The sequence below is a fragment of the Mobula birostris genome, chromosome 7 (genome assembly GCF_030028105.1).
Source record: "Mobula birostris isolate sMobBir1 chromosome 7, sMobBir1.hap1, whole genome shotgun sequence".
In the NCBI taxonomy this organism is placed as follows: Eukaryota; Metazoa; Chordata; class Chondrichthyes; order Myliobatiformes; family Myliobatidae; genus Mobula; species Mobula birostris.
In genome coordinates, this window is record NC_092376.1 from 24,927,573 (window position 1) to 24,999,661 (window position 72,089).

The 72,089-nt window shown below is 40.6% G+C and overlaps 1 protein-coding gene across 1 annotated transcript; it reads left to right on the plus strand.

Moving 5' to 3' along the window:
- The first annotated feature begins 10,101 nt into the window (after positions 1-10,101).
- On the plus strand, positions 10,102-55,748 carry ube3a (ubiquitin protein ligase E3A). The gene is made up of 11 exons (XM_072262736.1): positions 10,102-10,459; positions 28,865-28,909; positions 36,621-36,934; positions 39,893-41,139; positions 48,201-48,345; positions 49,294-49,499; positions 49,680-49,844; positions 51,231-51,386; positions 51,485-51,558; positions 52,841-52,984; positions 54,436-55,748. The coding sequence occupies exons 1-11, from the start codon at positions 10,407-10,409 to the stop codon at positions 54,554-54,556; spliced, it is 2,670 nt and encodes an 889-aa protein (XP_072118837.1). The 5' UTR covers positions 10,102-10,406; the 3' UTR covers positions 54,557-55,748.
- The last annotated feature ends 16,341 nt before the right edge of the window (positions 55,749-72,089 follow it).

The window sequence follows — 72,089 nt, forward strand, 5'->3', positions numbered from 1 at the left end:
AAATCAGGAGAGCCAAAAGAAGGCATGAGATTGCTCTAACTGTCAAGGGGAAGGGGAATCACAAGGGCTTCTACAGATAAATTAAGAGCAAAAGAATAGTAAAGGAGAATTGATCCTCTGGGAGATCAGAGTGGTCATCTATGCAAGGAGCCAAAAGGCATGAGAGAGGTCTTAAATGGATTTTTGCATCTGTATTTACTCAGGAGATGGATGCAAAGAAGTGAGGCAAAGCAGCAGTGAGATCACAGACCGTATACAGATTACAGAGGAAGGAGTGTTTGCTAACTTGAGGCAAATTAGAGTGGATAAATCCCCAGGGCCTGACAAGGTGTTTGCTTGGATCCTCTGGGAGTCTAGATCAGAAATGTAAACATCTTTAGCCATGGAACAGGTGCTGGAGGATTGGAGGATAACTAATGTTGTTCCTTTGAAATACCCTGGGAATAATTCAGGAAATTATAGGCCAGTGAGCCTGAAACCAATAGTGGGCAAGTTATTGGAAGGTGTTCTAAGGGATTGGATATACAAGTGTTTGGATAGACAAGGACTGGTTAGGAATAGTTAACAAGGTTATGTGCATGGTACATTGCGTCTAACCAATCTTATAGAGCTGTTTGAGGAACTTACCAGTACAGCGGATGAAGACAAGGCAGTGGATGTTGTCTACATGGACTTTAGTAAGGCATTTGACAAGATTCTACATGGGAGGTTAGTCAAGAGGTTTCAGTTGCTTGCCATTCAAGGTTAGGTAGTAAACTGGATTAGATGTTGCTTCACAGGAGAAGACAGAGAGTGGTAATATGCCTCTGCTACTGGAGGCCTGTGCTTACTGGAGCGCCCCAGGGACCTGTGCTGAGTCCATTGTAGTTTATCATCTATATCAATGATCTGGATAATAAATGTGATAAACTGGATCAGCAAATTTGCAGATGACACCAAGACTGGGGGTGTAGTGTCAGTGAGGAAGACTATCAAAGCTTGCAGCAGGTCTGGACCAGTTGGAAAAACGGGCTGAAAAATGGTAGATGGAATTTAATGCAGAACAAGTGTGCAGACAAGGAGGACAAGCTAGGGTAGGACTTACACAGTGAGAGTTAGGGCACTGAGGAGTGAGGTAGAACAAAGGGATCTGGGAATACAGATCCATAAGTGGTTTCACAAGTGGACAGGGTCTTAAAGAAAGCTTTTGGCACATTGGCCTTCCTATACCAAAGTACTGGGTACAGGAGTTGGGATGTTATGTTAAAGTTGTATAAGATGCTGGTGATTCTAAATTTGGAGTTTTGTGTGCAATTTTGGTCACCTAACTACAGGAAAGTTGTCAATAAGACTGGGAAAGTACAGATAAAATTTACAAGAATATTGCCAGGACTTGAAGACCTGTGTTCAAGTGAAAGATTGAATAGCTTGGGACTTTATTCCCTGCAATGTTGGAGAATGAGGGAGATTTCTCAGAGAGCGATGACAGTGTGCAACGAGCTCCCAGTGGAATTGATGGATGCGGGTTCAATTTCAACATTTTAGGATATATTCGAATAGTTACTTGGATAGGAAGGGTATGGAGGGCTATGGTCTGTGAGCAGGTCATTGGGACTAGACGAATTAATAGTTCAGCATGGACTAGATGGGCCGAAGGGCCTGCTTCCGTGTTGAGGTTGAGGGGCTAAATAAATTAGCCATGATAGACTGGCAGAGCAGACTCGATGGGCCATATGGCCTAATTCTGCTCTTAGGTCTTGTGGGGGGGGGGGGGGGTTAAAAATCATCTTTCTTGGAATACTGAAAGACCACTTAGTAGTGGATAGCGAGCTGGAGGATGCTGTAAATAGCTCCTGCTCAACCCAAGAAGGAAGGTGAAACATAAAAGTATCCTGTTATCTTCAGAGTAACAAATAATATACTGAAGGAACTCAGCAGGTCAAGCAGTATCCGTGGGGGGAAAGGGAATTGTCGGAGTTTTGGGTTGAAACCCTGCATCAGCGGTCTCTCGTGTCTCCATTATTCACTTCCAGTGCCTGGTCAGGGTTGTGTCGAAGAGCCATGGGACATTTTTGAATGTCCCATGTTTCCTTCGCCAAATAGACCGCTATGCGGCTCCTGCAAAGACTGGAACACTGTGGAAAATGATTAAGATTCACAGAAACTGGTGTCTCTTCTATCGAATCTGTCTATACCTCCCTCTGCCTTGGTAAAACAGCTAATATAATTAAAGACTCTACCCACTCTGGACATTATCTCTTCTCCCCCTCCCATCAAGCAGAAGATATGAAATCTTGAAAGTGTGTACTACCAGTTCAAGGACAGCTTCTATACCACTGTTACAAGACTATTGAACACTCCCATGATATGATATGCTGGACTCTTTACCTCACAATCTACTACATTATGGCTGTGCATTTTGTTGTTTACCTGCATTTTCTCTCTAGCTGTAGCACCTTATTTTGCATTCTGTTATTGTTTTCCCTCGTACTACGGTGATTCACTAATTTGTTGATATGATTTGAATGGGTGGCATGCAAAACAAGGTTTTTCTCTGTATCTTGGTACATGTGACAATAATAAATCAAGTTTCCAGGCATTCTCCTGAATTCCTTGTGTAAGCATTAAGTGTAGGAGATGGAGTGCCATATCAATCATTTCCCGCTCCGAGGGTGTTCTAAGATACAGAACAAACACTTTGCCGTCACGCGAGCTGCACAGAAGAAATTTTAAACATAAGAGGTTCTGCAGATGCCGGGAATCTTGAGCAACACACACACACACAAAATGCTGGAGGAACATAGCAAGCCAGGCAACATCTATGGAAGGGAATAATCCTCTCCATACATACTGTCTGACTTGCTGAATTCCTCTACCATTTTGTATGTGTTGCTACAGAAGCATTCTTATAACATTGCAAATATTCCCTCTAATTTTTTTTTAATCAGCTGCATGGACCAATCATTGCTCTGAGCAGGAATTTTTTTTACATGGTCTGAAAGCTGCACAGCGTCTTAATAAAACAAATGAAAGAAAACTCCTGCAGCGTGGTAACAGATGGGGTGTGTTTGGGAACATTTCAGTTACTGTACAGGTGTACTCCGACGCAGCTTAGAGGGGACAGTGAACATTGCCTGTCAAAAACTTACTATTTGTGATGAGGGACACTTTATTTAAAGAAAGTACAATGACTAGATATGAAATAATACAATCTTCATGACATATGCTTTGTAGAAGAAAGATGAGGAAAATAAGCCAAAGTGATAAACCATAAGAATATCCTCTTCTGGCAAGTTGTTAGTCATTATAACAAAAACAGTACATGTTGTATCTCATTTTTCTGAAACTTCAAGTAAAAAGATTCACTTGACATGTAAAATATTTCTTGAACCTTTCTTTCCCAAAGGTGTTTTTCATTAATGGAAAGTTCTAACTTTTTTGATACCTGACCAGAATTAGAAATTAATTGTGATTTCAGACAGAAGACATGAATTCAAGTTCTCAAATACTCAATCTAGTAGTTAGAGTTTTCAGTGTCCAATATCACTCCAACAATGCTCTACTTGGGCTCAGAGGACAATTCTCACCAGGGTACATGATGGTCAGAGACTTAATATTAAATTTAACTATCTCAGGTAACCTTTCTTTTCTCTCTATCCTGTACCTTTAGGTTTGAATTTGTTTCATTTTTTCTTTCCTGTTCACAGCAACCACTTTTCAAAGAACTTGTTGCCTATCACATATGCTTTTTTGCTGTTCTCTTCATCCTCCTCTCCTCTGAGACTTCAAACACACTTGGCCTGTCAGCTTTATAGTTCCGGTGAGGAGATCTAAAATTGGAGATCATTTTCCCTCACTGATGCTGCTTGATCTCAGAGAGTCGTAGAGACAGACAGCACAGAGACAAAGTTCAAGGTAAAATTTATTATCAAAAAACATATATTTCACCATATATAGTATCGTGAGATTTATTTTCTTGCAGGGATTCACAATAGAATAGAATAACTGAAAAGCTACATACAAAGACCGACAAACAAACAGTATGCAAAAGAAGACAAAATACACATATTAAAATAAAAGTGAAGAAATAATACTGAGAACACGAGTTGTAGAGTTCTTGAAATTTAATCCGTAGGTGATGGAATCCAATCAGAGTTGAGGCAAATTATGGCTGAAGGATGATAATTGTTCCTGAACCTGGTGATATGGAACCTCAGACTCCTGTACCCAGGGGTGCAGTGCTAGCTGGAGCGCACCAGAGCACATCCGGCACCTCTTTAAGAAAAGAGCCGAAATAAACTAATTAATTAGGTGTCACCCAGGGTAATTTGAGTATCTCAGAAACTGCTGATCTCCTGGGATTTTTACGCACAACAGACTCTGGAGTTTACAAAGAATGGTGCCAAAAACAAAAAAACATCCAGTGAGTGGCTGTTCTGTGAGCGAAAACATCTTGTTAAATCCACTCCCTGGATTTTTTTTTTTGTTTTTGACAGCATTCAAACTCCAGAGTCTGTTGTGTGTAAAAATCCCAGGAGATCAGCAGTGCGCTCCAGCTAGCACTGCACCCCTGCCTGTATCTCCTTCCCAATGGCAGCAGCGAGAAGAGAGCATGGCCTGGACGGTGGTGGCCCTCGATGATGGGTACTGCTTTCATAGAAACATAGAAAATAGGTGCAGGAGTAGGCCATTCGGCCCTTTGAGCCTGCACCGCCATTTATTATGATCATGGCTGATCATCCAACTCAGAACCCCACCCCAGCCTTCCCTCCATACCCCCTGACCCCCGTAGCCACAAAGGCCATATCTAACTCCCTCTTAAATATAGCCAATGAACTGGCCTCAACTGCTTCCTGTGGCAGAGAATTCCACAGATTCACCACTCTCTATGTGAAGAAGTTTTTCCTAATCTCGGTCCTAAGAGGCTTCCCCTCTATCCTCAAACTGTGGCCTCTCGTTCTGGACTTTCCTGTGAGATGTATTATTCTCTGCCTCTCTATTGGTCACATTTCTCAACATTTATTTACTTATTGTTATTTATTGACATACTGTGTAAAATAGGCCCTTCCAGACCCTTGAGCTGTGCTGCCTAGCAACAGCCGATTTAATCCTAACCTAATCACAGGAAAATTTACAATGACCACTTAACCTAACAACCAGTACATCTTTGGACTGTGGGAGGAAACCAGAGCACCTGGAGGAAACCCACACGGTCACGGGGAGAACAGACAAGCTCCTTACAGACAGGAGTGGGAATTGAACCAAATCCTCAGGTACTGAAAAGCAATGTGCTAACCACTATACCATCGTGCCAGGTTTTAATATTGTACCACTTCTTTAACATAATAGAGAATTTTAATTGAGACTCCAAGCATTGACCTGGAATTTTAACTCACTCCAGAGATACTTCACAGCCTACAAATATTTCTGACTTTGTTTAAGTTACCAAATGTGCTAAACTTATTTTCATAGCTAAGTTTTAACAGATGATATTGGTGGACTGGGGTGGGTGTAGTCTGGACTGTATATATACATGCATATTCTGCACCATTGTATTTTTACTAATATTCTATATGGGTTTGTTTACGTGTATGCCTCAAACCGCAGCAGGAGGGAGTGGAGAGGAGGGCCTCAGGACTCATTACATGATTGTGATCTTGTGTGTGTCTACTGTATGTGACTGTTGGTAATGTCTTTGCACCATGACCCTGTAGTAACACTGTCTTATCTGGCTGTATTCACAAGTATTCATACATGGTTAAATGACAAATAAACTTATTGAATTGAATTGAATAACTTGTCATAGTATTATTGACTTGGCAAAGAAGTTGACTTAACAACAGAAAGTGGAAAGTTGGTGTAATAGGCATTCATCAAATTGGCATTGTCAGAGCTCCAAGATCTGAGTTGTAGCCAAACCATTCACAATATTTTGTAAAGATTGGACCAGCTTTATTTTCGCATGCATACTGAAACTTTGAAACATACAGCGAAAGGCACTGTTTGCGTCAGTGATCAAAATAATCCGTGGAAGTGCTGGGGGCAGCCCACAAGTGTCATCGTGCTTCCAGCACCAACGTAGCTTACTAACGCTAACCGTAGGTCTATCAGAATGTGTGAGGAAACTGGAAGACCTAGAGCAAACCCACGCCTTACAGACAACGGCAGAAGTTGAAACCCAACTGGCGATCGCTGACACTGTAAACCGTTGTACCAACTCCTGTGCTACCATGCTGCCCTAACATGAAAAAAATATAAAATGATGATAGATAATTAGATGGAAAGTTTTCTGACGGCACAGGGGAAGCTGCATTTTAACTGCAGTGCAAGCAAGCAGAAGCCCAGGTTTTGCAGCCAATGGTGCGTTACCCATGATCATCGGTGCTGAAGGCATGCATGATGCCCAGTCACACAAGGAACACACAAGCCCTGTTCGCAAGATAGTGTAAAATAAAATCTGGGCAACATTGAAATCAAGCTGACAGAAAATCTAATTGTGAATATTCCTGGGAATTATTTGTACCCTCCTTCATTTCACATTCTCACAGCAAAGGCTGACAGAATTGCATGTCGGCACAACATAACAAGGGGAATTGAGTATAAGAGCAAAGAGGTCCTTCTGCAGCTGTACAGGGCACTGGTGAGACCACACCTGGAGTACTGTGTGCAGTTTTGGTCTCCAAATTTGAGGAAGGACATTCTTGCTATTGAGGGAGTACAGCGTAGGTTCACAAGATTAATTCCCGGGATGGCGGGACTGTCATATGTCGAAAGATTGGAGCGACTGGGCTTGTATACTCTGGAATTTAGAAGGCTGAGAGGGTATCTTATTGAAACATATAAGGTTATTAAGGGATTGGACACGCTGGAGGCAGGAAGCATGTTCCCACTGATGGGTGAGTCCAGAACCAGAGGCCACAGTTTAAGAATAGGGGGTAGGCCATTTAGAATGGAGTTGAGGAAAAACTTTTTCAGCCAGAGAGTGATGGATATATGGAATGCTCTGCCCCAGAAGGCTGTGGAGGCCAAGTCTCTGGATGCTTTGAAGAAAGAGATGGATAGAGCTCTTAAGGATAGCAGAATCAAAGGTTATGGGGATAAGGCAGGAACTGGATACTGATTGTGGATGATCAGCCATGATCACAGTGAATGGCGGTGCTGGCTCAAAGGGCCAAATGGCCTACTCCTGCATCTGTTGTCTATTGTCTATTAACATACCATGCAACACACATCTACAAAGAAAGCAGCATCCATCATCAGGGACCCCCATCAACCAGGTTATACTCTATTCTCACTGCTTCCATCAGGAAGGAGGTATAGAAGCCTTAGGATCCATACCACCTTCAATCATCAGGCTTTTGAACAACCTTCACTTACCACAACACTGAATCATTAAACAACCTATGGATTCACTGACAGTATTATTTATTTATTAATGTATTTATTTATTTAGAATCAGAATCAGGTTTAATATCATCGGCATATGTCATGAAATTTGTTGTTATGCAACACCAGTACATTGCAATACATAATAAAAACAGAATTGCTGTAAATATATATATTAAATTAAACAAGTAGTGAGGTAGGTTCAATGTCCATTCAGGAATCTAATAGCAGAGGGAATGAAGCTGTTCCTGAATCATCGGGGCTGTGCCTTCAGGCTTCTGTACCTCCTTCCTGATGGTAACGATGAGAAGAGAGGATGTCCAGGGTGATGGGGTCCTTAATGATCGATGCCACATTTTTGAGGCATTGCACCTCGACGATGTCCAGGATGCTTGGGAGGCTATTGCCTGTGATAGAGCTGGCCAAGTTTACAACTTCCTGCAACTTATTTTGATCGCATGCAGTGCCCCCTACCTCTGTACCAGATGGTGATGCAGCCAGTTAGAATGCTCTCCACAGCACATTTGTAGAAATTTATGAGTGTCTTTAGTGACAAACCAAATCTCCTCAAAGTCTTAATGAAATATAATCACTATTGTGCCTTCTTTGTAGCTGCATCAATATGTTGGCCCCAGGATAGATCCTCAGAGATGTTGACACCCGGAATTTGAAATTGCTCATTCTTTCCCCTTCTGATCCCTCTATGCGGAATGGTGTGTACTCCTTCATCTTACCTTTTCTGAAATCCAGTCAATTCTTCGGTCCTACTGATGATGAGTGCAAGGCTGGTGCTCTGACAGGAGTCAACCAGCTGATCTATTTCACTTCTGTACGCCTTCTCGTCACCATCTGAAATTCTGCCAATGATAGCTGTGTCATCAGCAAGTTTATAGATCGCCTAGCGACATAATCATGGGAATGAGAGTAGAGCAGTGGGTTAAGCAGACACCCTTGAAGGCAGGCCAGTGTTGATTATCAGCGAGGTCCGCTCCGCACAATTGTGGTCCTTCCGTATGGAAGTCAAGGATCCATTTGCAGGGGGAGGTACAGAGGCACAAGTTTCTGAGCTTTTTGATAAGACCTGTAGAAATTATTGTATTAAATGCTGAGCTGTAGTCAATAATCAGCAGCCTGACATAAGTATTAGCATTGTCCAGGTGATCCAAGGCTGCATAAAGAGTCAATGAGATTGCATCCGCTGTAGACCTATTGTGACAATAGGCAAACTGCACTGGGTCCAGGTCCTTGCTGAGACAGGAGTTGATTCCAGCCATAACCAACCTCTCAAAGCACTTCATCATGGTAGGTGTGAGTGCTACTGGTTGATAGTCATTAAGGCAGTTCACCCTGCTCTTCTTGGACACTGGTATAGTCGCTGCCCTTTTGAAGTAGGTGGGAACTTTTGACTATAGCAATGAAAGATTGAAAATGTTTTTGAAGACACGTGTCAGTTTATTTATTATTCTGATTTGTTTCTCTCTGTATTTGCATAATTTGTCAGTCTTTGTTTGTGTGTAGTTTATCATTGATCCTATTTTACTTGTTCTACCGTGAATTCCTGGTAGAAAATGAATCTCAGGATAGTACTCGGTGACATTGATGTAGTTTGATAATAAACTTACTTTGAAGACTGTTCTCCAGATGATTGTAGAGAGAGTAGTTGCACATTGCAGCCAGGATGCACAATGGTGTAAATTAATGCACAAGATCAATAAAATAAATACATATTCTTGCTTCTTCTCACTCCTGCTTTTGGGCAGGAGTCCTGTAAACCCCTACCACCAGTTTCAGGAACAGCTACTTACCGACAACCTTCAGGTTCTTGAACCAACCTGCACAACCTCAGCAGCGGATCATTACAGAGCACCTTGCACTATCGTAGACTTGCCTCAGGATGTTTTCATTTGGCACGAGTGCCTTGATTGGCACAGTCTTTTTTCACTACATGTATAATTTACTCTCTGTATTGACAGGATCTACATGCCTGTATGCTATAGCAAGCAGGTTTTTCATTCTACTTGTACCTCACCTTACCTGTGCATATGACAATAAACTCGAATTGAGAAACAGAACTTGAAGTTCCACACCATCAGGTTAAAGAACAACTATTTTCCTTCAGCCATTCAGTTCTTGAACCAACCTGCACAACCCTATCACTTCCTCTATAAAGCAACACCACAACCATATTGATCACTTTGCACCATAATAGACTTTATTGTTCTAATGATGTTCTTTCTTATATAAATGTGAATAATTTGTGTTTAATTTATGTTTACCATGTGAATGCTGCTTATCTGATACTATGTGCTTGTGATAATGCTGCTGCAGTACAAACTGTATATACATTTACTTGTGCATATGACAGCAAACTCGACTTTGACTTTATGATCAAAATATGTTTATAAACTTGCTGTGGAATTCATTATTTACAAGTGGAAAGATGTCTGTAGTGCTATATTTAACAGCAATTTGTGAATTCTAAATTGGAACGTTCTACAAATACAAGTTCATGTGAGGAATACTTTTTCTTGTCTTAGTAGCACATTGGAGTCTTTATTTGTATATGGAGGAGGGAGTAGAAGCGTAAGTGAGACGGGATGCTGAAGGATGGGCAAGATTCTGCATGTTGTGGGGAAGGGGATATTGGCAGAGAGGAGAGGGCAGTGCCCCTTTAAGAGGCGAGCACGGTGCTCGCCCCCGAGCCCCGCAGCGCACGGCATGCTGGGAGCGCCAGCACCCAACGGGAGTCTTCGCATCAAGATGGCGGAGCGGGGAGTTGAGGGGTGGCGGCGGCTGCAGCAGCGAGGTCCGGGCCGGCTGTAGGAGACACCCGGAGCCTGTCCTCACCAGCAGTAGCCGGAAGCAAGGAGAGGGGAAACACACGGAGGGAGAGAGAGAGAGAGAGAGAGAGAAAGAAAGACGGGGCTGGGGCTGGAGCTGGAGCCGGAGAGCAGAGGCTGCCCTCGCACACCCACCCCGCCTCTGGGCAAGGCCTTCCCCACCTCCCCTCCGGCGCTGCCCCGCTTCTCACCCACTCTCGTATGAATTCCGCCGAGGGCAATTCGAAGTGTGCGCCAGCGGAGGCGAACGCAAGGTCGGTGTTGGTGCTAATTCGAGGCCCAGGTTTCTCCTCACTTCCCTGCTGCTGAGACTCGAGGCCTACCCTGCTCCTGTAGTCTGCTCCTGACAGCAGGAAGGGCCAAAGGTTTCCCTGTTCTGCTCTCTTCTCTGCCTCTGTTTTGTAATGGGTCCCGGTTGATCTGTTTTATTTAAAATAATTCAATAACTTGTTCGTAATATTCATAATTTTGGTGGGTGGATGTTGTCTCAAACCAGACTTCAATTTTAGAAATTTCTGACCTCGACTATTGCTAAATTTATTAAACGATAACTGAGAGATACGTTGTCATTTCTGACTTGCAGTCAAAAGAGCCACGAGGGGAGGGTCTATTGTTGATCTGTTGCTCGTCTAAAGTTCAAAAAAAGAGAAACTATCACTTAATGATGCAAAGTGCAATTTTCTGTTTCGTGAGTCCCTACTTGCGTGGATATAACACAGGGAACCCAGTAGCAACAAAAGTTTTGCAAGCTTTTTGCCATTTTAAAGCTAGAAACTGTTGTAGATATGTAACTTCGGATTCAAGATGTTCTCCCACCATACGTTTGTTTGCTGTATTTTTGTGGCTTGAATCTTTTTAAATTGATACAGAATAGTGCAAGGGATTATGTTTAAAGTGAATTTCGCGCTTAATTCGGTTACGTGAGTAAAGTGCATCATACTGAAACTTAAGCTTTCTTTGCACTACATAGTTGGAGGTACAAGAGTTAAAATACAGGAAGTTATGCAGAACCTGGTGTCTGCTAGAGTAGCACACGAAATTGCAGGTTCCATACACCAAGCACAAGAGAAGTTAAAACATGAGTTGGTGATACAGTTTATTAAGCCTGCTCTGCCCTTCAGTAAAATTATGGGTCTTATTTCTAGTTTTTCTACCTGATTTCCATAATCTTCTTAATTGTAAGTGTGAATATACATTCTGATTAATTATCCTGTTTGAGGAGACAATGATAAGAATCACAACTGTCTAAGAAAATACTCCCTTCAATTTTAAATTATTTGATGACTTTGGAGTGGAACCAGGAACTACATGAGTAAACACAAGATATTCTGCAGATGCTGGAAATCCAAAACAACCCACACAAAACACTGGAGCAACTCAGCAGGCCAGGCAGCATCTATGGAGATGAATAAGCAGTTGGCATTTTGGGCCAAGACCCTTCTTCAGGACTGAGAAGGAAGGGGGGAGACGCCAGAATAAAAAGGCAGAGGAAAGGGAAGGTGGGGAAGCCAGGTGGGTGGGAGCGGTCAAGGGCTGGAGAAGAAAGATGATAGAGGAGAGTGGACCATAGGAGAAAGGGAAGGGAGAGGGGACGCAGGGGAAGTGATAGGCAGATGAGAAGAGGTAAAAGGTCAGAGTGGGAATAGAGGAAGAGGGAGGGAGAAAATTTTCTACCAGCTGCAGAAATTGATATTCGGCCATCAAGTTGGAGGCTACTCAGACTGAATATAAGATGTTGCTCTATGAGTAGACTGGTGAGGCTGTAGTTCTTGGAGTAATGAAAGTCCTGAAGATATTTGACAAAGTTTTAGTACCATAAAGGGTTTGGGGAGAGTGAGAAACAACCCTTCACTGCTGAAGCTCAGTAACCAGGATTCCAAGAATTTAAGGTGGTTGCCCACGCAACAAGTGAAAAAACATCTGTGCGTTAAATAATTAAGATTTAAAAGGTGTTGCTTGAAAGTTCAATGGATGTGGAAGTTCTCAGATGAACTGAATACTTGGGGGGGGGGGATGGGACGAAATTAATACTAAGAATTAGGGAGTGTAATTGAATTGCTCTTCAAAATTGCACTTGAAGTCAAAAGGCCTGCTAATTAGAAATTTCTATGATTCTAAGATGTTCTTGTTGTCATTATTTGCCTTGTGCAAATAACATTTCTGGGTAAGATGTGTTGGGAGGCACATTTGTTAATTTTATTTTTGGAAAAATGGATTTGATGAGACTGCTGCTGCAAAAATGGTTTTAATTTTTGATAATGAAATTTTTCTTTGTTAGACTAAAATAATGTTTGCTGTTCTTGGTGAGTGGAAATTGTACTGTCCCTAAAATTCAGTCCATTGTCTAGTGGCATCCACCATGTTAACAAATGATAAATTTCATTTTATTGTAAAAGCCACAGGTGTTTAAATATCATCCTAAATGTCAGATTGCACCAAATTACTTCAGGCATTGGTGAATCAATAATTTTCATAAACCTTGATTGATGAGAGCAGCTGTAGGTTGGTTAGGGTTTAATGATCAAATGTGAGTATTGACCTGCATCTCTCAAACTGCTGTCAGCTGCGCCGTGGCACAGAATCCTCCATGTGGGAGTTGTGAATATTTTAAAAATAATCAAATACATTTGCTTTTTCACATCACTTTGTTTTTTTTCATATTTCAGTATTTACAGTTTAATTTAATATTTTCTATGCAAACAACAGGAATTCTGCAGATGCTGGAAATTCAAGCAACACACATCAAAGTTGCTGGTGAACGCGGCAGGCCAGGCAGCATCTGTAGGAAGAGGTGCAGTCGACGTTTCAGGCTGAGATCCTTCATCCTGACGAAGGGTCTCGGCCTGAAACGTCGACTGCACCTCTTCCTACAGATGCTGCCTGGCCTGCCGCGTTCACCAGCAACTTTGATGTGTGTTGCTAATATTTTCTATAATTGATTTTGCAGGAAGCATTAATAGCTCTGGATTATGAGCTATCGTTTATGACAATGGTAGGGCATGACCTCAGAATTATCTAGAAGAACTCTTAAAATAAAAGTATCCGCCTTTAGTTGGGTTGGGGACTTGATCCATCTATATTTACAGATAGGGCCAGAATACCTCAGATAGGCACTAAAACACTGAAACATACTAGTGTATCTCTCCTTGTTTTAACGTTTTGCAGGCAGGGTCGAAGACTAAATTGATGAGTGTGGTGTTGCCTGACTTGCTCGATTTTTCTCGAGCACAGTAACTTTCCTACTCTGACCTGTCCATTGTCTACTCTGGAAAGTGTGCAAATAATAAAATTGGACTTAGGTTTAGTTCTTGTTCATAATGGTGCACTCGAAATCCGTCACATTTAAGAAATAAAATTTCTTAAAATAAAATCTTGAGATTTATGTTGTGACGTATCTTTTTATGAAACATTTCATTTGATACAATCAATAGCTATTCAAGTATTATGCTGAGAAAAACACTATAACCGAAGTTATACTTGAGTTTCAAATCAATTTTTTTAGCTTGATAGTTTGATCAGTTTTGCACTCGAAATCATTGCATGAATGTTCTGCAGTGAAATCTTAAATATAATATCTGATAGGTAGTGCAGTAGCATAATGCTATTATAGCACCAGCCACCCCGGGTTCAATTCCCACCGCTATCTGTAGAGGGTTTGTACATTCTCCCTGTGTCTACATGGGGTTCACAGTAGCATAATGCTATTATAGCACCAGCGACCTGAGGTTCAATTCCCACCGCTATCTGTGGAGGATTTGTACATTCTCTCTGTGTTTACATGGGTTTCCCCCGGGTGCTTTGGTTTCCTCCCACATAATTACAGCTTTATTGTCATTGCTGAAGGCGCTGAGATTGTAGTGATGCTCCATTCAGTGCAACACAGGATACTGGTAATTCAGTTACTAAAAGCACAATCAGTAAAAATAAAAATAACATCTGAGTTATTTATTTGGAATGACATCAAAGTTACAACTGAACTAAAAACAAATAACTCTAAAATTAAAGTGGCTTCTCCATTCAAATGTTGCACATGCCCATGTTATAAAATACAATGATTAAATATAAAATAGCATCAAAGATTATGCCCATGTATTGCATTTAGAGATTGCCCATAGTGCCTGTGGACTGTGGGATTGGGCGGCTGGGGGGTGGTGGAAGGTCATTGTTCAGTTGTATGACAGTCCTGGGGGAAGAAGCATTTTCCGTCCGGATGTCCATGCAGAGATGTTTCTGTATCTCCTGCCTGATGGTAGGGGATTGAGCAGGTGATTACTGGGGTGAATGAGTCCATCACGATTTCATGAGTTGAAGATGTTTCCATATCTAGTAGTTTTGTCCCGATGATTAACTGTGCAGTCCTGATCACTTGTTGAAGTGACTTTTGGTCCACCTTGTTGCAGCTAGTGTACCATACTGTCATCCAATAGGTTAGTATGCTTTCAATTACACATCGATATAAGCTTACCAACAGCTTTTGGGGAAGATTTGCTGTCTTTAAACACCCAAGATAGTTTGGGCGCTGCTGAGTCAAAGACATAGAGATTAGTAGGTTAATTGATCAAATGGCTTTCATTGGACGGCTTGGGCTCATTGGGCTGGAAGGGCTGGTTACCATGCTGTAAAAAAAATGAGAGGCATAGATTGAGTATACTGCCAGGGACATTTTCTCTGGGCTCAAATGGCTAATACAAAGGGGTATAATTTTAAGGTGATTGGAAGAACATGTACGTGGGATTTCAGAGCTACATGGTTTTTTTTAGGTTGTGGTTACATGCAGCACTGTCTGGAGTAATGGTAGAGGCGGCTACATTTAAGAAAGTCTTAGGCATATGATAGAAGAGATGGAGGGCAATGTAGGAGGGAAAGTTTAGATTGATCTTAGAGTAGGTTAAAAGTTAAGCTGAAGATCTGTAACTATGGGGCTTAATATTTTTTAAGAGAACGCAGTGCGAGTTCTACCAGTTTTTAGATATACAAGTTAATGTGTTATGCTGAATTTAAGTTGATCATATGTTGATGAATAATATCTTTTGAAGGAGGTAACATTGAAATGCACAAGATCAAAAAATGAAAGCTGAGAATTAAACACTAAGAGTAATTGCATATTAATGCACAGATAATATAGAAGAACTCTAATGTGCAGCTGGCCACAGTCTCATCAGTATCACATTCTAAGCATGTTAAATATACCAGCATTTCTTAGTATAAATGGTACTGTGGGTGCTAAATTGATTGCTTCAGTCTTAAGTGTAGAGTATGTTATTTCTGAGTTTCTAGTTTTGTTCTCAAACCCTTGAATAATCAATTGATTCGGAAATCTTGGAATATGGATTGCATCTAAAATTATATAATGTTGAATTTTTCTATCTTTTCTATATTTTTCTAATTTTTCTAATGGAGATTCAAAATCCATGGTATCTTGGTCCTTGTTCATACAAGTAGCTGTCAGGATTCTCTGATCTCTCGCAACTGTCCACCTTAATATCCCAGGTTGAAAACGAGACACTTTGCTAATTGCAGTACTTCTCGAAGGTTTGCCCTCATGCCTTTTGTTTACTGGGGAGGAAAATGGGTATCAGAAAGGTTGTTCCAAATGTTTTTATCATGTTCATAAGCATTTCAATCAGATTTTACAAAAGTTGATCAAGCTAATGTTTTTTATTAAATTTACATTTCATTTTGATTTTGTTATAAATCTAGTTATTTGTAAGATACTGCAAACCCTATCTGAGTATAATTTTCTTAATGTTTCCTTCATTTTCATCTTTGAATAAAACTGCAAGATTACTACTTTTAAACACTTCAAGGAATGCTTTAATAAGCAAAGAACTGGTCCTGCTGTCCAACTTTCAAAATTTGTGCAAGTTTATTTTTGTAATCTAGTAAATGAAATTTTATATGCAGTATAACTAGTCATAGTCATACTTTATTGATCCCAAGGGAAATTATTTCAAAGGCGTTTGGAACCGGAGTTTTAGATTGCATTTAATGTCCCCTTGTGTGCCTCTTTTCACAATCAACATTATTGCAGGGACTTCATGTATTTGAATAATATGCACTTTATCAAAGCTCTAGATTGGAACTTTGACATAGTTATCCAACATATCACGAATACATAGCCCATTAAGATTCTTTATTTAAGCTCTGCTTTTTACTGAGTTTGATGTCTCTACTGGGTAGAAGTGGTAATTTTACAGTGCATTTCTTGCCTAGCGTTAAGAAAACAAAAATATTGCTCTTTCTGAATACTGTTCAGCAACCTGACTGTCAAGTTAAGATAGAATTAGATCAGCTGCCAGTCTCTAAGGTCAAATAGCATTTGTACTGATTATAACCACTTGGCTGAAGTGTTCTAAGATCCTTAGCAACCAGCTGATGTCTTCAGGAATGAAAATGGGAAAAGTTAAAAGGATGGTTAAGTTGCAACCTGCCACCAACTGTTCTACATATGTTGAGTTTGGAGGTTTTTATTTACGAAGAGGTTTGTTTTCTTGTTGGTATGTTTCATTTAGATTGTTGTGTTGACACCAAAAAAAACATGTTGAATATTAAAGGAAAGGAAATTTGACAAGTCCTGTTTATATCACTTTCACCAAAATTGACTAGAATCTGAGATGCCCAAAAAGTCTCCTAAAACCCTTCTGACTATGATTTGAATTAGTCTTAGCAGGAAATAAAAATGTTTCCTTTCAGTAGCTGTTTGAAAATGGTCAGGATTAAAAAAAGTTCAAATTGTTTTCGACCCAGTACTCAATATAACTAACATTGTTGAAATTATCTTCCCTATCAGTTTTTATTCCTATGTAGTTATCCAATTTGCTGGTGCAATCCTAATATTTAAAAAATGTACTTAATCTTTTGGTCCTTTTTTAAATCACTTCTGAAAGTACTGATGTAGCAATGAAGGAAACAGGAAGTAATTAACAGCTTTACCAAATAGATTCTTGTCTTAATGAGTTGGTGGTTATCAAAAATAAATTATTAAAATCTGAATTTTAAAAGGCTTTTTTAATCAAACTATAGTTATTGAAACCTCTTAGGTAAGAAATAAAAATCTGCCTGATAATTTGTGTGTTTTAATGGCAATTTTGCCAATACTAAGATGTTTGAGTTTAAATTGCCATTCTTATTAGAGTATGAATGTGAAAACCAACAATCACCTGGACCAGAAGAAATCCAGGAGCTGTGGCATGCTTTACAACTTAATGGATAAGAACTGAAGATTGGAGCATCAACTCATTTATGTAGATTAAGTATGGTTTTTGTTAAAACCATGCAAATTTAGGAACATTTCAACTTTTAATCTGATTCTTGCTGGTGATGGAGCCTACCATGGTAGCCTGGGTAAGGAGAGTTAAAGTATCAATTTGTTAAGCCTGAATCAATAAAGCTTTTGGCAGAGGCTTAAAAGAAATGCACAAAAAGTTTAAGAAATTTAAGAAAATCCTGGAAATACAACTCGTACATGAAAACTTGATTTTTCGTTTTGCTTGCAAAATTTGTCCTGCAGTATTTTGGCATTGATCTAAGACAAATTCCTGGTTTGTGAATAAACCACAAAAACAAAACACTGCAAACACAGGAAATTTGAAATGATTGGGGGGGGGGAAGGAAAAAGCTGGAAGCACTCAGTGTAGAGTTCATACTTTGTATTGATGCCCTCCATCAGAGTTGAATGAGAGGGAAGAAAGAAGTATTATCAAGATTCTGAAGATGCTGACTGACCTGAAGCTATTGCTACTAATGATTGTGTGGGGGCGGGGGGGTGGTACTGGGTGTTATGTGATAGAAGTCAAAGTAACGGTTGGTGGCTGGAGTTTGAAGGTAATTGTAGATGCTCAAAAGTCTTATCAGTTGAATTTGAGAGAATACCATAAACTGCAGAATGTTTTATGTCATTTGTTCAAACCTCTCTTTAACTATGATAACAGTTTTTCACCTTCTGACATTCTTGGAGTTTGTGGTGGATTTCCCATTGTTGTTATGCTGTTTAAAAGGGGCATGAGGTTTATGCATGATGAATGAGCATAAGTTGTGAATTTGAAAGCCATGGGATACTGCAATTGCTGGAAATATGAAATGAGTGCTCAAAATGCACTATTTCATGCTGCATCTATGCCACAAAAAGTAAAAATCAAAAGATCTGCTTGTGCTAGAAATCTAAAATAAAAGCAGAAAATGTTGAAAATATTCAAAGTCAGGCCTCAACTGCGGAAAGGAAAACAACTAACGTTTCAGGACAGAGACCTTTTTGTCAGAAGTTGCAGGTTAGTAATGTTGCATCTTGTTGGTTCTGACATAAATTGGAAAGGCTAATTATCAAAGCTGACATCAATGTTGAAGTCCAAGGGCTGTAACATGTCCGGTGAATAGATGGAATGTCATTCCTCATTTACACTGGTCTCTGGAGGAAAAGTGAGGCCAAAAATATAAGCCAGAGTGTGAGTGGAATGGGTAATTAAATTGGCAGGCAACCAGAAATGTAAGGATCACCCTTGATGAACTGAACAGAAGTTTTCTGCAGATTTGTCATCAAATCTGCATTTATATTTTTCAATCTAGAGAAAACCACTACATGAGCACTGAATGCATTATACTGAATTGAAAGACGAGATTTACTGCTTCAACTGGAAGAAGATTTTTTATTTTGGTCCCTGAATGGTGGGAAGGTATAATAAGGACAGGTGGTGTATCTCTTGTTTTTTTTTGGGGGGGGGGGGGCGGGGTGGCAGGGTTGTGAGTGTTGTTGGTGGTAGGAAAACTGATCCAGGGAGTTGCTTAGGGAATGGTGGGAGAAATGAGTGCTATTTGTAGTAACATCATGTGTAATTGGTACTGACATCATGTTGAAATTGGCTGAAATCATGAAGGGTGATCCACTGGATATCTAGTCAAATGATTGGATTCATGGACTGTTACAGATGGCAGAAAGGAAGGAGCTGATCCTAAATTGTTGAGTGTGGGTTTTCAGGCTTCTGTACCACCTCCCTTGTAGTAATGAGAAGAGGGCATGTCTTAGATAGTGAGGGTCTTTAGTGATATGTGCTGCTGACTTGAGGCACCGCATCTTGAAGAAGTCCTCAGTGGTGGGGAGAATTGTGCTAATGAAAAAGCTGGTTAAGTAAACAACTCTGCAGCCTCCATACCAGGCTGTGAGCTCTCTGCCATACATTTGTAGAAATACCAAGGCTCAACAAACTCCCAATGAATTGTGAAGTAAAAGTGCTAAATTGTGGCAAAACGTGTTACGAAGTTTCCTTTTTGAGTTTCATTTTGTCTGGAGCAGCAAATGGTTCCCTGATCTTGGGCACTTTCTTGTCATACATACTATGAGCTCCACCTTCAATAGCTGCTTAAACGTTATGACCTATCCTAGATGGTACAGTAGCATAGCAGTTAGCGTAATGCTTTCACAGCACCAGTGACCTGGGTTCAATTCTGTGTGTAAGGACTTTATATGTTCTTGTTATGACATCCTCCTACATATGAAAGACATAGGAGTTAGGTTAATTGGTCACATAATTGAGCAGCAAGGACTCATTGGGCCAGAAGGAGCTGTTACCGTGCTGTTCACAGTACTAAGTAAATTTATTATCAAAGTATGTATGTGTCAGCATATACTGTCTTGAGATTTTTTGCTGACTTACACAGGAAGACACAGAATACAATAGAATTCAATGAAAAGCTATACACAAAGACAAATAAACAACCAATTTGCAAGAAGACGAGCTTTGCAAATAATAGTAAATAAATAATACCTAGAACATGAGTTGGATCCTTGAAAGTGAGTCCGTAGGTTGTAGAATCAGTTCAGAGTTGAGGTGAGTAAAGTTATTCACATTGGTTCGGGAGCCTGATGGTTGTACAGTAATAATTGTTGGAACGTAGTCGTTCGAACCTAAGGGTCTTGAACCTCCTGATGGCAGCAGCAAGAAGAGAGCATGGCCTGGATGATGGATGCTGCTTTCCTGCAACAGCACTCCTTGTAGATGTGCTCAATGGTGCTCATTGCTGTATCTCTGAATTTAAAAAAACTCGGTCTTCTGATTGTCTTCTTCTGCCTACTGTTTTCTTTGCTCAACTGTTAACTGCTTCATTTGCCTTGGCTGTGGCACACAATTCAGTCTTTGAATTTGTCTTTCTATGCATAACTTTCTTTAAACATCCTCCTTTAAGTCCTCAAATCCCATTTCTCAGCAGGTTCTTTAGGAGTTAAAGACGTACCTTTTTGATCAGTGACTAAACTTGTTTCTTGCACTTTTTTTTTAACTTCAGTGCTATATTATTCTATCTAAACTTTTAAATCATAGAACCTTAACAGACTCTTTGGCCCACAGAGTCCATATGGACCATTAAACATCCTGCACTTCTACTATTTCATTTTTATTACATTCTTCCAAGTTTTCATCAACTCACCTATTTCGAAGGTTCTACCATCCACTTACTAGAGGAAGTTTACAGTGGCCGACCAATCCCTTATATTTGGGATCTGGGAGGAAACCAAGATATCCGATAAACAGATACAAAGAATGTGCAAGCTCATATGGTCTGGATGTCAAGATTGAACCCAGGTCATCTGGAGCTCTGAGATAACAGCACCGCTAGCTGCATCACTTTGCAACTCTGTTCTGTTAGCATCCTTTGAAATGGACCATCACTTTCTCAATGTTTAAAAACTGATAAGATTAGATTTCTTTGTCACATATACATCAGAACATACAGTGAAATGTTCCATTTGTATCAAATCAGTGAGCATTGCAAGTATTGCCACGTTTCCAGCAACAACATAACATGCCCTCAAATTCACTAACTTTATTTGTTAGGAACGTGGGAGGAAACTGGAGCACCTCTTAGAGGAAACCTACACTGTCATAGGGAGAGCATACAAATTCCTTACAGACAGTGGTGGAATCTCTGATCTTACACCTGCTGCTGTAATAGTGTTATACTAACCACTATGCTACCTTATTGCACTACTTTTGGTTCTGTAATGATCTGAACAAATTTGTCCTTGATGTCATTTAGCAGTAGCAGCCACCAACTAAGAAAGGTGAGAGATTAGAAATTGAATTAACATTTCAAAAGACAGTTTACTGATGACCAAGATACTAAAAAATTGAGCCAGTAAGATTCCTGGCTGTGGGACAAATAAAAGAACTGGTAGTAAAATATGCAACTTGGACAGACCCTAATTCTAAAATATACAACATGGCAGAGAATTAATTCTTGGGTTAGATTCATAAGATTTAATAGAAATCATGATAGATAAGTGACATAACTTGTTGGAGTAGATTTGATTTTAAACTCATCTGCTCTAAAAGAATAACTGAAAGGAGTTATCTATAGTGCAGTGAAGATGAGTTCAACTAAAGGCAACAGAAATTCTTAGCTGAGGAGTAAAATTTTTGGCAGTTATGTAGAAACTATGTATTTTGAATTCATGGAAAGATGCTGACCTCCTTCTTCGTATCCCTTTTCTAAACAATAATGTTCATAGTGTAGCCCATTCATTACTCAGTAGTTTGCCAATTAGATATTTCAAAATTTATATCATCTCAGAATTTGGTAATGCTCAGGTATTGCTTCTCATTGCAATTCACTGAAGTTGCTATGCAAAAATAACCAGTTGGTCCCAGTTTAACTGAGTTCATTTTCCTATTAGCTTCTATTTCCCTCTTGCAGTTTTGATCTGGATAAATAAGGCAATTTTGAATATTCAGTTTACTCCTTCAAGATTTTTTTTCACATTACAGATATTGTCCTTTTTAAAACTGTAGATTATAGTTAATTATAATCTACAATTATAATTATAATGGCCAAGTGGTGAAGGCACTTAACTAGTAATTTGAAGGTCGCTAGTTCGAGCCTTGGCTGAGGCGGTGCGTGTGTCCTTGAGCAAGGTGCTTAACCATACATTGCTCTGCGACAACACCAGTGCCAAGCTGTATGGGTCCTAATGCCCTTCCCTTGGACAACATCTGTGGCATGGAGAGGGGAGACTTGCAACATGGGCAACTGCTGGTCTTCCATACAACCTTGCCCAGGCCTGCGCCCTGGAAACATTCCAAGGCGCGAATCCATGGTCTCGTGAGACTAACGGATGCCTATATATAATAGTTAATTGCTATTGAAGTGCCAAATGGTAGTTTGTCCTTGTGTGGGAAAGACAAACTACCATTGATCAAACTTGATCAGAGTTTCCTGCATTGAAACAAAGTTACTTGATATGACTGTAGAGGCACGTGGACGTCAGCAAGTTAGACCAGTGGGAAGAATGTAAAAGGAGATCATTTTTTCAGCGGTTTGATCGAGGCACGACTGCACAGGCGCGTGGACATCAGCAAGTTAGACTGGCGGGAAGAATTTAAAAGGGGATCATTTTTTTCTTCAGCGATTTGATTGAGGCACAACCGTGGAGGTGCATGGATGTCAGCAAGTTAGACCGGTGGGAAGAATTTTAAAAGACAGCTTTATAGAGCGGGCATCGGAGTAGATACAGTCAGAGTAAGAGGGCTTTGGCTCAATGGGGCTTCAGCGATATCGAGTCGAGGTGAGGTAAGTTACTTGTGAAGAATAGGAATAAGAAGTATGTCCACGAGGCTGGGGTTCTGTTCTGGGTGTCAGATGTAGAATGTCCGGGGGACTCCCACCCTCCTGGATGGCCCACTCTGCACCAGGTGTGTCAAGCTGCAGCTCCTTAGGAACAGGGTTAGGAAACTGGAGATGTAGCTCGATGTCCTTCGTCTGGTCAGGGAAACTAAGGACGTGATAGATATGAGCTACAGGCAAGTTGTCACACTGGGGCCGGTAAGTGGGTAACAGGAGAGGGAAGAGCAAGAGTCAGATACTAGAGAGTACCCCTGTGGCTCTCCCCCTTAGCAATAAGTACTCCAGTTTGAGTACTGTGGGGAGGAGTAAACGAACTACCTGGGGGAAGCAACAGTGGCGGTGCCTCTGACACAGTGTCTGGCCCTGTGGCTCAGAAGGGCAGGGAAAGGAAGAGGATGGCAGCAGTGATAGGTGACTCCATAGTTAGGGGGTCAGATAGGCGATTCTGTGAACGCAGTAAAGAAACATGGATGGTAGTTTGCCTCCCAGGTGCCAGATCACGTCCACGATATCCTGATTTGGAAAGGTGAACAGCTAGAGGTCGTGCTACCTATTGGTACCAACAACATAGGTAGGAAAATGGAGGCGGTCCTGAAAACAGACTACAGGGAGTTAGGAAAGAAGCTGAGAAGCAGAACCACAAGGACAGTAATCTCGGGGTTACTGCCTGTGCCACGCGACAGTGAGTATAGGAATAGAGTGAGGTGGAGGATAAATGTGTGGCTGAAGGATTGGAGCAGGGGACAGGGATTCAGATTTCTGGATCATTGGGACCACTTTTGGGGCAGGTGTGACCTGTGCAATATGGATGGGTTGCACTTGAATTCGAAGGGGACCATTATCCTGGCAGGGAGGTTTGCTAAGGCTATTGGGGGGGAGTTTAGTTTTGGGGGTGGGAACTGAACTGAAGAGATGGAGGAAGGGGCAGTTGGCTCACAAATAGAGAAAGCTTGTAGGCAGTGTGAAAGGGAGGATGGGCAGGTGATAGAGAAGGGATGCACTCAGACTGATGATTTGTGATGTGTATTTTAATGCAAGAGGTATCATGAACAAAGTGGATGAGCTTAGAGTGTGGATCAATACTTGAAGCTATGATGTGGCCATTACAGAGACTTGGATGGCTCAGGGGCAAGAATGGCTACTTAGAGTGCCAGGCATTAGATGTTTCAAAAAGGACAGCAGCAGAGGCAAAAGAGATGGGGGCGTGGCACTGTTGATCAGAGATAGTGTCATGGCTGCAGAAGAAGAGGAGATAATGGAGGGATTGTCTACTGAGTCCCTGGGTGAAAGTTAAAAACAGATAGAGGTCAATAACTCTACTGTGTGTTTTTTGTAGACCATAGTAACAGGGACATCGAACAGATGGGGAGACAGATTCTGGAACGGTGCAATAATAACAAGGTTGTCATGATGGGAGATTTTAATTTCCCCAATATTGATTGGCATCTCCCTAGACAAGGGGTTTAGATGGGGTGGAGTTTGTTGGGTGTGCTCAGGAAGGTTTCCTGACACAATATGTAGATAAGCCTACAAGAGCAGATGCTGTACTTGATCTGGAATTTGGAAATGAACCTGGTCAGGTGTCAGGTCTCTGTGGAAGAGCATTTTGGAGATGGTGATCACAATTCTTTCCCCTTTCCCATAACATTGGAGAGGGATAGGAGCAGACGAGTCAGGAAAACCTTTAATTAGAGTAAGGGGAAATAGGAAGCTATCAGGAAGGAACTTGAAGCATAAAGGGGGAACAGATATTCTCAGGGAAATGCACGGCAGAAATGTGGCAAATGTTCAGGGGATATTTGCGTTCTGCATAGGTACATTCTAATGAAACAAGGAAAGGATGGTAGGGTGCAGGAACCAGGATGTATAAAGACTGTAGAAAATCTAGGCAAGAAGGAAAGCTTATTAAAGGTTCAAAAGTCTAGGTAATGATAGAGATCTAGAAAATTATAAGGCTAGCAGGAAGAGGTTTAAGAATGAAATTAGGAGAGCCAGATGGGGCCGTGAGAAGGCCTTGGCGGACAGGATTAAGGAAAACCCCAAGGCATTCTACAAGTATGTGAAGAGCAAGAGAATAAGATGTGAGAGAATAGAACCAATCAAGTGTGACAGTGGAAAAGTGTGTATGGAACTGGAGGAAGTAGCGGAGGCACTTAATGAATACTTTGCTTTCGTGTTCACTGTGGAAAAGGACCTTGGTGGTTGTAGGGATGACTTACAGCAGACTGAAAAGCTTGAGCATATAGACATTAAGAAAGAGGATGTGCTGGAGCTTTTGGAAAGCATCAACTTGGATAAGTCACCAGGACGAGAAATACCCCAGGCTACTGTGGGAGGTGAGGGAAGAGATTGCTGAGCCTCTGGCAATGATCTTTATATCATCAATGGGGCTGGGAGAAGTTTTGGAGGACTGAAAGGTTACAGATGTGGTTCCCTTATTCAAGAAAGGGAGTAGAGATAGCCCAGGAAATTATAGACCAGTGAGTCTTATTTCAGTGGTTGTTAAGTTGATGGAGAAGAACCTGAGAGGCAGGATTTATGAACATTTGGAGAGGTATAATATGATTAAGAATTGTCAGCATGGCTTTGTGAAAGGCGGGTCATGCCTTATGAGCCTGATTGAATTTTTTGAGGATGTGACTAAACAGGTTGATGAAAGTAGAGCTGTAGATGTAGTGTATATGGACTTCAGCAAGGCATTTGATAAGGTACCCCATGCATGGCTTATTGAGAAAGTAAGGAGGCATGGGATCCAAGGAAGGGGACCTTGCTTTGTGGATCCAGGATTGGCTTGCCCACAGAAGGCAAAGAGTAGTTGTGGACGGGTCATATTCTGCATGGAGTTCGGTGGCCAGTGGTGTTCCTCAGGGATCTGTTCTGGGACCCCTACTCATTGTGATTTTTATAAATGACCTGGATGAGGAAGTGGAGAGATGGGTTAGTACATTTGCTGTTGACACAAAGGTTGGGGGTGTTTGTGGATAGTGTGGAGGGTTGTCAGCAGGACATCGATAGGAATGCAAAACTGGGCTGAGAAATGGCAGATGGAATTCAACCCAGAGTGTGAGGTGGTTCATTTTGGTAGGTCAAATATTGCAGAATATAGTATTAATGGTAAGACTCTTGGCAGTGTGGAGGATCAGAGAGATCTTGCAGTCCGAGTGTATAAGACACTCAAAGCTGCTGTGCAGGTTGACTGTGTGCTTAAGAAGGCATATGGTGCATTGGCCTTCATCAACTGCGGGATTGAGTTCAAGAGCCGAGAGGTAATGTTACAGCTATATAGAACCCTGGTCAGTCCCCACCTGGAATTCTGTGCTCAGTTCTGGTCACCTCACTACAGGAAGGATGTAGGAACTATAGAAAGGGTGCAGAGGGAGATTTACAAGGATGTTTCCTGGATTGCCGAGCATTCCTTATGAGAATAGATTGAGTGAGTTTGGCCTTTTCTCCTTAGAGCAACGGAGAATGAGAGGTGACCTGACAGAGGTATATAAGATGATGAGAGGCATTGATTGTGTGGATAGTCAGAGGCTTTTTCCCAGGGCTGAAATGGCTAACACTAGAGGACAGCGTTTTAAGGTGCTTGGAAGTAGGTACAGAGGAGATGTCAGGGGTAAGTTTTTTTTAATGCAGAGAGTGGTGAGTGCGTGGACTGGGCTGCTGGTGATACTGGTGGAGGCAGATACAATAGGGTCTTTTAAGAAACTCTTAGATAGGTACATGGAGCTTAGAAAAATAGAGGGCTGTGGGTAACCCTAGGTAATTTGTAAAGTAAGTACATGTTCAGCACAGCATTGTGAGCTGAAGGGCCTGTATTGTGCTGTAGGTTTTCCATGTTTCTGTGACCAAGTATAACTTTAATTCTTAGGCCTCTGGAAGATTTATCATTCTAAAGATCATATACTTAAAATAATAGTACAGAAGTTAGGATTTTCTAATGGTTTGATTCTTGCAAGTTTTCCTTCTTGAACATTTTCTAATTTGATCCATATGGAGTCTAAAATTGCATATTTAAATGTCTAGAGCTGTTTCACCTTTCTAGCAGCTGTTAATCAGAATCAGGTTTATTATCACCGGCATGTTACATGAAATTTGTTAATTTAGCAGCAGTTCAATGCAATACATAATCTAGCAGAGAGAGAGAGGAAAATAATAAATAAATAAAATAAAACAAATAAACAAGTAAATCAATTATGTATATTGAATAGATTTTTTTAAAATGTTGGAAAACAAATACTGTCTATTAAAAAAAGTGAGGTAGTGTCCAAAGCTTCATTGTCTATTTAGGAATTGGATGGCAGAGGGGAAGAAGCTGTTCCTGAATCGCTGAGTGTGTGTCTTCAGGCTGCTGTATCTCGTACCTGATGGTAACAGTGAGAAAAGGGCATGCCCTGGGTGCTGGTGGTCCTTAATAATGGACACTGCTGTTCTGAGACACCACTCCCTGAAGATGTCCTGGGTACTTTGTAGGCTAGTACCCAAGCCGAAGCTGACTAGATTTACAACCTTCTGCAGTTTCTTTTAGTCCTGTGCAGGAGCGCCCCTCCATACCAGACAGTGATGCAGCCTGTCAGAATGCTCTCCACGGTACAACTATAGAAGATTTTGAGTGTATTTGTTTACATGCTAAATCTCTTCAAACTCCTAATAAAGTATAGCCACTGTCTTGACTTTATGACTACATCGATATGTTGGGACCAGGTTAGATCCTCAGAGATCTTGACACCCAGGAACTTGAAGCTGCTCACTCTCTCCATTTCTGATCCGTCTATGAGGATTGGTATGTGTTCCTTTGTCTTACCCTTCCTGAAGTCCACAATCAGCTCTTATATTTTACTGACGTTGAGTGCCAGGTTGTTGCTGTGGCACCATTCCACTAGTTGGCATATCCACTCCTGTACGCCCTCTCGTCACCACCTGAGATTCTACCAACAATGGTTGTATCGCCAGCAAATTTGTAGATGGTATTTGAGCTATGCCTAGCCACACAGTCATGTGTGTACAGAGAGTAGAGCAGTGAGCTAAGCATACATCCCTGAGGTGCACCAGTGTTGGTTGTCAGCGAGGAGGATATGTTATCACCAATCCGCACAGACTGCGGTCTTCCAGTTAGGAAGTTGAGGATCCAATTGCAGAGGGAGGTACAGAGGCCCGAGTTCTACAACTTCTTGTTAAGGATTGTGGGAATGATGGTATTAAATACTCTCAAATTTGACCAGTTTATATAGGCTTTGCATTAGAATGTGTAACACTCGCTTTGCCTAGTGCCCTAATATAGGGGGTGAAAACCCCCTGCCTGGCCAAACGTAAGAAATCTCATTTGGGTGGAAACTGCGCGATGTGTCCCCTGTTACAAATCAGTACCCGGAAATAACAAACAGTACACAATATGTGATTAAACGATTAAGCTTTATAACTTTTACTTTTATATGGTTAGTAGAGAAACAAAATATAAAAGAAAAAAGGCCCAAATCTTATTAAACAGTCTGTGCACAAAGTTGGAGCTCACGGTTTCCCCTTCACCGATCCTCCTTCGATCGTCGCTGCCCATCGGACCCTCGCTCCAAGTCCACTCCGTCCAGCGGACCACCAAATCTCACCATTCGCATCTTCTTTCTTCATCTGTCTCTCCCCCTCTCACAAAAGCCCACAAAATCTGCTTCCAGAATCACAAGTCAGGGCAACAAAATCCTGATTGGCTAACATGCATCCACAATCCTGTTATCTCCAGCCATAACCCAAACATTACATTGCTGCTACAGAGAAACTGTTACTTCATCAGTGAACGTTACAAAAAACCGTTACATTAGCAGTGAAACCTTACAGCGCGTTACAAATGTAAGATAACAAATGTATGAATGTGACATTTAAGCATCCTAAGTTTTAAGGAGGCAGCTAATTGATTTTTTCCAAAAAGTCCATTTATTCTGAAATGGTTCTCACAGATAGTAAAATATAACCTTGATTATTTTCTGTAACAAATTGTGCGTTGGTTGTTTTGAATAAATGCACATACCCTGTAGTAACATTGATTCTTTCAATTACAGTAAACAAAGAGAACCTTTGGCTGAAAACCACACAGCAAGCCGAATGTGAGTATTGCAAATTTGCATACTGTTTTAAGCTTCAAGATATTTTTATGGGGCATATGATATTGTTTTGCTCTTTTCAGTCCAGGCCTGAGCTAAGGGTTTTTTGTGAAATTTTTAAAAATGCTGTCCATTTATGTAATTAAAAAATACAATGAGATAAACAATCTGAAGTAGTCTATAAGGCCCTTGGGACTCTGCCACTTAATGTTATAACTGATCTGCGAGTCCAAAAATATCCTAGCCTTGAACATACAAGCATTTCAGGTAGAGAGCTTCAAAAATTCACAATCCACAGAAGTATCTTCTGTTTGGTATTTTAATTAGTGGACTCATTATTTTGAAACTTGTTTAAGATTCTTTAGCTAACGGAACCAGTCTCTTCTAATCTGCTAAACCCTCTGAGTATGAAGTAACAATTCTAAATTCCTGAGTATAAGCATACCCTCCCTTCAGTCCGTCAGGAATCAACCCAGTAAACCTTGATTGCATTGCCTTTAGGTCTATAATTTCCTGGGCTATCTCTACTCCCTTTCTTGAATAAGGCTCTTCATTGATTAAAGAGACAGTACATGTATAAATCATGTTTTAAATCCTTTGCAAGCTTTTTGCAAAGCTCTCAGAACTACTTTTCAATTAGCTTTGCGTTGAGAGAACTTGTATGTGTTCTAATTTCAGGACTCCTTACTTTGTGTACTAACCTGACTCCTTTTTAAATGCCATAACCATGTAAGCATGCATTACGCATGTATATTTGCAAAAAAAAATTATCTATCAGAATGATTTTCCTTTATACACCACTGATCATATTATGATTTTATATCTTGTTATATTTAGATAATAGGTAGCAATGTTTGCTTAGAGCATATTAAGTGAAGTGTTTCTAAAAGCTGCAACTTGTTTGAAGTTAGCACCTTCAATTAATGAACATAATAGCTTCATCATACAATATTATCATCATAAGGTTAATGAGTTTGTACAGCTTGATATACCATGCAAGTATTCTACTGGCCAGGATCATCATTCCTCTACGTGGTGGTGTTTTTTTGCAATAGTCAGTCCCTGTAATATTTTGAACAATTAGGATATGAGAGCCTAAGAATACGTTGACCTTGGTTGTTATAAATGTATGTGCCACCATGGAAAACTTGGGAATAATTCAATATAATAAGTGAATTTGTTTGGTTATATATGTATTTATTGCAATCACGTGGAATAGGCCCTTCAAGCCATGCCACCTAGCAACCCCTGACTTAACTCTAACCTAGTCACAAGACAATTTACAATGGCCAATCATCATTACAACCAGTACATCTTTTGACTGTGGGAAGAAGCTGGAGCACCCAGAGAAAACCCACACTCTCCGGGGGAGGATGTACAGATGACATCAGAATTGAATGCCGGTCTTTGATGCTCCGAACTGTAATAGTGTCTTGCTAATGTGTTTGTGAAACACTTTCAAAAGCTTTGGAGCAGGGATCGGTCATATCACACCTCCAGTCCAGTGTCTTTCAGTTAGATCATGAAAGATCTACTTTTATCATCTCATTTAAAATTTGCACAGTTTTCTTTGCAATGAACAATTTTACTTGTAGCCTAAGTAGATTTTTGAAAAAATTTCAACCAAGCTTTTCTATGAATTATGTCGTAATATCACTTCTGGGTGGCCTAGCTCAAAGCTTAAGATTACACTCCTTGTTTTAAACACCCATGAACCAAATAGATTCAGTATAGAAAAAAAAAAATAAGCTGGACTTTAAGCTACTTGAGTCCAAAGTAGCCTTCTGGGGTTATGAAAATAACCAATGAAATTTTAACATACTGCCTGTAAGCTTCCCTTGGCTGTTCACTTGGCTTACTGCCCTCGTCATGTTTAGGTTTTTTATTATACAGAGCCAGCCTGCTGACAACATCTTAGACTAGATGTGAACTGTCACTTCTGGTATTTTGCTTCATATTGATATGACTGGATTTCATACCAAAAGGGGTTTCAGTGAGGCTGCTGCACTTAATAGGAAACTTTTTTGTTGGGCAGATGACAAAGTTGAGTTTCAACAAGCACCGCTATGATTTGCAAAGAATTTTAGAAATGGCAGTGCAGCAGGACTTAACATTTCAGCTTATGATGAATTTGTGTATAAATAGATTTTCTTTCTGGTTGCTACCAAAAGATTACAAAGATTAAAATAACGAACTATTTCAGGGCAGATTTGGTACTACATAGTACAGCATACTAAAGTCCCTTTGGCCCATGTCTTTTAACCTACTCCAAGACCACTTTTTTTTTTTTACCTACTCTAAGACCCATAGAGCCCTTTTATTCTTTAATCTGTTTAATTGCTGTTTTCTTTGCTTCATAAATATCTTGAACTACACTGCATATGACATTCCACAATTGGGTCCTATATTTAAATAGAAAAGCATCAGATAATTAAAATTAAGTGAAGTGACTGAACTTAAATAAGCACAAGAAATCGTGATACTGCAAAATCGTTTTATGATTTATAAATCCAAGGCACAATGTTCTGTTCTTAAAATATTTTTCCAAAATTGTGTATTGCCAATGGTGTACAGCCCCACTAGTTTAGCTTTCAAGTGTGAAAGATCATAAGACATAGGAGCAGAATTAGGCCATTGAGCCCATCGAGTCCACTCCACCATTCCGTCATGACTGATTCCAGAACTCACTCAACCCCATACACCTGCCTTCTTGCCATATCCTTTAATGCCCTGACCAATCAGGAAACGATCAATTTCTGCCGTAAATATAGCGGGAGACTTGGCCTCCACTGTAGTCTGTGGCAAAGCATCCACAGATTCACTACTCTCTGGCTTAAAAAATAATCCTCCTTACCTCTGTTCTAAAAGGTTGCCACTCAGTTTTGAGGCTGTGCCCTTCAGTTCTGGATACCCCCACCATTGGAAAAATTCTCTCTACATCCACTGTGTCTAGTCCTTTCAACATTCGGTAGGATTCTTCTAAATTCCGTGAGTGCAGGCCCAAAGCTGCCAAACGCTGTCACATGTTAACCCCTTCATTCCCGGAATCATCGTCGTGAACCTCCTCTGGACTCTCTCCAATGACAACACATCCTTTCTGAGATATAGTGCCCAAAACTGTTGACAGTACTCCAAGTGTGGTCTCAGTAGTGTCTTATAAAGCCTCAGCATTATCTCCTTGTTTTTATTTTCTATTCCCCTTGAAATAGTCATAGTCATACTTTATTGATCTCAGGGGAAATTGGTTTTCATTACAGTTGCACCATAAATAAATAGTAATAAAACCATAAATAATTAAATAGTAATATGTAAATTGTGCCAGGAAATAAGTCCAGGGCCAACCTATTGGCTCAGTGTCTATCCCTCCAAGGGAGTTGTAAAGTTTGATGGCCACAGGCAGGAATGACTTCCTATGACGCTCTGTGTTGCATCTCGGTGGAATGAGTCTCTGGCTGAATGTACTCCTGTGCCCAACCAGTACATTATGTAGTGGATGGGAGACATTGTCCAAGACGGCGTGCAACTTGGACAACATCCTCTTTTCAGACACCACCATCAGAGTCCAGTTCCATCCCCACAACATCACGGGCCTTACGAATGAGTTTGTTGATTCTGTTGGTGTCTGCTACCCTCAGCCTGCTGCCCCAGCACACAACAGCAAACATGATCGCACTGGCCACCACAGACTCGTAGAACATCCTCAGCATCGTCCGACAGGTGTTAAAGGACCTTGGTCTCCTCAGAAAATAGAGACGGCTCTGACCCTTCTTGTAGACAGCCTCAGTGTTCTTTGACCAGTCCAGTTTATTGTCAATTCGTATCCCCAGGTATTTACAATCTGCCACCATGTCCACACTGACCCCCTGGATGGAAACAGGGGTCACCGGTGCCTTAGCTCTCCTCAGGTCTACCACCAGCTCCTTAGTCTTTTTCACATTAAGCTGCAGATAATTCTGCTCACACCATGTGACAAAGTTTCCTACCATAGCCCTGTACTCAATCTCATCTCCCTTGCTGATGCATCCAATTATGGCAATGCCGACATCGCATTTGCCTTCTTTACCACAGACTCAGCCTGCAAATTAACCTTCTGGGAGTCTTGCACCTCTAAGTCCCTCTGCACCTCTAATGTTTGAACCTTCTCCCCATTTAGATACTAGACTGCACTATTGTTCCTTTTACCAAAATGCATTTATCATACAGTGGCATGCAAAAGTTTGGGCACCCTAGTCAACATTTCTGTTACTGTGAATAGCTAAGCAACTAAAAGATGAACTGATTTCCAAAAGGCATAGAGTTAAAGATGACACATTTCTTTCATATTTTAAGCAAGAAAACTTTTTATTTCCATCTTTTACAGTTTCAAAATAACAAAAAAGGAAAGGGGCCCAAAGCAAAAGTTTGGGCACCCTGCATGGCAGTACTTAGTAACACCCCCTTTGGCAAGTATCACAGCTTGTAAACGCTTTTCATAGCCAGCTAAGAGTCTTTCAATTCTTGTTTGGGGGATTTTCACCCATTCTTCCTTGCAAAAGGCTTTTAGTTCTATGATACTCTTGGGCCGTCTTGCACAAACTGCTCTTTTGAGGTCAATCCACAGATTCTCGATGACGTTTAGGTCAGGGGACTGTGAGGGCCATGGCAAAACCTTCAGCTTGTGCCTCTTGAGATAGTCCATTGTGGATTTTGAGGTGTGTTTATGTTCATTATCCTGTTGTAGAAGCCATCCCCTTTTCATCTTCAGCTTTTTTACAGACGGTGTGATGTTTGCTTCCAGAATTTGCTGGTATTTAATTGAATTCATTCTTCCCTCTACCAGTAAATGTTCACCATGCCACTGGCTGCAACACAAGCCAGTGTTCTATTCAAAAGGTTCAAAGGAACATCTAAACAAGCCTGATGCATTTTGGAAACAAGTCCTGTGGACTAATAAAGTTAAAATAGAACTTTTTGGCCGCAATGAGCAAAGGTATGTTTGGAGAAAAAAGGGTGCAGAATTTCATGATAAGAACCCTTCTCGCCACTGTTAAGCTTGGGGTTGGATCGATCTTGCTTTGGGCTTGTGTTACAAGAGGAGAGGCTGTACTTGATCTGGTATTGGGAAATGAACCTGGTCAGGTGTCAGGTCTCTCAGTGGGAGAGCATTTTGGAGATAGTGATCACAATTCTCTCTCCTTTACCATAGCATTGGAGAGGGATAGGAACAGAGAAGTTAGGGAAACATTTAATTGGAGTAATGGGAAATACGAGGCTATCAGGCAGGAACTTGGAAGCATAAATTGGAAACAGATGTTCTTAGGGAAACGTACGGAGAAAATGTGGCAAATGTTCAGGAGATTTTTGCATGGGGTTCTGTGTAGGTACGTTCCAATGAGACATGGAAAGGATGGGTAGGGTACAAGATCTGTGGTGTACAAAGGCTGTTGTAAATCTAGTCAAGAAAAGAGCTTACAAAATGTTCAAAAAAACTAGGTAATGATAGGAATTAGGAGAGCCAGAAGGGGCCATGAGAAGGCCTTGGCAGACAGGATTAAGGAAAACCCCAAGGCATTCTACAAGTATGTGAAGAGCGAGAAGATAAGATATGAGAGAATAGAACCAATCAAGTGTGACAAGGAAGGGTCTCGGCCTGAAACGTCGACTGTACCTCTTCCTAGAGATGCTGCCTGGCCTGCTGCATTCACCAGCAACTTTGATGTGTGTTGCACGTGAAAGTAGCAGGTGTAGACCACCTGCTTCCCCAATTCTGCCGTGTAATTCAGTATGATCAATGCCGATCTACTGCTGTAGTTTGTAAGCTTAGTTATCCACTGTTAACCATTCAGACCATTTGGTACTTAACTGAGGTCATACTGGAAGTTGACTTTAGTTGTAGAAAATAATTTCTGGGGAACTATGTTAAATAACAGGTTTAAATGGACAAATTTGAAACTTGCAAATGTTTAAAATTGAACAGATGAATTGGCTGCATTTTATGGCTTGTACATTTATTCTAGGCTTTCAAACGTAATTTCAGATAGGTAACCCATTGTTAGAAATGTTATAAGCTCAAGTAGTTCTTTGTAAAGTCTATTGCAATGGATTTAACTTTTATAAATGCCAGTTAGAAGCACAAAAATGTATAGAAGTAGTTTGTGGTATTGTTAGAAATTATTGATTAAATTGTTGAAAGACCAGTGTCGGTAAAAAAACGAGATAATTTTAAAATTGACATTGTCTTATGTGTTGCAACCACTTGGATATCTTTTGAAGGAAGCATGTTAAGTAAGGTTATTAACAGGCCTTCTATAAAAACACTAGATAAAGAGCAGTTTTGAAAGGAATCACTCATTTTTTTAAAAAAAAGACTGATCACTTACGAAGCATTCAGTAGGTTCCATCTCATCAGTGGGGCAATTATCAAAGCAGTAGCTCAGGCCCCATTGGCATTACAAATTCAATCAATATTCTACTCTGGGCAAACTGCAAATTTTAAATGCATTTGAAGCATATTTGGCTGCGGTAAAATGGCCAGGCTCTTAATTTTTTTAAACAAATGTCTTTGTAAATAGTGGAGAAGATTATTCAAGCACTCTTATATTTGGGGAGCAGATCTGAAAAAAAGAAGTTATGCTTTTAATATTGTCTTTTTCCAGATTGAGCACTTCAGAAGCTTTAATAAAGTTCTTATTTACAGATTGCTATTTTGCTTCAGCTACAAAGCATTTTGGATTCTGATAAATAATGTGTAGGTTTAAAAGATGCATGGTTGTGATACTTGCTTGGTGTACTTTACAGAATTTACTTGTGGAATTCTGATCCAAGAACAAAGTGATGCCACCTTTTATTTCTAGGAATTTTTGTATCTGATCTAACCTTGAGGTGCCTTAAGGAATGTTTTCCAATATGTTTAGAAGCTTTGCCATTTTTTAAAAATAACCCCTAAGCGCACAACCTGGCAGGAACCCTGTGTGTACCTCTGCAGTGTTTCATTTAAAAATAAATCATGCTGACATCATGAGGAAAATGAGATCCGGGATAAGTCAGAATTAATCAATAAATTTTTGTCTCAAAATGGTGCAACGTGCAGCTAGTTTTGAGCACATGCTGTGATTGTATAAGTGATTTGGATGCAATGACATGGTAGAGTGACTAATTGCAATCATACTTCAAAACAATGCTAAAACAATTTTTGGATATACTAATGTTCATTCTGTTGGAAGGTTCCTTGCGATTTGGCCACCACAGTAGCATAGTGGTTAGCGTGACATTATTGTAGCTTAGGGTGTTTGGAGTTCAATTCCAACGCTGTCTGGAAGGAGTTTGTATGACCTCCTCATGAACATGTCTGGTTCCTCTGAGTGCTCTAGCTTCCTCCCACGTTCCAAAGGCTTACCAGTTAGTAGGTTAATTGGTCATTGTAAATTCTCCTGTGGTTAGGCTAGGGTTAAATAGGTGGATTGCTGGGCTAGTTCATCTAGCTCGTTGGGCTAGAAGCACCTGTTTCGTGAGGTGTCTATAGATTATCATTTCTATTAAAGCACTCTTTGCTATTAGAAAAAAATCTGCAAGTTGCTGTGCGAAGAAGAAGCACAATGTTAAAAAATCAATTAAGAGTAATATTTTATTATCCAGTTAATTTAAATGAAACACTGCTCTGCTAATGCTGAATCATGCTTCATTTTTTGGAGGCTGTACTAATCCCTTTGCCTACCATTTTGAATGTTTGCCACAGGAAGCGAGCCGCTGCAAAGCATCTAATAGAACGCTACTACCACCAGTTAACTGAGGGCTGTGGAAATGAAGCCTGCACGAATGAGTTTTGTGCTTCCTGTCCAAGTTTTCATCGTATGGATAACAATGCTGCAGCATTAAAGGCCCTTGAGCTTTTTAAGATTAATGCAAAACTATGTGATCCTCATCCTTCCAAGAAAGGAACAAGCACTGCCTATGTGGAAAACAGCACCAAGAGCACTCATAACATCATCTGTTGTTCAGAAACAAAAGTGAATAAGCAAGATATGCAGGCTCAACGAGAAGACTTTAAAGGTGAGTGTCAATGTAGTGGATTACCTTTACAGTTCTGTATGATAATCTATAAGGTTTTAATAAAATTGGAAATGCTTTCACTTGTGGGAAAGGATAAAACTAGAGCCCATCAATGTAAGAAAACCACCACGAAGTTAAATTCAAAAAGGACTGTTTTAACTCTGTAGTGAAAACATTTCAAATTATACCTCCAGGAATGTTTTTTAAGGAGAAACTGTGTATTTAAGGGACGAGGAAATCAGAAAGATCTGATGGAGAAGGGTGGATTAGTAGCCTTTTTTTGTTTGTTTAAATGTCTGTGATACCATATACTTCCATTCCCCAAATGACAAATTCAGGAGCATTATGGCATTTCAAATTGCCAAACACATACTTACTTTGTGGTTACTGATGAGATGTGAGTAGAATGGCAAGAGAAAAGAAATCTGATTTGTTTGCATGGTATTGAGTTCAGACTTATCATTGAGTGATTCAGATAAGAATTTCAAAATTTTTAGTTACAAATTGCAACAATAAATGAAGTATGGAAGCTAAATATGACAACAGCTGCTATAACTGATGCAAATACTGCTATTATTATGTTTGGAGCCAATATTCTTCGTGTAAGATTCTGAGAACTACCTTAATTTGGTTTTTGGAAGGAATTTGAACTACAGAAATTTAAGCAAAAGGAATCCAGTTTAATAAGTTAAAGCTCTTGCAGCATTCTGTCAGTGTTGAGGGTAAGCCCTATATGTTTGGCTGTATGGGGACAAAGTGCTTCATCTTGTCAGACAACTCCAATCCAATTCAAACCAGAACACTACTAAAGCAGATAGTGTATTCATATGGTCAGGGTTCAAACCAATTTAGTGCATATAAAAGTGTGTGTGTGTAAACACCTTCAGTTCTGTTCTGGATTTCCATTCTCTCCCCCTGCCCCCCACCCCACCCTTTCTATCTTTTTAATTGTTGTTAAGCCATCTTGTAATATTTCATAACACATATTTTGTATTCATTCTTATGGTACAGCAAGGAAGGAGGCCCTGTGGTCAACTGAGTGTACATGACCCATCAGACACTGTTTGCAATAATTGTACATTCATCCCATTTTAAAAAATTCTCCCCGCATTCTCATTAACTCACCCCAGATTCTACCACCTGCCTACACACTAGGGCAAATTACAGTGGTTGCCAGTCCACATGTCCAGGTGCTTAGAATATGAACATCACTAGCACTCTTCAGATTAACAATAAGAGTTACTTTCAAGGACTCTTCATCTCATGTTCTCAATATTTATTGCTTATTATTATTATTATTATCCTTTTTGTGTTTGCACGGTTTGTTGTCTTGTTTACACTGGTTGAACACCCAAGTTGGTGCGGTCTTTCATGGTGGTTATTCTATTATGAGTATGTCTGCAAGAAAATGCATCACAGGGTTGTATTTGGTGACCTATAATGTACTTTGATAGTAAATTTGCTTTGAACTTTGAAGAGTGACTCTTACTGCTAGTCAAGAGTCAATTACTTTGATCGTGTTACACGTGGACCAAATCTGGTGTGGATTACGGATTTGCTTAGTGAGCTTTGCGGCTTTTGTAACAGTGTGATTCATTTTGTGTTCATATTACTATGACTAGTTTTCATAATTCCAGATCTTGTTATTGTTTGTATTTGTTATTCAGCTGCCATAATGGGATTTGCTGGACCTATGGTCTAGAACCACTACTTCCACGTCCTGAAGCTCCAGAATATCTTGTACTGAAGTTTGTGCATGAATGCCAGTTAGTTTTCCCATCTTGACATGTACCTTGTGCATTCAGAAAAAAGGTTGCAATTCTGTCTTGCAATCTTATTTAAATCACAAGAATGGTGAACTTCGTATTTGTAAACCGATTTCTCCGCTGAACAACTTTACTGTGTAGCAGGTTTAGTAATGGACTTTGTTACTAAACTTTGGTATTCAGTTAGACATTAGCCAATCAGAAAACAAATTTGATAATGTTTCTGTTACTTTAGACACCGACTCTTGACCTCAGTAGATTATGGATAAACAAGCTTTGTGGAGGAAGAAGGGTCGCTGATGAATTCTGATAAATATCGTATTAAACTTACCTCAGACTTGGGTCCTACAATGAAACATTGGCTTTGTACAAAATCATTGACACGTAACATCTTGGATGTTATGTTGTAGTGCTAATACACAAGTTAAAATTTTTCATCTGGTTTTCGGTTTTTGATTACACTTTGTATTTGAATATGTTCCTATCTGGCTAGAACACTCATGTATTTGGCACAGTCCTTTAGTGTTCCTCAAATACAAAATACTGAAATTCTGATCTGAGCTTTGAGTACTTGGGTGCTAATAACTTCACAGCTTATTCTTGCTCTTCTGGCATTTGATAACTTGCTGTATTTCTTAGTTGCAGAGGGTAGAATAAATGCTCATTTCTGCAGACAGTCCTCATATAAAAATGAAATACCAGTTAGACCGCTTGATTATTTTTGGTAATGTTTTACTCAGTCCTATGCAAACAGTAACATAAATATAAGAACAGCAGCCTAGCTGTCACAAGCATCCAACAGCTGTTCAGGTACATTCTTGAAGTATTTATTTTGTGATATCCTAAAAGTAGTAAAAAGCCACTGTATTAATACAAGCCATTTATTTGCAGATTTGTGTATTTTAAAATTGCTAGTATTCTAGTACAATTTGCCCCCAACAATTCCCCTAAAATTTCTCAACCACCTGAAGAAGCCGGTTTACTATAAATAAACTTTATGTTCTACGATGTGTGTATTTACAAATGATGCATTTTCCTCCCATTGCAACTATAGTAAATGATCAAAATTGAACTTGCGTCATTTCTTATATTGTTTTTATTGGATATCCCGTTTATACTCTGCCAGTATAAATTGGTTTACTAATGTTTTTCTTAAAGGAATAAATGTTTTCCCATTATATTTCTAATGTAGATGTGAATTACCTGACAGAGGAAAAGGTATACGAAATCTTGGAGTTATGTGGAGAGCGAGAAGATTATTCACCATTGATACGTGTCATTGGTAGAGTTTTCTCTAGTGCTGATGCGTTGGTGCAGAGCTTCCGAAAGGCCAAGCACCATACAAAGGAAGAGCTAAAATCACTACAAGGAAAGGATGAGGATAAAGATGAGGATGAGGAAGAAAAAGCTGCTACTGCAGGATCCATGGATGATGCAGAGGCCTCTTCATCACGAAGTTCCATCGGAGGTGCACAGACAAGAGAAAACAATGTTCATAGATTAGGACCTGATGAAATTTCTATCGATGTTGATGCAGTCAGACGGGTTTATAATAAACTGCTTTCCAATGAAAAGATAGAAACAGCATTTCTTAATGCATTGGTGTACTTGTCGCCAAATGTGGAATGTGATTTGACTTACCATAATGTGTATTCAAGAGATCCTAATTATCTGAACTTGTTTGTTATAGTCATGGAGAACAGCAACCTTCATAGTCCTGAATATCTGGAAATGGCCCTTCCACTTTTTTGCAAAGCCATGAGCAAGCTACCCCTCCCAGCTCAAGCCAAATTAATTCGTTTATGGTCAAAGTACACTGCAGCCCAAATCCGTCGAATGGTCGAAACATTTCAGCAGCTCATTACATATCGGGTCATAAGTAATGAATTCAATAGTCGAAACCTGGTGAATGATGATGATGCAGTTGTTGCTGCTACAAAATGCTTAAAAATAGTGCACTATGCAAATATTATTGCAGGAGATGTGGATACAGGGCACAATGAGGAAGAGGAAGATGAGGCAGTTGCTGAATCTAGTGAAGTTACCTTGCAAGAGCTGCTAGGTGAAGAGCGGAGAAATAAAAAAGGGCCCCGAGTGGACCCCCTCGAAACTGAGTTGGGTGTGAAAACAATTGATTGCCGAAAGCCACTTGTTCCTTTTGAGGACTTTATTAATGAACCACTAAACGATGTACTGGAAATGGATAAAGACTATACTTTCTTCAAAGTAGAAACCGAGAACAAATTCTCATTTATGACCTGCCCCTTCATTTTGAATGCTGTAACCAAGAATTTGGGACTTTACTATGACAATAGGATACGCATGTACAGTGAGCGACGGATCACTGTCCTTTACAGCCTTGTCCAGGGGCAACAACTGAACCCCTATCTTCGACTAAAAGTCCGACGTGATCACATCATAGATGATGCCCTTGTTCGGGTAAGTTTTTAACATTTTGTGGAAATCAGTAAGTGTATGTCTTCAGACTCTAGCAAATGATATGTTTTGCTGTAACTAACAAGTAACTTTGCTAACCTAGAGCAAAAAACATTTTGTTTGTGAGCTGCTTCATGTATTTAGAGTGAAAGGTTATTTGTGGTTTTGCTTTGGCCATTCTGTGTAAGTTCTAATTTATGGCTTCAGTGTGACTGAACGTAGTGTGAAATCTTGATGCTTTTATTCACTTTCTGCCTGGATGTATTTCACAACATAGGCGATTATTGCCCATCACTAATTTCTCTTGAAGGTGGTGCATAGCTTCCACTTTTGAGCCCCTACAGTCATGATGGTGGTACTCCCTAGGACTGTTGCCTAGAATTTACATTCAACTCTCAGGAAGCACAAATCAGGATATTGTACAACTTGTGAAAGACTCTGAAGTAATGGTGTTCCATGCACCTGCTGATCTTAGTGGCAGAGGTCATGCCTTTAGGAGATGTTGACTGTGTAATCTATTCCATTAGTTGTAGTCAAATAGCCTTCTTAGATACATTCCTAAAACTGAATTTGGGTTTGTGCATGGGAATTGGAATGTGTCAGTGCAGTTTGTATTTTCCCTGTTTCTGGTATGGCCATTGATTTCCATATCCAAATATGAAAGGAAGCAAGAGGTCCAACTCTTTGATATATTCAAATACAAGTAAATGTTGGCAAAAAGGAACAGGAGGATGCAACTTCGGTTCTGAACTAGTTTGCTTCTGTTTCAGTTCCACATGAGCATGCAAGCCTCTCATTATGCCTCTCTTGAGGGACCCACCTGTCAGTTGGTAGAAAGGGCACAGATAGATGATTTCTAGATTGTGCAACTGATTGGCTTGCTGGTACTCACAACTTTAACACAGTAGTTAAATCAACAACATTAACCAGAGGAATGAAACACTACCTCGACATGTAAGGCAGATTCAGGAGACTGGATGGAAGAAGATTGAAATGTAGGAAGCTGAAATGTTAATTTTAATGTCCTCCAATACCCACCTTTTTTTTAAAAAAAGCCTATCTTTTATTACTACCTTAATCTGTCATGTGTTTGGTTATGCAAGTGCAAAGCCACATTTATAATGACTTGCAGTAAGACCCAGTGTAGTTTAGATACTTTGAAATTTAGTGCTTCGCTTGTCAGTAAATGGACCAAACTTGCCGTGAGCACTTTTAATAATTGTTTAGTGCTGCACCTTGTTCCCTTTCTGGACTTCTGTTTTGGCGATATTATCCCGAATAGGTTTAATATCCTGTGTCATTCACTATCTCACCTCATCTAACCTATCAGCGGAAGTGTCAACACAAAATTATACCACAGCCTGGCTTTTACAAAACAGTATATGATACATTCTCATGAAAATTAATATTGCATATTTCATAATTACTAAATATTTGAGTATCCTAGATATTAATATCCCAACATTTAAAAATTACATTAACCTCTGCTTTGTGTGCTTAAGATAGGTGAATCTTGCTAGTTCTGATTTTAAAAGTTAATGTGCACTACTGGAACTTGGTGTCCATTCATGCCAGCTTCTTCCTGAAGCCAACTTTATGCTGTCTAACATTTAATATATTGCATACATGGAAATAACATTTATGTGATACTACTATAAAGATTTAGTTGCACCAAAATGATGCCTGTTTTTAACTTGCTCTTGAGTTCTGGAATTTGCTCCATAATCTTTGTCTCGACGTTAACTTATCTTAAAACATTGGATTGGTGCTTTGTCATCTTCTCTGATGCCTTTGTATGTGCCATTTTAAATATTTTTTGATAGTTCCTGCAGAGGAACTTGGGATATCTTGTAATGTTAGAAGCATTATATAAATACAATTTAATTACTTATTTCCAGAGTTTGCTCCTTTTGTCTCTGTTTACATTGCTTCTTTTTTCTTAAGTCAGACTTAAGAAAAGAGCGGCCAAACGGCAGTTCTCTGACACCACCTCTTACTTACCCCTGGAACAGGACCCCACCAAAAAACATCAAACTATTGTCTCCTGTACCATCACCGCCCTTATCAACTCCAGAGACCTTCCATCCTCAGCCACTAAACTCGTAATTCCCACACCCCGTACTGCTCAGTTTTACCTCCTCCCCAAGATCCACAAGCTTGACTGTCCCGGTAGACCCATAGTCTCTGCCTGCTCCTGTCCCACCGAACTTGTATCTGCCTACTTGGACTCCATTTTGTCACCCATAGTTCAGTCCCTCCCCACCTACATCCGGGATACATCCCATGCCCTCCATCTCTTCAATAACTTCTAGTTCCCTGGTCCCAACCGCTTCATTTTCACTATGGATGTCCAATCCCTGTATACCTCCATTCCCCATCAAGAAGGCCTCAAAGCCCTCCTCTACTTTCTGGATAATAGACCTCACCAGTTCCCCACCACCACTACCCTCCACTGGTTGGCGGAACTGGTTCTCACACTCAATAACTTCTCTTTTGGCGCTTCCCACTTTCTTCAGACCAAGGGTATAGCTTTGGGAACTCGCATGGGCCCCAGCTATGCCTGCTTCTTCGTTGGTTATGTGGAACAGTCTGAGCTCCAAACTGCTCTCCAACTTTTCCTTTGGTACATTGACGACTACATTAGTGCTGCTTCCTGCACCCATGCTGAGCTTATCAATTTCATTGACTTTACTTCTAACTTCCACCCAGCCCTCAAATTCACTTGATCTATCTTGGACACTTCTCTCCCCTTTCTCGCTCTCTCGGTCTCCATCTCTAGAGACAGACTGTCCACTGACATCTTTTACAAGCCCACTGACTCTCATAACTACCTCAATTATACCTCTTCCCACCCCGTCACATGCAAAAATGCCATTCCCTATTCCCAGTTCCTCGGTCTCCACCGCATCTGCTCCGAGGATGAGGTTTTCCGTTCCAGGACACCTCAAGTGTCCTCTTTCTTTAAGGATCGTGGTTTCCCTTCTGCTGTCATCAATGATGCCCTCACCCGCATCTCCTCCATTTCCCGCACTTCGGCCCTTACCCCATCCTCCCGCCACCACAACAGGGACAGAGTTCCCCTTGTCCTCACCTATCACCCCACCAGCCTCCAGATCCAGTACATTATCCTCCGCAACTTCCGCCACCTTCAACAGGACCCCACCACTAAGCACATCTTTCCCTCTCCGCTTTCCGCAGGGATCGGTCCCTCCGCGACTCCCTGGTCCACACGTCCCTCCCCACGTATCTCCCACCCGGTACTTATCCCAGCAAGCGTAAGTGCTACACCTGTCCCTACACCTCCTCTCTCACCACCATTCAGGGCCCCAAGCAGTCCTTCCAAGTGAGGCAACACTTCACTTGAATCTGTTGAGGTCATCTGTTGCATCCGGTGCTCCCGGTGCGGCCTCCTCTACATCGGTGAAACCCGACGCAGATTGGGGGACTGCTTCGTCGAGCACCTCTGCTCCGTCTGCCACAACAGACAGGATCTCCCAGTGGCCACCCACTTCAACTCTGCTTCCCATTCCCATTTGGATATGTCCATACATGGCCTCCTCTACTGCCATGATGAGGCTAAGGTCAGGTTGGAGGAGCAATGCCTCATATACCGTTTAGGTAGTCTCCAGCCCCTTCGTATGAACATAGATTTCTCCAATTTCTGGTAATTCCCTCCCCCTCCCTTCCTCTATCCCTATGTCACTCTGCCCCCTCCCCCAGCTGCCTACCACCTCCCTCATGGTTCTGCCTCCTTCTACTACCCATTGTTTTCCCCTATTCCTCCTTCACCTTTCCTGCCTATCACCTCCCTGCTTCCCCTCCACCACCCCTTTATCTTTCCCCTTAATGGTTTTTCACCTGGAACTGACCAGCCTTTTCCTTCCCACCCTCCCCCCACCTTCTTTATAGGGCCTCTGCCCCTTCCCTCTACAGTCTTGATGAAGGGTTCTGGCCCGAAACGTTGACCGATCTTTTCCACGGATGCTGCCCGATCTGCTGAGTTCCTGCAGCGTGTTCTGAGTGTTGCTCAGATTTCAGACTATGCTTGAGAAACGTAAAAATTAATGAATTAGATGAAGTGGCTAGATAAGATGGTGGAGTGGGTGCTAAATAAAAACATGTGCCTTCTAAATGAAGGAGAAAGGTAAAATTGAATGAAGATGCTGAACATGGGGGGAAAATATATGTTGGAGCAGCATCTGTGGAAAGTGGCAGTTAATATATTAAAGGCAGTCAGAACAGGCAATGAGCGGAAACGAGTTAATTTTTGAATGATAGAATAAACATTCAACAGATCTTTTGATTCCCTTTGTTAAGCCTTTATCTGTCAGAGGAGAGGCATATTACATTTATGGAACTCTGTACTCTGCTCCCTGAAGTAACAGTGTCAGTTCTTCAACTGCTGGGAGCCAGTGTGCATCAGCTACCTGAAATCACATCTGAGTAAAGTTTCATGCTGTTTTTAGAGTTATTCAGTCCGTTAAAAGTTTGGCCTTTGGCGGCTGTACAGCAGGATGTGAACAGATGAAAGTAGAAGTGAATTAATTTTGGAAATGTTGTACATGTTTGGTACTAACTGTGGAAAACCAAAGAATTAATGCTTCAGGGTAACTAAACTTTATCTGCATTTTCGCCATTTATGCTGTCAGGCATGAACATGAGAGTTCATTACTCCACAGGTACTGTCTGGCATGAGCTTTTCCAGCATTTGTTCTTCTTTCAGGTTTTCCAAATTTACTGGTCTGGTCAAGCTGGCGCCAAGCTATGGTCTCCTTCAAGCTTGTAGTGCAGACTTAATTGTGTTTTGGGTTCGTAGGGTGGTCTTTGGAACAGAGGGGGAAGTTGGGGATCAGGTTAGGGTCAGGCATAAGGTGAAGATAGAGGTCAGGCTGGAGTCTTGGCCACCACTCCGCATTCAAAACCAGTGAGCTGGACATGTGATGAAGGACTAGCAGACCAGCAAAGGGCTGGTGGCCTCCCAAGTCAGTGAATCATCAAAAATTCAAAGATCAAAGTACATTTATATCATCAGAGTTCTGTGTAGGCATGAGAGCCAGTGACCCCCCCAAAGTTCGGGATCCCAGTCGTCAAGAGAGTCCAGAGTTCAGGGTCCTCGTTTGTTGTCATCAGGATTGATATGAAGATCCAAGCCTGAAGATTGATCAGGAGTCAAGACTTAATGGCGGAAGCCCTGGATCTGCACATCCAAGAGTCAGCTGGGAAGTTGAAGCTGAAGTGTCTGCAAGATCACAGCTCCGCTGGAGGCATGTCCTGAGCTTGGAGGACTGTGTGTGGTGGTGGTAGGGAAAATCGGGGCTTGATTTGCCAATGTTGCTACTTGTTAAAATATTGTGGATGTGCTTTGTTGGTGCTAAAATGTGTGGCAGCACTTGTGGGTGCTCCCGACACATCCTTGGGTTGGGTTGGTTGTTAACAAAAATGACACATTTCACTATGTTTGGAATTACATGTGATAAATGAATTGGAATCTGAATTAATGAATTTTGTTTTATGAACTGGCAGGGTTTCATATTACATTTTCTTATTGAATACAGTTGACTTATGACTTCAAGACTCCTGAAGTGGAAGTCAAAAGTCATAGATTCAAATTCCATTCTTGTAAATGAAACTGACTTAAACAGTGACGGTATAGAATTTATGGTGAAGCTAACTGCCTCAGAATTCAGTTCAATCATTATTATACTTCAGGAAAGGGAACCTCCTACTCCTATGCAGAATGACTTGTTTGTCATTGTAACAAGGCAACCATCCTAACCAACCAGCGTTGTCTGCATTCCAGGAAGGAATTGTTTTTTTTAAAAATGGGTCGTGATTTTTTTTACACTTCCTAATGCCTTAGAGCTCTCAGCTGCTACATTCTTCCTATATTGATGTATAGCTGCGAGTCATGGACCATCACAAATGCTATGCATATCATATAGGGATAGGATAACCAATGAAGAAGTTCTACAGAGAAAGGAAACAAAATGTATATTACTCAAAAAAAAAATATAATCAGAAAACAGCAATCAAAATTCCTTGGACACATCATGCGAAGAGAGACACTAGAACATTTAGTTACAGCTGGAAGGAAAAAGAAGCAGAGGCAGACAGAGAATGAAAATGACAGATGGAATAACATCATGGTTAGAAACAGGGGAGGCAACAACGACAATTCGGAGGGTCAGGGACCGTGATGGATGGACAGACATGATCGCCCACGCCGAACGGCAAGGCACCTGAATGAATGAGTGAATGCTGAAGTGTGAATTTCACCATAGGAAGTTAACAAGTTGTCTGCTAAAATATGAACTGATTACCAAATATAAAATTTATAACAGATATTGTAGTATTAGAATAATGAAGAGCACTGGCAGAGTAAAATCAGTGAATTAACTGTGGTGATACTTGACATAATTGTCTTCAATCAACGGTAGAATTTGGTTAAAAATTTCAAAACATTCTGGTATGTGCCTGAAATTTAGAAACTAACTGAAAATATTACTATATTCAAGCAAGCATGTTGCTTCTTTTGATCTCACTTCATCATGAGCAGACTTAGATTTCTCAATTTCTTAAAGCCCATCAGAACTTTTTATTTTCCCCTTTTAAACACCAATCAAAATAGTAGCGGGCATTATAGCCAAGATGAATTTTGACAAAATGAAAATGAATAGAGTGACCACATTTCACTGGAAGTGCAAGAGTTGAGCAATAAAGGTGGCTTGCATCAGCACTAACTTCAAATGTGCTACCATCTGTTTGATTCTAATAAAGAGTTAACTTTGTAATATTGCCACTAAATTTGGAAACCTTTTAATTGTGAACAGGGCATGGATGCGGCTATTTGGCCTAACAAGGCTGTAACTTGCACCTAACCAACAAAAATGAAGCCTGATTCTTTGATGGAATAGGTGAAAATGAGAAATGAAAGTACATTCTATAGCTAAGGGAAGCTCAGATTGATACTTCCAAAAATGTGGAGAGATCGTACTTATTTTTGAAGTGAGTATTGTGTACAATCTGAATAAATAATCCATCAATATTTAAACTGTTTATAATAGCTGGAGATGATTGCCATGGAAAACCCTGCAGACCTGAAGAAACAACTCTATGTAGAATTTGAAGGTGAACAGGGTGTGGATGAAGGAGGCGTTTCCAAAGAGTTTTTTCAACTTGTTGTGGAAGAAATCTTCAACCCTGACATTGGTATGGATTTTTGCTCCAATTATGGCTTGTTAGCTATGGCTGCAGGGATTTACCTTGCTATTTCCATTAGCTTAAAGTGCTGTAGCACAAAACCACAAAGACTAGAAAGTTTAATTTCGCCAGTATATCAGCCTTCAGTTAGTAGTAATAGGAGGAAAAGGATTGGCTACTAACCAGGGGAAAGTAATTTATGATCCTTGATACCTTTATTTAATGACTGCTGCAAGAAGTACCCATAATTTGAATGACAGGTGAGTAATGGGGCTTAACTGCAGTAGTTTTCAAAGGTGAATATCAATAATTCTGTTTAAAATGAACACATGTAAAGAGTTTCCAATATTTGATCTGTAATTTTTTTATAGGATTGTTTAATATGCATAAGTGCAGTTACTTCACTTTGGTGTAGATACTAAGAGTCTTCTGAAATCTTCCTTACCAAGTTTTATGAGCACAGACTACAAATCTTGTAAGAGTAAAGTTAACTTTTAGTGGAAAATAACCCCTTTTGATCTTCTGTAGGGCTGAAAGATATGTTCTGTTGCTGAGCCACTTAAATAATTTAGTTTCTTTTCTGGAGCTTGCACGTTCTCCCTGTGACCATGTAGGTTTCCTCTAGGTTCTGTAGCACTGGGGTTCCCAACCTTTTTTATGCCATTGTCCAATAGCATTAAGGAAGATGTCTGTGGGTGATGTTCCATTTAGACTTGATGCACAGAAGAGCCTGTTTTTGTGCTTATTGAATCAATCTAAAATCTTCAATCTGACCAAATTGGGTCTGATACCATTTACAGATGAGTAGTTATCCAGTTAGGCTACTTCTGACTAGCAAGGGGCATTTCTTCATGTCTGCTTATCTATTGGAACTGAGAGGATGAACATTCGAAAGTTCATATAAATGTTTTGGATCTAAAAGATTGTACTTTTTTGTGTTCCCACCCCTGTCCACAGGAATGTTCACGTATGATGAATCTACAAAATTGTTCTGGTTCAACACTTCTTCATTTGAGACTGAGGGACAGTTTACTCTAATTGGCATAGTTCTTGGCCTAGCCATTTACAACAACTGTATATTGGATGTGCATTTTCCTATGGTCGTTTACAGAAAACTGCTGGGCAAAAAGGGAACGCTGCGTGACTTGGAAGACTCTCACCCGGTAATATACAAGCTTTATCAGTTTTTTAAAGCTAATTTAATTGACATCTCCATGATAGCATAGAGGTTTTCCAAGAGTCCTTGGAGTTGCATGAGCAAGTTTCTGATAAATGGTATTTGAATCCATTAATCGGAAGGGAAACTCTGAAATTCATATTCTCTTCCCCACCATCTCACCCAGGTCTTGTATCAGAGTTTAAGAGAACTTCTTGACTATGATGGCAATGTTGAAGATGACATGATGATCACTTTCCAAATATCACAAACTGACTTGTTTGGAACTCCTCTGATGTGTGACTTAAAGGAGAATGGGAATCAGATTCCGGTGACAAATGAAAACAGAAAGGTAAGAGCAGATAATGTATTCCAGTTCACATTTTTAAAAATCTAGACTGGTGTGGTATTGGTATTTCTCCATTGACCTAAAGCTGGCAACATAATTTTCTGTTGGGGCAGCACAGTAGCGTTGTGGTTAGCACAATGCTTTACAGTACCAGTGACCTGTGTTCAATTCCTGCTGCTGATTGTAAGGTGTTTGTATATTCTCCCCGTGACTACGTGGATTTCCTCTAAGTGCTCCAGTTTCCTCCCACATTCCAAAGATGTACCGGTTGGTAGGTTAATCACTCATTTTAAATTGTACTGTGACTAGGCTAGGATTGGATGGGGGGGGTTGTTGGGTCGCGTGGCTCAAAGGGCTGAAGGACCTACTCCGCTCTGTATGTGGATAAATTAAAAAATATATAAAATGTGTGCTGCAATACAGGCTGAAGTCTGCTGGCACGAGACTTCTTTGAAGAAGGGCTCTCTGATATGATTAAGCATAGCACTTGTGTTAAGTATCACTCCAGCATAAAATAATGTATCCTCTCTCAAAAGATTTTTACTCCTTTTGCTGCAACTCTGAAGTGGCCTTTCTCTCTGATGAGCAATGCTCAATGCTCTCCATCTTTTTGTTTCTTTAGGCCAGGGCTTCCCAACCTGGGGTCCACAGACCTCTCGGTTAATGGTAGGGGTCTATGGCATAAAAAAGGTTGGAAACCCCTGGTTTAGTCCTTAAATGCACTTTTTAAAATTAGAATTAAAGATGGGAATCCTTGAACTCGTGCTGTCCCATGAGAATGGAAAATCTACATCGATGGAGGTAGTAGAGGAAACGAGGACATGGAAAACAAAAAGTTTATGCAAGATGAGTAGTGAAGGGGTGGAGCAAAGAACTAAAGAAGAAATGGATGTTTGAAGAAAATTATTTATCTCCATACTTGGATGATGTCACAAAAGATCAAAGTGTAAAAGGTTTTTTTTGCTTCGTGCCATAGACTTGCATAGCACAACTTTTCAGCATTTTCAGTACGTGTCGTTTGTTGAAATGATGTGTGTCTCTTCAGATCCTAATACATTTGATCCACTCAAAATCCAGTGGGCCAATCTAGATTGGTGGTCTACATTACAGGAAATCTGTCACTGAGTTTGGGAACTTTATTACAAAAATATATATAGAACCAGGGCAGTACCAGTAGTTGGGAATGCATTTGGTAAGTGTGTATTAAAAGGTGAGGGAAGGCACTTGAGTAGTATAAAAATTGAGGGAGAATGCAGAGATACTTGAACTAGAAGAGCTAATATAGAATGAACCAAGAATTAGTATTATCTACTTTGATAGATTACTACATATGTGTTTCCCACAGCTGATATTGTACTGAGCTCTAATGTGTTACTTTGTACCAAACAGGAATTTGTTGAGCTTTATACAGATTACATTCTCAACAAGTCAGTAGAAAAGCAGTTTAAAGCCTTTCGAAGGGGTTTCCATATGGTAACCAATGAGTCACCACTCAAGTATTTATTCCGACCAGAGGAGATTGAGCTGCTAGTCTGTGGAAGTCCGGTAAATCAGTAATTAAAACCTATATACTAAACTTTCTGATTAGAGACCATGAACTTTTATATTATTGAAGTTGATAAAGAGAGATCTTTCAAATTTAGAACCTAGATTTTCAAGCACTTGAAGATACTACAGAGTATGATGGTGGATATTCCAAGGAGTCCCGTATTATAAGGTATAATTTTAAGTTTACTTCCATTTCTAAGTTTTTTTTATTGTCTAGTGTCAATATTGTAGGTGGTTTATTTTATCATATACCTTCAAAAATAGTTCTCCCAATTTTTTCACCTAGTTTATATTGTCATTGATGTCAGTATACATGCTTGCTATATAGTGAGTCATTTATGAAATGCAGCTCTTTCAACACCTCTTGACTTAAGTTCACTCCCAATTCAACCTTGTTGTTTGTCTTTTAATTGGTTAAGGAGGAGCATTTTGTCTCATCCAAAGGGCCCTGCTGCAATATCCAGGGTTTGTAATCATTAATTTTTCCCAGATGTAATCACTCCTGTGCTAAATAGTATTATCGCAAGTAGCACGTTTTCCATTGACTTCCTTTATATCAGACAAAAATTGTAGTTCATCTCATTTTATTCTCCCAGTGATCTTTCCTGCGTTGACGTTACTTGGTTCGTGATCTTGATCTGGAGCTTCATGAGGCTGAGAAAATGATTATAACAATTTTTGTATTTAGAAGTTGGGCATAAAAAAAATTAACCTGAACTGTTGTACACAAAACAGGTTTTTCCACAGAATTATCAAAATGTTAAGGAACTGTCCATGGAGAAATTTTAATAAGGTAGTTTGTTTACGGTGGTGCACTTGACGGGAATAACATATTAGATGCTTGTCATAATAACCAGAAACAATAGAAGGGAAGCCCTTAACGTATTGGAATTTATAATTAACTCGGTAGTGGGTGAAGAATCTGCAATTTTTTTTACTTTAAAAGCAAATTAATTAATACTGGAAGGAGGATGGGGTGAGGGGAAAATTGCAAGGATGTTAGTCAAGTGTGGGAAAGTGAAACTGATGGAGTTGCTCTCCAAAGTGTATATTTGATAAGTGAATAGCAATCTGTGCTATTCATTTCTCATTGATTTTAGGTCTGAGCTACTACATTGCCCTCTCCAACTTCCTTATTATAGTTTCCAGATGGAGTACTTTTTTTTCCAAGTTGGAGTTGGTCTCATAAAATGGTGTAATTGATAAGACTTTTATTTACTGTGTCTTAAATAGCAGTTTTTCATTTGAATGTCATTAACTTGCACGTTATATGCGGGGAAAGGGTTGGTGCCAAATAGTTCCATTAATGTGTTTGGATGTTTGTTAATACGATGGTAAATGTCAAGATCCATTACTTAAAAGGCATTAAAGAAATGAAATAAAGCATTGTTTGTTTCCAAGTAGTATATTAAATTCAGTACTAATCAGGGAATATTTTGATTCCTTTGCAGGGAATTCTGGGAAATAGTCCATGCATTTTCAGATGAGCAAAAACGGCTCTTCCTGCAGTTTACAACAGGCACAGATCGAGCACCAGTTGGTGGCCTTGGAAAACTTAAGATGATCATAGCTAAGAACGGACCAGATTCTGAGAGGTAATAAGTCTCTTTTAACGTTAGTTAAGTGTAATGTAGGTATGCATTTAAAAACAAATATTCTAGCATGAGACAACTATGAATCACTCTGGTATTTTGACAGTTAAAGTATCAAAATTTTTCATTCATCAGTTATTGTAACATTTCAACAGCACTGCCTTCAAATCACTCTGCATACTTGCCACCTAAAATGGAGACAAAGCTTGAGTAAATGGTGGTAAAAAGTTTTGATGCTTGAATTGTAAAATTTTGAAATCTGTTCTGCTCATCTCAACTGTGAAGCTATCAAAACACCATTATTCCTATCTTCCTTATTGAAACTTGTTTAAAAGCCATTGCTTTGGTTCTGTTTCCTGCTGAAACTTCAATGACCTGACAAATCTCTAGTGACTAAGATCTAGTTTTCTGCAGATTCTTAAGAATTTCACTTTTTGCTTCAGTCTCTCAGTCAGTTTTATGCAGCCTTGATTGGTTGAGAACTCCGTGTCTCATAGACCTGCATCTTAATCTATCCAGTCAATGTATGCTTGTCTTAGTACTGGCCTATTTGGGCATCGCCAGCTCTGTCCACTGCTGTGGCAGAGATCATCTCCATGTACTTTGGCTCATCATCTGTGTTTGAACACCCAACAATGAACGCAATTTTCTAACTGCTGTGTGATTTGTATTTGGGGTGAGAATGAACACATGTTTGCAGAATGCTCCAATTCATAATTTACAAGTATATGTTAAATATAGATGTCCTTTCACGTAAATTTTGGTTTCCACAGCAGGTTTGTACTTAATTTTCATTACGTGTTGATCGTAAAGTCAGTGGTTTATTGACATTTACACAAGTTCATGTATGCGCAAGTGTAATGAATGGTTTACTTGCCCCTCTATCAGGGACACATTGCATCAGATACACGACATTCACAAGGAAAACATAAGTGATACATGAAACCCCTTTTCCACCATCCTGATCGGATGACATTACATACCTAAGCATAAACATTACAACCCCTTATCTTTAACTCAAACCCAAACATGCTGAAAGCAGAGCAGACTGCTCTTATAAAACTGCTAAAATGAAATACCTAGCCCATAACAGTAAAAAATTTAACCAGGGCATTACATACACAATTTTAACAAAAACACAATTTAAAAACACAAGTTCAGTGTCATGCTATACTGAAAGATGTCATTTAAGGTTGTGCAAATTGGTGACTTGTGGTCACAATTGTCTACCACAGGTTGGAAGCATAAAACGGAGTTAGTATCTCTGCCTATTAACACTTCAACATATTGGTGCTGAGTATACGGCGGAATCAGCTAGTAGATTGAATTTGCTGATAACTACCTCAAATTTGTTTTATTCCTCAAATTAACTGCAAAACAATAAAAAGCTCAAATACAAGAATATTGTGAAAATTAGTTTTTCTTTATACTGAACGATCACTTTTTTTTTCCAGATTACCGACATCTCACACGTGTTTTAATGTCCTCCTACTTCCTGAGTATTGCAGCAAGGAAAAGCTCAGTGAGAGACTACTAAAGGCCATTACCTATGCCAAAGGGTTTGGCATGCTGTAAAAGATGAATGTAAAGCGTGTGATAAAAAGTAAAATTATGGGTGTCAGTGTTCCTGTGTTTTTTTTAAAAAAGGCCATGAAATAGTAACAATAGTCACCAGTGACTGCTTCCCCTCCTGGGGATGCAGGGCTTGAACAACACATTTCACTCGGGACACTGGGATGGAACAGCAGATTTCAGCTACTTCTACAAACTTTTTGTTAGTGTGACTTTCCATATCATTTGCTTGTATGTATAGTAAACTTTTTCTGAATATTTATTTTTAAATTCCTGTGGGGAGGAATGGGGGAAATTAATCATGTTTGTTCCATTACTGAATTGGCTGTTATGAATTTAAACAGACAAGCAAATTAGCTCAAATAACGTTCCTTGGATTATTATCAATTTAATTTTTTAACTATATTTTTACTTCTGAGGCATTCAGTTCTAGGAGCATTCTCTTCCCCTACCCCCACTGTTGCTTTGATCCTTAAGATTTGGAGTGGTTTGGTGCAAGTGCTGCTGTTCTAGTCCCAGAGAAAATTTTTACTTAGCTTTACATCTAATACAGATGGAAAAAAAAAACCTGGAATGTTAACTGCATTCTTCAGATCCTGCTTTAATTACAGTATAAAAATTCTTGGAAGATTTTAGAAAAGAAAAAAATAAATCTTCACTGCTCATTCTTGCAAGTCTGGAAGTAAATTTCTGTTTAACTTTTCAACTCTTGCTGAATGTTGGAATGCTGGTCCACTGGATTTACTGACTTTTTAATTCCATTGCTTGATGTTTTTGAAACTCCCATACAATGGCATAACAGTATTGAGTTCATTGGGGGTGGGGGGTGGATAGAAATGGATAAGTGTGCAAAAGTGCCCTTGCAAGAATTGGAGCCAAAGTTTCCTCTTTTGTTTTTCCAACACATTCAAAATATACTGTGCTTTCTCTTTATTTTAAATAAAAATCTTACTGTTCCTTCATTTTATCTGCTGTACCTAAGCAATATATTCAGCAAGAACAACATTGTGCTTAATCCTATAGGCCTTTCATCGTTTCTAATGGAGAAAAGGCTAATTGCATATGAAGTAATGTGATATGCAGAATATAGGTGGTGATAAGAAGGTATCAGCACTATTCAAACACTTTTTACTCATTGACAAATGGACAAAAAGATGTTAACATGAATGATACTAAATAAAATGGAATACAACAATTTCTTTGTTTACTGGCATGATAGGTACTCAAACTGAATGGTGCTCAGAATGTTTTATTGTGAGATTGACTAGATAAAACATGAGTCTACATATAGCTTGACTTAATCTTTTTTTTAAGCATCACTACCTTGTAGCTTTAATTTATGCAACTCTTGTAGAGTTTGGATTTTAAAGTAATAACTAGCCTTTCCTGAAAGGCATGAATACTGCTTATGTACACATTTCCCACAACTTTACTGGTTTTCTGCCAATTTGGACAAATAGCTTCAATCGGTTTAACAATGCTGTTAAATTGTCTTTACCAAATATTATAATGTAATATTATGTAGCAGTGGGCATCAAGAAATTTCCCAGAATTGAAGGTTAACAATCCTTTAGAATATTTTTGATGGAAACTTGAACAAATAATGCAATCTTAGTTTGTACAAACATTCTGTTCGAAGCTTCTGGTATTTTTAGCTGCTAAAACATCTAGTCTATTTGGCTTTTGGTCCCTGAGCTGGTATGCCAATATAATTCATATATTAAAGAAAAGTATGTTTGAAGTTTTTGTTGAGAGCTTATAAAAATGTTAAATCAAGGTAATTTTAAAAATCTGGTTTGAAAGGAAGGAAAGGTTACAAGATCAATGGAAACTACCGTTTTTATTGTTTCAGACATTATGTAATTCAGCTGGGTATTTAAATATAAAAATTCATGTAAGTGAATGTCTGTTAATTTTCCTTCCAAATTATTTGTGCTGTAGTTTAATTCAGTTAAGTGAAAGTTCGTTTAGTCTGACTGACTTAAAGATTCATTTCTGTTACTTGTATTTAATTTAAGTTAGAATTAAGATAAATTTTTGTGCCATTATTTGAGTCGGGGAGCATTCCGAAAAATGCCCTGAAAAGATGTGTGCAGCAATGAGCAATGATTCTCTGAAATTCAACATCTATATCATTCATATTAAGTTAAAATCATTCTGGGCTCTACACAAATGAAGGTGGCCATCTTGCACAATCCTCATCAGCCATTAACAGTCGTAATTGTTTTGAGTACCTCAGCCAGCAGAAGTGGCTCTTGGAACTGGCGAGTTCTACTCAGTAGTAACTTTTTTAGGTACTTCTGTCCATCTGCTTGTTAATGCAAATATGCAATCAGCCATTCATGTGGCAGCAACTCAGTGCATTAAAGCATGTAGACGTGGCCAAGAGGTTCAGGCCAAATGTCAGAATGGGGTAAAAAATGTGCCCAAATGACTGAAACCTTTGGTCATGGTAGTATTCTTTCAAATCTTCATCAATTAAAGATTAGCTTTATTAGTTGCATGTACATTGAAACAATTCTTACTTCAGTGGTTGGTAAGCTGATAGTGAAGACCCTGAGAGGCAAATTTTATGAACATTTGGAGAGGCATAATATGATTAGGAATAGTCAGCATGGCTTTGTCAAAGGCAAGTCATGCCTTACAAGCCTGAGTGAATTTTTTTGAGGATGTGTCTAAACACATTGATGAAGGTAGAGACGTAGATGTAGTGTATATGGATTTCAGCAAGGCATTTGACAGGGTACCCCATCCAAAGCTTATTGAGAAAGTAAGGAGGCATGGGATCCAAGGGGACATTGGTTTGTGGATCCAGAACTGGCTTGCCCACAGAAGGCAGAGAGTGGTTGCAGACGGGTCATATTCTGCATAAGTGACGTGGATGAGGAAGTGGAGGGATGGGTTAGTAAATTTGCTGATGACATAAAGGTTGGGGGTGTTGTGGATAGTGTGGAGGACTGGCAGAGGTTAGAATGGAACATTGCAAAACTGGGCTGAGAAGTGGCAGATGGAGTTCAACCCAGATAAGTGTTTTCATGGTTCATTCTGGTAGGTCAAATATGATGGCAGAATATAGTATTAATAGTAAGACTCTAGGCAGTGCGGAGGATCAGAGGGATCTTGGGATACAAGTCCATAGGACACTCAAAGCTGCTACGCGGGTTGACTCTGTGGTTAAGAAGGCATACGGTGCATTGGCCTTCATCAACCATGGGATTGAGTTCAAGAGCCAAGAGGTAATGTTGCAGCTATATAGGATCTTGGTCAGACCCCACTTGGAGTACTGTGCTCAATTCTGGTCACCTCACTACAGGAAGGACGTGGAAATCATAGAAAGTGTTCAGAGGAGATTTGCAAGGATGTTAAAAATGCAAAAACGCAAACATGAGGAAATCTGCAGATGCTGGAATTAAAAGCAACACACATAAAAGTTGCTGGTGAACGCAGCAGGCCAGGCAGCATCTCTAGGAAGAGGTACAGTCGACGTTTCAGGCCAAGACCCTTCGTCAGGACTAACTGAAAGAAGAGCTAGTAAGAGATTTGAAAGTGGCAGGGGGAGGGATGGAGCCAAGAGCTGGATGGTTGATTGGCAAAAGGGATATGAGAGGATCATGGGACAGGAGGCTTAGGGAGAAAGAAAAGTGGGGGGGGGGGGGAGAGAAGAGAACCAGAGGGTGGGCAAGGGGTGTAGTGAGAGGGACAGAGGGAGATAACAGAGAGAGAAAAAGAATCTGTATATAAATAACGGATGGGGTACGAGGCGGAGGTGGGGCATTTGCCTAAGTTTGAGAAGTCAATGTTCATGCCATCAGGTTGGAGGCTACCCAGACGGTATATAAGATGTTCCTCCAACCTGAGTGTGGCTTCATCTTTACAGTAGAGGAGGCCGTGAATAGGCATATCAGAATGGGAATGGGACGTGGAATTAAAATGTGTGGCCACTGGGAGATCTTTCACCCTGCTCTCAAATTTACCTGGTCCATTTCCGACACCTCCCTCCCCTTTCTAGATCTTTCTGTCTCTATCTCTCTCACAGCTATCTGGACTATTCCTTTTCTCACCCTTGCAAAAATGCTATCTCCTTCTCGCAATTCCTCCATCTCCACCGCATCTGCTCTCAGGATGAGGCTTTTCATTCCAGGATGAAGGAGATGTCCTTTTTTTTAAAGAAAGGGGCTTCCCTTCCTCCACCATCAACTCTGCTCTCAAACGCATCTCCCCCATTTCACGCACATCTCTCACTCCATCTTCCCGCCACCCCACTAGGAATAGGGTTTCCCTGGTCCTCACGTACCACCCCACCAGCCTCCGGGTTCAACATATAATTCTCCGTAACTTCTGCCACCTCCAACGGGATCCTACCACTAAACACATCTTTCTCTCCCCCCTCCTCTGCTTTCCGCAGGGATCGCTCCCTATGCGATTCCCTTGTCCATTCGTCCCCACCGATCTCCCTCCTGGCACTTATCCTTGTAAGCGGAACAAGTGCTACACATGCCCTTACACGTTGTCCCTCACTGCCATTCAGGGCCCCAGACAGTCCTTCCAGGTGAGTCGACACTTCACCTGTGAGTCGGCTGGAGTGATATACTGCGTCCGGTGCTCCTGATGTTGGTGAGACCCGATGCAGACTGGGAGATCATTTCGCTGAACACCTACACTCTGTCCGCCAGAGAAAGCAGGATCTCCCAGTGGCCACACATTTTAATTCCACGTCCCATTCCCATTCTGATATGTCTATCCACGGCCTCCTCTAATGTAAAGATGAAGCCACACTCAGGTTGGAGGAACAACACCTTGTATTCCGTCTGGGTAGTCTCCAACCTGATGGCATGAACATTGACTTCGCAAACTTCCGCTAATGCCCCACCTCCCCCCTCGTACCCCATCCGTTATTTATTTATATACACACATTTTTTTTCTCTCTCTCTCTCTCTCTCTCACTCACTCACTCACTCACTCACTCACTACAACCCCTTGCCCATCCTCTGGTCCCCCCCCCTCCCTTTTCTTTATCCCTGGGCTTCCTGTCCCATGATTCTCTCATATCACCTGTCCAGCTCTTGGCTCCATCCCTCCCCCTCCTGTCTTCTCCTATCATTTTGGATCTACCCCTCCCCCTCCCACTTTCAAATCTGTTACTAACTCTTCTTTCAGTTAGTCCTGACGAAGGGTCTTGGCCTGAAACGTCGACTGTACCTCTTCCTAGAGATACTGCCTGGCCTGCTGCGTTCACCAGCAACTTTGATGTGTGTCAGCCTTGATGAAATGGTAGAGTGGCCTCTAGACTGAATGGCCTAATTCTGCTCCAATGTCTTATGGACTGTGGAATGATTGTTGGTTCCAGACAAGGTGGTTTGAATATCCCAGAAATTGCTGATTTTTCACACACAAGTCTCGAGAGCTTACAGAAAATGGTGCGAGGAAACAAAAGCATTCTGTGACCAGCAGTTCTGTTTGTGAAAATGCCTTGTTAATGAGAGAGGTCAGAGGAGAATGGCCAGACTGGAATGCAGTGCCTAAGTCAGTGGTGGAGGCAGATACACTAGTGAAGTTTAAGAGACTACTAGACAGGTATATGGAGGAATCTAAGGTGGGGGCTTATATGGGAGGCAAGGTTTGAGGTTCGGCACAACATTGTAGGCCGAAGAGCCTGTACTGTGCTGTACTATTCTATGTTCTATGTTCAATCGGAAATAATCAACAAACAGAGATTCACTTATTACTGAAGACCAGGTCTATGGGGTCAAATCAGGTGACCTTGACCTGTGTAGGAAATTGAGGCACAACCTTCACAAAGCACCAGAGGTGCTAAGAGACAAGACCAGACCAAGGCAGGAGACCCACACTGGATATTGATTGTGGCTGGACCTGCATGCTGTAACAGGGCACAAGATAAAATCAGACAGCGTTGTTGACTATCACATTCCTCCCTGATGAGCTCAATACCATTAGATTAGATTCAACTTTATTGTCATTGTGCTGAATACAGATACAAAGCCAATGAAATGCAATTAGCATCTGACCAGAAGTGCAAAAGAATAGTATTATTTACAAAATAGCTATGAATAAAAAGTGCTACAGCATACAAATATAAAAAGTACTGAGACAGTCCAGTATGGGTGCAATACTGCTTAGCGCTGTGATGTGAGGTTTGGCAGGGTCACTGCCTCAGGGAAGGAGCTCTTCCTGTGCCTGCTGGTGCGGGAGCGGAGGCTCCTGACGCACCTACCAGATGGGAGGAGAGTTAAAAAGTCCATGGGTGGGGTGAGATACATCCTTGATAAGGCTTTTTGCCCTGCCCAGGCAGCATTTATGGTAAATGTTCTCAATGGTGGGCAATTGGGTGCCAATAATACACTGGGCAGTTTTAGACATAGAAGCAGAATTAGGCCACTCAGCCCATCATGTCTGCTCTGCCATTCCATCATGGCTGATTTATTATCCCTCAACCCCATTCTCTGGCCCTCTCCTAGTAACCTTTGATGCTCTGATCTACCAAGAACCTATCAACCTCTAAATATGCTCAATGACTTGGCCTACACAGCTACCTGTGGCAATGAATTCCACATATTTACCATTCTCTGGCTAAGTAAATGCTTTCTCATCTCTGTTCTAAATAGATATATCTCTATTCTGAGCCTGTGCTCTCTGTTCTTTAACTCACCCACTATAGAAAACATCCACGCTGTTTAGGCCTTTGAATATTTGATAGGTTTCAAAGGGATCCCCCTTAAACTCCAGTGAGTACGGGTCTAGAGCCATCAAACACTCTTTGTGTATTAATCCTTTCATTTCTGAAATCATTGTTGGGAAACCTCATCTAGACCCTTTCCAATGCCAGCACATCTTTTAGATAAGGGGCCCAAAACAGCTCACAATGCTGCTAGTGCGATGTGACCAATACGTTATAGCCTTAGCATCACCCCTTGCTCTTATATTCCAGTTCTCTCGAAATGAATGCTAACATTGCATTTGCCTTCCTACTGCCAACTCAACCTGGAAGTCAACTTTTAGTGAATCGTGCACAAGGACCACCAAATCCCTTGGCACTGCTATTTTTTGATTTTTTTCCCCAGTTTAGCAAATAAGTAAGCATATGAAAAGGAAAATGCTTCAAATATTTTCATGATAGGGATGTCTACATGATTTTCTCTAGAAATGGAGTAGGGATATTTTAAAACGCAAACACAAGGAAACCTGCAGATGCTGGAATTTCAAGCAACACACATAAAAGTTGCTGGTGAACGCAGCAGGCCAGGCAGCATCTGTAGGAAGAGGTACAGTCAACGTTTCGGGCCGAGACCCTTCATCAGGACTAACTGAAAGAAGAGCTTTCTTATAAGAGATTTGAAAGTGGTGGGGGAGGGAGATCCAAAATAATAGGAGAAGACAGGAGGGGGAGGGATGTCCATCCAGCAACTTTTATGTGTGTTGTAGGGATATTTTGGTGTAGTTTAAAATACCACTACTGAAGAATATTTTGGGGATGGTTTCAAACAGCTGTTCTTTACTTAGCCGGCTATCTTAAGGATCAATTTTATTCACCATATATATTTACATGTACTAGGAATTTTCTGTGGGTATTGGTCTGGGCATGACATTCAACAAAAAAACTTTCAACGTGGCATGAATATTTGTTTTAATAGACCTCCAATACTTTCCAGAGGGGAGTTTTTGGAAAAGGCAATTTGCACGGTGGGTAATATTTGTGATGATTTTCATGCCATTTCTTTGTCAATGGCCTTTTCTGCTGATCTGTAGTTTTTATATATTGTGAGAGGTTACTCTCTATGATGGCAGTGTAGAATTGCATCACCATGTTCTGAGCAAGATGGAATTTTACCAACTGCTGCAAGAAGTACATCCTCTGTTGAGACTTTTTGTCAAAGAAGATGATATGGTTCTCCCACATGATACCTTGTGAAATAATGATGTCCAGGAATCTGAACGTTGAAACAGTGCTCATTGTAAAGTTGTTGATGAGTTGGTGAAGAGGAGATGCATTTCTCCTGAAGTTGATATACATTTCCATGGTTTTTGGAGCATTCGGGTGCAAGTTGTGGTCGCAGCAGAACATGAGCTAATCTAAATATGAACCAGAAGGATAGAACACAGAAGAGTAAAGCACAAGAACAGACCCTTTGGCCCACAATGCTGTGCCAAACCAGCTAAAATGTACATCAAAAACACCCAAAAATTAATCCCTCCTACCTACACAAAATCCATAATCCTCCACACATTTATGTGCTTATCTAAAACGTCTCTTAAAAACCTCTAATGTATTTGCCTCTACCACCATATCAGGCAGTGCATTCCAGGCATCCAGCACCATATAAGTAAAAAAAAACTTATCCCTCACATCCCCTTTGAGCCTAACTCCTCTCACTTTCAATACATGTCCTCTGGTATTAGACATTACAACCCCGGGAAACAGATGCTCCCTGTCTATTCCATCTATGTCTGTCATAGTCTTAAAAACCTCTATCAGATCTCCCCTAAGTCCCTACAGCTCCAACAAAAAAACAACCCAAATCTGTCCAATCTTTCATGATAGCACATGCCCTCTAAACCAGGCAGCATCCTGGTAAACCTCTTTTGCACCCTCTCCAAGATGTTAACATCCTTCCCATAGTGAGGTGACCAGAACTATATGCAATACTCCAGATGTGGCCTAACCACAGTTTTATAAAGTTGCAACATAGCTGCTTGACTTTTGAACTCAGAACTCAGTGCCTCAACTAGTAAAAGCAAGCATTCTGTAAGCCTTCTTAATCATCCTATTGACCTATGTAGCCACTTTCAAGAAGCTAGGAACTTGGATCCCACTCAACAACACTATTAAGGACCTTGCCCTTAACAGTGTGCTGTCTCCTTGCTACCAAGGTGCAACACCTCACACACAAAATGCTGGTGGAATGCAGCAGGCCAGACAGCATCCGTAGGAAGAAGCACAGTCGACTTTTCGGGCCAAGACTCTTCGTCAGGACTAACTGAAAGAAGAGATAGTAAGAAATTTGAAAGTGGGAGGGGGAGAGGGAAGATCTGAAATGATACAAGAAGACAGGAGGGGGAGGGATAGAGCTAAGAGCTGGAAAGTTGATTGGCAAAAAGGATACAAGGCTGGAGAAGGGAGAGGATCACGGGACAGGAGGCCTAGGGAGAAAGAAAGGGGGAGGGGAATGCCAGAGGAAGATGGAGAGAAGGCAAGGAGTAATTGTGAGAGGATCAGAGAGAGAGAAAAAAAAGGGAAAACAATAATAATAAATAAATAAGGGATGGGGTAAGAATGGGAGGAGGGGCATTAATGGAAATTAGAGAAGTCAATGTTCACGCCATCAGGTTGGAGGCTACCCAGAGGGAATATAAGGTGGTGTTCCTCCAACCTGAGTGTGACCTCATCTTGACGGTAGGGGAATACTGTCACAATCATCGAGTGACAGAATGAGCAATGTTTTAAATAATAAAAAGAAAGATTAAAAGGGTAAACTGGATATTTTATTCAGAGCCCAGCCTCAAATTCCTAAGGAAATAACTTGGTTACCTTGTATATCCTTCACAACTTTGTAACAGCAGCATCATTCCATGGTTTGGCTAAGTACAAGAGTTGCTAAACATGACTACTAATGAATGACCCTTACTCAGCCTAAAACTACATGAACACATGCTAGCTCTCATCAGATAGTGAAAGGCATTCTTCTAATAGCTTCCAGAATGCCAATAGATAAGCAGCCTCTTTAGGACCTCTTTTTGTCAATCTCCCCAAATCAACATTTCAAGGCACATCTCTCCCTCTCATCCGCTGCTTTCTCTCTTTCCCTCGATGCTGTTGAAGGATAGTGCCAAAACAAGGTTTAATCAACACAGTTTGTGGATTGTGGACTCTAATTCACCTTTATGATGTGTTCTGTTTTTTTCTGGTTTGGACAATTCTGGATCAGGGCAGCCTGCAGATATTGAAAGCTGAGCTGAACTGAAAAATGTCCTTTGATATGCGTTTTCACTGGTTTTTTTGTTGCCGTTTGCGTGATTTATCTTTTTTGTGTGTGGGGGGGAGTTGATTTTTTCTCTCTCTTTGAACAGATTTCCATGGTTTTTCTTTGTTTTGTGACTGTCTGTGGGGAAGACGAATCTCAGAGTTGTAAACTGCACACATATTTTGATAATAAATGTACTTTGAATTCTGAATCCTTTGAACTCCCATATACAAAGATTTCCTTATGACAAAAGAGGAGGTTATTTTAGCCTATCAAGTTCAACTGAACTGGCTCTCAGAGCAAGCCTATCAGGACTTTCCCTGTGAAGTCTGGGTGCACATTGTCATTTCTCAGAGAAAAAAAATCCAATGACCTCTGTCCTCAAATCTTTGCTTGATCTCATGGTAGACTCTAAATTCTCTTCCCAATTAGAATCAATACAAACCTTGATCTGAAATATCAACAATTCCTCCACCCTATCCCTCACAGATGCTGCTCGACCTGCTGAGTTTCTCCAGCAGTTTGTTTTTTCCTGCTTCTGATTTCAGCATTTGCAATCTCCTGCATCTCCAATGAAACTGATGCTTTGAAAGAACCATAGTTTCCTTCAATTAGATCAGTCTAGAAACTCTGATGTATCTTTATAGAAGTTGATTTTAGGGCCACACATATGTGCTCTCTGAGTGATTGTTGGAAACAGATCACCTAACTTCGGTTTTCCATATTTTGGTTTACTTGTGGTACATTTATGTACTTGACATCCAAAAGATGGTGAGTTCCATTGGAACCAAGCTGCTCTATAAAGGGGTGGAGCTGATTTTTACTGAGATTTTAGCAGAAACTCTGAAACCACCAGGATGGAATAGCAAAAACACTTTTTATTCCACCCAGCTGATCCCTTCCACCACTTGGTTTACTTTAACTTTAAAGACCACCTGAATGCCCTCAAACATTTTGTCTCAATGAGTAAAAGAAAATAGGAGACTACCTAGCATGTCAATCCTCCCTCACCATTTAATATGATCATGGCTGATATATTCTGGCCTTATCTCCCAAGGTGGTCAAAATCTCCATATTATTTAAACCTTTACCTTGTGTCTAAAATCTTCTTCAGCTTCCCTCCTTGGCTACTGCAAGAGAAATTATTATTGGGTATGAGATTTGCCTTCTTCCACAACATTCCTAATATACAGCTGTTTTAAAAAAGTAACTTCTAGTCTATTTCTTATTCCATATTAGGTATCCCCAGTTACATTCATATTGCAGAACTGATTACCGCCATTTAAGTAAAATAAGCTGCTCTATTACATCTAATATTAAAAGAAAACTGAAGAAAACCAGTTGCCATAGTGGTTCAGGTTTCAGTGAATATTTTAACTGAGTCTGTTTGAATTATTTCATCCTTTAAACCCAGCAAAAGAACTAGAAGCATTGTGGTCCTGATTCAAATCAAGGATTACCCCAGATTATTGAAGAAGGCAAGAGACGAGATTGCTGGGGCCTTTACCAGTATCTTTGGTGTCTTTTCTAGGCACAGGCAAGGTTCCAGAGGACTGTGAATGGTTAATGTTGTACCTCAATTTAAGATGGGAACAAGGGAAAATCCTGGGATTTATAGACCAACAAGTCTCATGCCAGTTGTAGGGAAATTGCTGGAGAAAACTCTTAGAGATAGGATATATGAGCATTTGGAAACCCCTGGCCTAATTAGAAGAAGAAGAAGAATATCTTTATTGTTATTGTTGTGGAACAATGAAACACAGTTTAGCAGCTCAACGTTTTGCAGCATGACAAAGAATATATACATAAAATAAACTCTAAAACCTCAGGAGTGCAGTCCAAAATTAATAATATATGGATGGGGGTTAGGACTATTGCACACCTGCCATTCCTGGAAATGTGATGTATTTAGCTGCCGCCGTCTTAGGAGGGGGGCAGGAGAAGGGAAGTGGGTGTTATACATTTCACTGCTTGTGGGTAGAAGCTGTTAAGGAGTCTCTTTGTTTTCGTCCTTAATGCTCTGTATCTCTTCCCAGAAGGCAGAGGGGAAAACAGGTGATGTCCAGGATGAGTGGGATCCTTTGAAATACAAGTAACCTTCTTTTGAAGTCTGCCAGTATAAATGTCTCTGAGGGAGGGTAATGTGCCAATAACCCGCTCTGCTACCCTCACCACCTGCTGCAAGTCCTTCCTGTTCTGTGCAGCTGGCAAACCACACTGCACAGCAATACATCAGGAGGCTCTCTATAGTTGTCCGATAGAAGTTGATCAGCAGGTGATGAGGGAGGAGAGCGCGCTTTAGCTTCCTTAGGAAGTAGAGTCTCTGTTGGGCCTTCCCCACCTGATAAGAGATATGGGCAGTCCAGGTGAGGTCAGCCGAGATGTGGACGCCGAGGAACTTGAAACTCTCTACTCTTTCCACCTCTTTCCCGTATATGTGCAGAGCAGAGTGCTCGACGCGCTTTGATTTCCTGAAGTCTACTATCAGCTCCTTGGTTTTTGTGATGTTCAAGTCCAGGTTATTATGACAACACCATTCTGTCAAATGCTGTACTTCCTCCCTATAGGCTGTCTCATCACAGTCTGATATGATACCTATTAGGGTGGTATCGTCAGCAAATTTGACAATGGTGTTGGTGGAGTGAATGGTAGAGTAGTCATGAGTAAAAAGAGAATAGAGGATAGGGAGAGCCAGCATGGATTAGTCTGTAGCAAATCATGTCTTACCAACTGGATTGAGTTTTTTGACAAGGTGACGAGAGAGATTGATGAAGGCAGAGTAGAGAATGTTGTCTACATGGATTTTAGGAAGACGTTTGACAAAGTCCCTCATGGGAGGCTAATCCAGAAGATTAAGCTGCATGGGGTTAATGGCAAACTGGCTGTTTGGATTCAGAAGTGATTTGCACATAGAAGACAGAGGATAGTGGTTGAAGGAACTAATTCAAGCTGGAGGTCTGTAATTAGTGATGTTCCACAGAGATCTGTGCTAGGACCTCTGTTGTTTGTGATGTATATAGATGTTCTGGATAAAAATGTAGATGGGTGTGTTAGCAAGTTTGCGAATGATACCAAGATTGGTGGAGTTGTGGATGGTGTAAAAGACAGGCAAAGAATACAGCATGATATAGATCAGTTGCAGATATGGGCAGAGAAATGGCAGCTGCCGTTAAACTCAAGGTAAATGTGAGGTGTTGCAAACACGAGGAAACCTGCAGATGCCAGAAATTCGAGCAACACACACAAAATGCTGGTGGAACGCAGCAGGCCAGGCAGCATCCATAGGTAGAAGCACAGTCGATGTTTCGGGCTGAAGATATCTGACTGGAATTTGATCTGGAATTAGAGATTTTTTGGATTAAGGAAAACTTTATTTCTATCCTAAAATAAAAACATTCTAGAAATATTCAGCAGGCCAAGCCACATTGTTAGGAAGAGAAGTAGTTAAACTTTCGTCAGAACTAGGGTGGGTACAAAAGCATGTTAAGCTGCAAGGGAGGATTGAAGAGCTCTCCATTAATTCTAAAGATTTAGTCCCGGGGAAGTTAATCAGAGGTAAGATGTAAGCATTTTACTATGGAAGATTGAGGGGGAATAGAAGTATTCTAGCAATGACACTATCTTGTTTGAAGCCTGTCTTCCTTGAAAATAGTTTCTTTGTATACTCATGTTAATATCATGGCTCTTGTGTCCTAGGCTATAATGGAGCTGATTTTCTGTGGGCAGTCAGGTTTAAGATGAATGTACTACAGTCTCTCCTGACTGAAGGCAATACTTTGAGGTTAGAGAAAGGCCATTTGTGGTGCATGATGCTGCCTTCTTCATTTTTCTTGGAACTGAAGATTGATGACAATCATGTCCACTGTTTCTGTAAATGAACAAATTCTACACAGCAATAGGGAAAGTAGCTGTTTGCCCATGAGGAGGAAACCTGTTGGGGGTATCCTTGGTGTTGACTTTCCCTGTGGCCGACTAACCACCACAGTTGATATTGACTCCTTTCTTAAAGGTTACCACAATTACAGAATCTCTGTAGGTCCCAAGGAATAGCCTTGTCCATATTTGGGAAAAGGCTATGGACTTGTAACCCCTCATTCCCAAGTTTTGTGATTTTAGTTTGGATATCATCCACTCCCAAGGCCTTGTTATTTTTGAGTATGGGATGGAATACTTGAAGGTGACAATAGTGATCAATGATTCATTTCCATTTTAACTATCTGACAGTCATTGACACCCATTATTGCAGAGATTTAATCAGCAGATTCTACCAGCACTATTCTGTTACGATTTGGTATGTACCAATGCAATACTGCCTGCCCTGAATTTTATCATTCCTTAATGCTTAGTTGAGAGTTGCAGGCTCACCCTTATTCAGCATTAGTTCTGACAAGCCGCACGTCTGATCATATCACAAGAAGGAATTCAATTTCTTTCTTTCCTCTTCACTCCTCTACCTATTATTAGCCTGACAGAATCTAAATTCCATCTGGTCGTAGTGCATGAGTGCCCACAGCCGCATAGAGAGCATCAATCAGAGCACAGCCTGCCTGGTGCAAGCTCACGCTCACATGATTTTGAATACTCCAGAGCTTGGACTGAATCGATGACTGCATTACAACACTGGTCCTTGTAAGGGTATTAATCCCAAGGACACCCCTCTGCAATTTGGGTCAGGTTTGAGAAGAGCAGCAGTAAGAATGGTAACATTGCTGGTAGGCAGGCTATGATCTCTGCCTGCTAGTTTTTCCCAGGAAATCATTTGCACAAGTGGTTCCTCTCATTTAGGCAGAAAATAAAAATATTCATTTGCATTTTACAGTATACAGTCAGAATCACACAACATAGAAATAAGTCCTGAGGAAGGGTCTCAACCCAAAACGTCGACTGTTTATTCCTTCCCATAGATGCTGCCTGGCCTGCTGAGTTCCTTCAGCATTTTGTGTGTGCTGCATTGGATTTCCAGCATCTGAAGATTTTCTCGTGTTTGTGATTCTACAGAAAAAGGCTCTTTGATTCCTATTTCTTACCTAAATTCCTTCAGCTCAAAGCTTTCCTCCTTGCTCTGAATGACAACATTTATACCAATTGCATATTTATTTTATAATTAACATAGGACACAGAACAGTACAGTGAAGGAACAGGCCCTTCAGCCCACAGGAGTTGAGGATGCCACCGTCTACCTGCTGAACCGTGTCTACACCCACCTGGACAAGCCAGCGAGCACTGTGAGGGTCATGTTTTTTGACTTCTCCAGTGCGTTCAACACCATCTGCCCTGCTCTGCTGGGCGAGAAGCTGACAGTGATGCAGGTGGATGCTTTCCTGGTGTTATGGATTCTTGATTACCTGACTGGCAGACCACAGTACGTGTGCTGGCAACACTGTGTGTCCGACAGGGTGATCAGCAGCACTGGGGCTCCACAGGGGACTGTCTTGTCTCCCTTTCTCTTCACCATTTACACCTTGGACTTCAACTACTGCACAGAGTCTTGTCATCTTCAGAAGTTTTCTGATGACTCTGCCATAGTTGGATGCATCAGCAAGGGAGATGAGGCTGAGTACAGGGCTACGGTAGGAAACGTTGTCACATGGTGTAAGCAGAATTATCTGCAGCTTAATGTGAAAAGAGAGCTAAGGTACCAGCAACCCCTGTTTCCATCCAGGGGGTCAGTGTGGACATGGTAGAGGATTATAAATACCTGGGGATACAAACTGACAATAAACTGGACTGGTCAAAGAACACTGAGGCTGTCTTCAAGAAGGGTCAGAGCCGTCTCTATTTTCTGAGGAGACTGAGGCCCTTTAACATCTGCTGGACGATGCTGAGGATGTTCTATGAGTCTGTGGAGGCCAGTGCGATCATATTTGGGGCAGCAGGCTGAGGGTAGCAGACACCAACAGAATCAACAAACTCATTCGTAAGGCCAGTGATGTTGTGGGGATGGAACTGGACTCTCTGACGGTGGTGTCTGAAAAGAGGATGCTGTCCAAGTTGCATGCCATCTTGGACAATGTCTCCCATCCACTACATAATGTACTGGTTGGGCACAGGAGTACATTCAGCCAGAGACTCATTCCGCCGAGATGCAACACAGAGCGTCATAGGAAGTCATTCCTGCCTGTGGCCATCAAACTTTACAACTCCTCCCTTGAAGGGTCAGACACCCTGAGCCTATAGGCCGGTCCTGGACTTATTTCATAATTTACTGGCATAATTTGCATATTACTATTTAACTATTTATGGTTTTTATTACTATTTAATTATTTATGGTGCAACTGTAATGAAAACCAATTTCCGCCGGGATCAATAAAGTATGACTATGACTATGACTGTAATATTGTGGTGAACCAATTAATCAAATGGCTAACTAATCTCTTCTGCCTACAGAAGGTCCATACCCTTCCATTTTTAGATGTGTCTATCTAAAAGATTCTGATGTTTCTGCCTCTACTGTCATCCCAGGCACTCACCACTCTCAGCATAAAAAAAATCTTTCCCCTCACATCTCCTTTGAAATGACTCCCTCTTACCCTAAATCCATGTCTTCTGATATTAGATATTTCAACCCTGGGGTAAAGATGTGGTCTGTTTGTCTATGCCCTTCATAATATTATAAACCTCTATCAAATCTCCCCTCAGCTTCTATCACTCCGGAGAAAACAACCCAAATTTATCCAACCTCTTGTTATAGCACATGCGCTTTAACCCAGGTAACATCTTGATAAGCCTTATCATCCTTCCTATAATGAGGCAACCAGAACTGTATGCAATACTCCAGATGCAGCCTAACTTAAAAAGTTGCAACATAATTTCCCAACTTTTGATCTCAGTGCCTCGACTAATAAAGACAAGCATGCCCTAAGCTTTCTTAACCAACCTATCAACCTGTGTAGCCACTTGCAGGGAGCTATGAACTTGGATCCTAAGATCCCTCTGCTCATTAACACTGTTAAGGATCTTACCCATAAAAGTGTACTGTCCCTTTGCATTTGACCTTCCAATGTGCAACACTTCACAGTTGGCTGAGGTAAACTCCATATTCAGTATCTCCGCGTATCTGCAATTGAACTAGATTCCACTGTATTCTTTGCCAGTTTTCTATGCTATCCACAACACCGCCAATCTTTGTATCAACTGCAAATTTACTAACCCATCCATCTACATTTTCATCCAGGTCATCTACATACATCACAAACAGCAAAGGTCCCACTACAGATCCCTACCGAACACCACTCATCACAGACCTCCTTCTAGAGCAAGTCACTCCAACCACTACCCTTTGTCTTCTATCGGCAAGCCAATTCTGAATCAAAATGGCCAATTCACCATGGATCCCATGCATCTTAATCTGTTGGGTGAGCCTCCTATGAAGGACCTTGTTAAACACCTTACTAAATTCCAAGTAAATAACATCCACAGCTCAACCTTCAATCACCTTTGTGACCCTGTCACAAAACTCAATCAAGTTAGGATGACACGACTTTCCCTGCACAAAACCATGCAGGCTCACCCTAACTAGATCATGGTTTTCCAAATGCTCAAAAATTCTACCGCTCGGA

Coding starts and splice junctions, on each gene's coding strand:
- ube3a (XM_072262736.1), top strand. CDS start 10,407: ATGAATTCCGCCGAGGGCAATTCGAAGTGTGCGCCAGCGGAGGCGAAC. Junction 36,935..39,892: donor TCAACGAGAAGACTTTAAAG/GTGAGTGTCAAT, acceptor TTTCTAATGTAG/ATGTGAATTACCTGACAGAG. Junction 49,500..49,679: donor ACTTGGAAGACTCTCACCCG/GTAATATACAAG, acceptor CATCTCACCCAG/GTCTTGTATCAGAGTTTAAG.